The 72089-nt window shown below is 35.4% G+C and overlaps 1 protein-coding gene across 1 annotated transcript; it reads left to right on the top strand.

Moving 5' to 3' along the window:
* The first annotated feature begins 27704 nt into the window (after window positions 1-27704).
* On the top strand, window positions 27705-64293 carry LOC306646976 (uncharacterized protein). Its single transcript, XM_079115913.1, has 4 exons — window positions 27705-27737; window positions 58997-59123; window positions 62234-62341; window positions 63086-64293. Exons 3-4 carry the CDS (start codon window positions 62308-62310, stop codon window positions 64171-64173), a joined length of 1122 nt encoding a protein of 373 aa, XP_078972039.1. The 5' UTR covers window positions 27705-27737; window positions 58997-59123; window positions 62234-62307; the 3' UTR covers window positions 64174-64293.
* The last annotated feature ends 7796 nt before the right edge of the window (window positions 64294-72089 follow it).

Below are 72089 nucleotides of genomic sequence, written 5' to 3'. Positions count from 1 at the left end.
TGTTGACATCAAATCTGAGTTTCGTCAATTCCACTCTGATGTTTTACCAAAGAGAAATGAAAATATAGGTCACAAAGATAACATGTAGTGACATTTTATTCACAATAGATAAAACCATAGTTTGAAATCTACCAATAGGATAATAAATATACTATGATAAATTACATTGAATAATACATTGAATAATATTTAGTAAAGTCTTTTAATGCATTACTGACAAATGAAACAAATTAATAACTAAGCTTGATAACTAAAGTATATCTTAAATTAAAAATATACACTCTGGTGTCTTTTGTATAAAATTCTGGCAGTTAAATAATCATTGAGAAAATATCAAAATAGTGATTGCTTCTGGAGTGATGGAGTTAAAATTGGCTCGTGTAAAGAGTGGGATGGATTTGAATGCTTGTCAAGCATGAAGATACAGCCATGGGACAGGGCTGCATATGAAAGTATGTTCCAGTGGTTGTGGTGGTGCATGTCTATAATCCTAGCAGCTCCAGATTCTGAGGCAGGAGGATCATAATTTTGAAGCCTGCCTCAGCAAATTAGTGAGGCTGTAAGCAACTTAGTGAGACCCTGTCTCCATATAAAAAATAGAAGGACTGGAGATGTGCCTTAGTAATTAAGAACACCCTTGGGTTCAATCCCTAGTACAAAAAAAAGAGGAAAAAATAAAGAAAGGACATCCCTCACAACCTAAAACTGTCCACAGTATTATGACAAGCAGCCATCATCCAAAAGGGGAGAAGTTCAAGGGAAGTCATGGAGAAGAAAGAGCCACAAAAGGTGTCTCTGTAAATTATTTGTCCAGGTGATACAACTAGTAGAACAGCAGGGTTAGAGAGATCCAAATGGGAGCAGTACTTTTTGGATGTCTTAATCACACACTCTTTTTTTTGAACAGCAGATGCTAGGTGCCCAAAGCAGGTGGGATGTGAGTGGTTAAAATTTTGGCTTCTTGGACCTATTTTTAAAAATAATCATGTGTGAATGAATTTGGATTTGGCATTCATGAGTTTTGACCTAATAGTTCTGTCTGTAATGAAGACATAATCCAAGAACAAACACATGGAACCCATCCTTGCTAGTTTAAATAATAACTGACAAGGAGCAAAAGAGAAGTTTTTGGACTGATGATAATTATGTATATTTTGGTCAAAGTTTAGAGTTCACAGATGAATTAATCTGCTAGACCTTGGCAAATATGTACTTCAGATTTGAATATTTGTGTATTTCTTTGTGTAATTTTTATAGCAAGAGAAAAATTCTGAAGAAATATTGAACTGTAGTTAGTGATAGACATACTGCAGTATTTCAAGGAATATGAAATGCTTTTTGCAGTTCATGGTTAAATACCAAAAATAAAATTAATGAATCAGTTGAAGACCAGATACTTGGATTTGTATGCACAAGCAAGTATTGTAAAATAGAAATGTTAGAATCTAGGTTGGGGTATGCCTAGATTTACACGAAAGACATAGGGCATATGTTGTAGATAAGGGTGCAAAGAGTTAACAATTCAGATACTGAGAGAAAGAACTGTAGCAAATTACCTCAGAACATACTGTTTGAAAACTAAATATCTAATCAAGTTAATTTTAAAACTAATTCAAATTTTATATTTCAAAATTTGTACGATGAAGCATTAAAAATTACTGTGTGTAGAATTGGCTGGAAAACCAGTAATGACACAATGCTGTTGAAATAAAAATATTATAGTATTACATTTCTTACCAACTGTAAGCTACAGTTTTATAAAAACTTTGTTCTATAATTCTTGATATAACTAACTGATCTGTAAGATTTTTCTGTTATGGGGAAAGTTCATTTCTCCTTCTTGTTATTTTTCAAACATCAGGAAGGGAAGAATATTTTAACAAATCCATTCCGCACAATGAGAATTTAGTCACTAGAAAGAGTAAAAGCTTTATTTTTACTATTAATACCCTCACACCTAAATTAAACCATGCATATATAAGTCACAGGCATGGCTAAGTCCAAATTTGACAAAACACTATAATTAATATGAATGGTCTTAATAGAAATAACATTAGCATTTATTGCATTCTTATGGTACATCAGGCCTTAGTCAGAAGACATTAAATAATAAAACTATAAAGAGATTTTTTCCTCATTATGTAAAAATTGATATTTAGAGAACTTAAATGATTTCTTCTAGATTACCAATTTAGTAGTTAGTTGAGTCCACATTTGAAAATAGGTCCATTTTATTTCAAAGTCTACTCTATAAATCAATATGGAGTTGGCTGTCCCTATAACCAAATTCTTCTGATTTACATGAATTGCAACAATGTAGGTTTTTTAACCTTTAACTTCATCTTTACTTGTTCATTTTTTTATTTTGTTTTGTTTTTTTCTTTTCTTTCTTTCTTCTTTTTTTTTTTTTTTTAAATCTGGGGTTGAACCCAGGGGTGCTTAACCACTGAGTCACACCCCCAGCCATTTTTTTTGTATTTTATTTAGAGACAGGGTCTTCCTAGTTGCTTAGGACATGCTAAGTTGCTGAGGTTGGCTTTTAACTCACAATCCTTCTGCCTCAGGCTCCCAAGTTGCTGGATTAGAGGTGTGGACCACTGTGCCCAGCTCATTTTTACTTCTGATGATAAAATAAAAATTCCACTAAATACTCACTGAGTAAAAATTGGAATACAAGGTTTATTGAATAGTTCAAGTTTTGTGTTTTTTGTTTTTTGTTTGTTTGTTAATATGCTATATTTCTGATCCCAGTCTTCCCCTACTCAGGGAAACACTGGATTTGGGTATTCTGTCCCAGTTAAATGGTACATTCCTCAAGGAAGGCTAAAGCTAATTTTTTCAACTTATCTGATTGTAGGTTGTTTTTTAGTTGTCAAATGCATATTCCTCTAATTCATTTATAACCTTAACAGGGACTCATAATATTAATTTGGTGTAACCATGAATGGAGGGAGTCAGGAGGCTCATATTCTGGTATATTTTTAAAATCATCCCTCTTAATATCTGCTTTTTCGGGGTGCTGGGGCATAATTCCAGTGTCATTCATTCTGCACACAAACTCTACCAGTGATCTGTGCCTCTAGTTCTAACATCTATCTTTTGGTTGAGTTGTATCACTTATTTACCTTAAATACTTTTCTTGATATGGTTGGATTTATGTAGGTACTTTTGTTACACTTAACAATAAAAAATGATATGTACATACATGTGGATTTACCTGGGGAATTTTCTGTATTATGATTTCTTGGTCTTTAAAATACTGCAATAAATATTATAATTTTAAAATATATATTAGTTTCAGGTAATGATAGATGGTGCTATTGATCTCATAGATTTGGAGAGTTCTTGGCTAATTTCAAGTATATTTAGCCTTTCAGGAGAATTTAAAAGTATTTACTTTGGTTTCTTTATTAATTAAAAGTAAATCATGGCTGGGTGCTGTGGTGCATGCCTGTAATCCAAGTGACTTGGGAGACTGAGGCAGGAGGATTGTGAATTCAAAACCAGCCTCAGCAAAAGTGAGGTGCTAAGCAATTCATGGAGATCCTGTCTCAAAAAAAAAAGTTCAAAATTAAGGCATGGTGAAATTTTGTCAGAGTATTTTTATAGTTTTACTTGGGCAAAATTGTCATCTTTATAATGTTGTATTTTATCATCTATTCATAGGATGTGTAATTGATTCTTTTATCTGCTTCTCTGTATTTTTATTTTCTAAAATTCTGCACCTTTCCTTTTTAAATATATTTATATGTGAAATGCAACATTCACATGGCATCTATATAAAACATACATGGTGTTTTATAGTATTTGTCAAACTGGATATAATATAACAAAAAATGTGTCTATCTTCTAGAAAACATTATTTCCCACAGTTTATAACTTATTTCTTCCTAACTGTACATCCTCTTTAATCATGCCTCTGGGTTTCAACTCTGGAGGATTATGGCTATATCTTCATATGTGCTCTAATTTTACTGTCTGTCTAGTGGGGCTGTAACATGTATGTTCAATAGCAAAATAATTTCTACAAATCAATAAAACATCATAAGCTCCATCTCCCTTTATGAGAATGCATTTATTCACATGTTCATCAATGCTATATAATTCTGTGTATATGATGTGATTTTATTTTACTTTATTATATTTCTAAAGATGTTGAGTTTTTATGATTATTTAACCCTTAGATATCTTCTATTTAAAGTGGCTGTTCTAGTCTCTTGCTTGCTTTTGCAGTCTGTTTTATATGTGAGGCAAACAGTTTTTTTCACTGTCAGTTCTTGTACCATTTATTTGATGAATAGAGTTTTTATTCTAGCATTAAAAAATTATAAATTTAAAATATTATTTTTTGTAGCTTTGGAAGGAAATAACTGATATTTGTTGTTCTTTTTCCCTTTTGAAAGATTGGGGATAGAAACCAGGAAGTCCTATTACTGAGCTATATTCTTAGCTCTTTTTTAAATTTTATTTTCAGACAGGGTTTTGCTTGGTTGCTTGGGTTGACCTTAGAATTATAATCCTCCTGCCTTAGTCTCCAGAGTACTGGATATTTCAGATGTGCACCACCACATGCATCCTATCTCACTCTTTCTTCTGTCAACTTTTGAATATTTTATATTTTCTTTTATATTCAATATTATTTATTCATAATTCTTATATTTAGTTGTTTGGCATGTGAAAATGATTTGTTATGTGGCATGAGTGAAGGGGGATGATAGCATTTCTATTATCACACAGATGTCCCAACATACTAGCTACTTTTTTGGAAAGAATTCCATTTTTATTTTTCCTGGTACTGCAATCTCTATGATTTTTCACTGTCTCAATGGCATTCCACCATTTGTTCATTTCATCATGTGGTCACCAACTACTATAACTTCATAACATCAATCATGTGTGGCATCATGTGTTTTGGTCAGTGGTAGACTTCCTATATAGCAAATAGCTTAGCCATGTTGTAGTTTGTACCATCTAGATTCTTGTCATTACACTCAGATATTTGGAAAATGGCAGAATCATCTTTGAATGAATTTTCCAAAATGTATTACCATCAAGTGAGACATCATTATATATATACATATCTGTGCAATTATATAACATATAATTGATATAAGTTTTACTTGTTGAATTTACCAGAGCTTTTCAATTTTATTTGCTTTTCAATTTTTATTTGGTACTGTGCATTGAACCTAGGGGTACTTAACCATTGAACCACATCCTCAGCCATTTTTTTATATGTAATTTAGAATCAGGGTCACACTGAGTTCCTAAGTGACTTGCTAATGTACTGAAGCTCAATGCAAACTTGAGATCCTCCTGGCTCAGCCTCCTGAGTCACCGGGATTACAGGTGTCCACTACATCTAGCTCATTTGCTTTTCAAAAGTACCAATATTGATATTGGTGATTCTCTTTTTAGTATGTTCCATTTCAATTTCTTCTAATTTTGCTATTTTGCTTAGGATTTTCTTTCCTCTACTCTTATCTTTATAAAATTTACTTTTCCAAACTATTGAGATGGATGATGTGCTAATAAATTCTTAGTCATTTTGTGGCTTACTAATTTATGTCTTTATGTTTACTTTTTAACTTCAGTTTTAGATGCATTCCACTTTTTTACAGTCTTTACAGAGGCTTAATTGGCACTATCATCCTGTATATGTCTTAGGTATATAGTTTTGTTTTCTGGCATTTGTATATACCCATGAACCATCACCACAATAAAATTTTTATAGTCATTACTACAGTGTTTTCCCTAGTTTTCTTTTAAATTCTCCCTTTGATTTTCCTCACAACCTTTTATATAATGAATTTGATCTTATTGAACACAGCAGAACAGGCAAATATCAAAATTATAGAGATCTTGAATTACCACAAAGAAAATGTATTACTGCCTATATTAAGAAATAGAACATGAAATGATGCCCTGACAATCTCTTTATGCCCTTTTCCTCTTAATACCACTCCATGGTCCCCAATGGTAAGTGTTCTTTTGATTTTCTATATAGTACTATTTATTCTTAAAAAAAAAAAAGCAAACAATAAAACAGAAGTGTTTTTCCCTCTTATTTTATTGATACAAAAAGGGGAGGAGAAGAGGAAAGCTGTGGGCTTGCTTCTAACCCTGATCCCGCCCAGCCTGCTGCTTTTTCTTTTTTCCTGTGGTACTGGGGATCGAACTCAGGGCTTTATGCTAGCATAGTAAGCACTCTACCAGCTGAGCTATCTCCCTAGCCCATATGCTGCTTCCTGATTGGAGAGGATGAGGAGTAAATCTAGAGATAAAGAAGGAGAGGGCTGGGGCAGAATGTGAGACTGGGGGCTGCTAAGAGAGGCTACCAGAGTATAAGTGGTAGGAGGGAGAAAAAGAACAAGGAAGGGGAGAAGGGCAATTAGGGACCAGTGGGAAGCTCAAATGGAGCAGGCCAGAAGGTGTAACAATGGTAGAATGATCAGGGAGTGTAAGCATCTAGACAGGTAGAAATAAGAAGGCTGGAGTGAAAAAAGAATGGTATCTTTGGTGCAGTTCTTCAAGCTACAAGCAGGTAAAATGTTCACAACTTGGTTTTTTCACGCTCTCACTTCTGAAGAGACAACCCATTCCAAATCCATTGGAAGTGTTCTTCTGTCACACCAATTTCTGATTTCTACCAATTGGAATTCACTTTATATATTTTCTCCTCTTCTTCCTGCTACTTATTCCCCTCTCCATCCTCAGCAGCTTCTTTTTCTTCCTCAGTCCTCTTCTCATCCTCTTCTACCACTTCCTTTTTTTGCTCTTTCCATCTTTCCTTGTCCTTCATTTTCTTCTTATTATTCTTGAGATCTTTGGCATTAAATAGACTCCTGCCTCATGTTTTTCTCTGAGATGGGCCATGTTTAGACTGTGTGAAAATTGTGTCATCATGTCCAGATTGAAGAGTCCTGGACTCCACAGTGTGATGGTAACTGCAGGAACTTTTCCCAATAGTGGGGGCCAGTTAGAGCAGTCTCATAGAATTTGTTTTTCCACTTCTGTTGTGTCTAGGGTAGAATTAATGTACCATATTTTATGTCTGACTAGATGACACCACACCTTTTTCCAAAGTGGCTTTATGTTTTACCTTGCCACAGCAGGCTCAACAATTCTAATCACTTAACATCTCTGGGACCACTAGTCTTTTTTGCATGTGTGTGATTGTTTTTTCCTTCCTGGTCAGTATAAAATAGTCTCTGTTTGCTTGAATTTTTAAAAGGTGTTATTAGTTTTAGATGGACATGCTAACTTTATTTTATTTATTTATTTTTATGGGGTGCTGAAGACGGAACCCAGTGCCTTACATGTGCTAGGCAAGCACTTTCCATTGAGCAACAACACCAGCCCATGTTGGCTTGAATTTTAACTTCCTTAAAAAGCATCACTTGTACTCAGATTCATATGTTTATTTGTTATATAAATGCTTATTCCTTTATAAAATCTTTTAAATTTCTCATCTGTGCATTACTCAGTTGAGATGTATTTTCCCCCAAAGAAATCTATAACGTATATTTTTGCACTATAAGCACTTTACTGAAAATGCTCACTAAAGACATCTTCCACTTTAGATCTTACATTTGAACATTGGAGGTATGTTGACTTTAATTGACAAAAGTAGAACACACAGAGGTAAAACCCTAGAAATCTACAGGGTGAAATCTTGGAAAGGAGGAAGTAATACAGTAAGGTAACTTTTGAAGTAAATACCAAGGCCCACTTGTACTATGGTTGATGACCAGGAATATGCACAAAATGTGAAGACAATAGTAACTGGGGTGTGTCAAGGCTATATGTAACTGGGTAATTTCCACATGGGTCATACATGGTATTTAAACAGGGCTGTATCCTCAGCTCTATTTCTGGGTTTGACTGTGTTTCATGAGCTCTTTTGGATTTAAGAATCTCTAAATTTTCTGTTAAGTATTTTGGAGGCGGTTTCCTATGCATATCTCTCCCCATCTCACAATATTTTGTGGATCTTTTCCCTGTCCTGCTTCAGTTTGCAGACCTAGGGTCCCCTGTTTTTCCTCTTTGTTTCTGTGCTTGGAACTGCACTCTCTGAAATCCTGGCAAATATTTTTTGCAAGCATAAACTTATGGGAAATCTGCTATCTCATATGCTATGGGGCTAGACTGTGTGAGGTCTGAGGGCAGCTGTTGGTCTACCATCATGTTCTAGGCAAGGTGAATTTGTTTATCTTACATTTGAGGGCTACATCAAAACAAAGTAAGGAGAAGCTTTTATTGCTGAGCAATAACAGCAGTCACTAGAAGCTAGAATAATGTTTTTCTACAGTCTTTGGGAGAAGTGTGGCTGACACTGTGACATTAGCCCATTGTCAAGATATCTAACACATTTGTAACAGTAAAATAAATTTCTATTTTTAACCAAATATATTTGTCATAATTTCTTTCAGCTGCAATAGGAAATTTTTCTTCCTGCCATTTAAATTAGTCATCTGACCTAAGGCTGTGACAAATGTGACAATGTGACAAATGTTGAAGCTAAGTAATATTTTTCAAAGCTGTGCAAATCTTTAGCAAAATATGATTGAAGATTACTATCTTATTGTCAAAAACAGCAACACCTTGGTCAGATAACTTCTTTAATATGAAGAATTAATATGCTCTGTTTCTTTCTTTAATTGCAGCTCCTTTAGAATGTTATTTATGTGTTTTTCCATGAGGAACATTTTTCCTCTTTGGATTAGATTATGTCTCATAAATGTAACTTTTTTTTTCTTTTTTTTATTGTAAACAAATGGGATACATGTTGTTTCTCTGTTTGTACATGGCGTAAAGGCATACCATTTGTGTAATCATAAATTTACATAGAGTAATGTTGTTTGATTCATTCTGTTATTTTTTTCACTTCCCCCCACCCCTCCCACCCCTCTTTACCCTCTATACAGTAGTTCCTTCCTCCATACTTGCCCCCCTCCCGAACCCTAACTCTAACCCTAACACTAACCCTTCCCTCCCCCCATTATGTGTCATCCTCCACTTATTAGTGATATCATTCGTCCTTTGGCTTTTTGAGATTGGCTTATCTCACTTAGCATGATATTCTCCAATTTCATCCATTTGCCTGCAAATGCCATAATTTTATCATTCTTTATGGCTGACTAATATTCCATTGTATATATATACCACAGTTTCTTTATCCACTCATCAATTGAAGGGCATCTAGGTTGGTTCCACAGTCTGGCTATTGTGAATTGAGCAGCTATGAAGATTGATGTGGCTGTATCTCTGTAGTATGCAGATTTTAAGTCCTTTGGGTATAGGCCAAGGAGTGGGATAGCTGGATCAAATGGAGGGTCCATTCCAAGTTTTCTAAGGAATCTCCACACTGCTTTCCAGAGTGGCTGAACTAATTTGCAGCCCCACCAGCAGTGTATGAGTGTACCTTTCTCCCCACATCCTCGCCAACACCTGTTGTTGCTCGTATTCTTGATAATCGCCATTCTAATTGGGGTGAGATGGAATCTTAGGGTGGTTTTAATTTGCATTTCTTTTATTACTAGAGATGTTGAACATTTTTCCATATGTTTGTTGATTGCTTGTAGATCTTCTTCTGTGAAGTGTCTATTCATTTCCTTAGCCCATTTGTTGACTGGACTATTTGAATTCTTAGAGTAGAGTTTTTTGAGTTCTTTATAGATTCTGGAGATTAGTGCTCTATCTGAAGTATGATTGGCAAAGATATTCTCCCACTCTGTAGGCTCTTTCTTCGCATTGCTGATAGTTTCCTTTGCTGAGAGAAAGCTTTTTAGTTTGAATTTGTCCCAGTGGTTGATTCTAGCTTTTATTTCTTGTGCTATGGGAGTCCTGTTAAGGAAGTCTGGTCCTAGACCAACAAGATGAAGATTTGGACCTACTTTTTCTTCTATAATCTGCAGGGTCTCTGGACTGATTCCGAGGTCCTTCATCCATTTTGAGTTTAGTTTCGTGCATGGTGAGAGATATGGGTTTAGTTTCATTCTGTTGCATATGGATTTCCAATTCTCCCACCACCATTTGTTGAAGAGGCTATCTTTTCTCCATTGCATATTTTTGGCCCCTTTGTCTAGTATGAGAAAATTGTGTTTATTTGGGTTTGTGTCCATGTCCTCTATTCTGTACCATTGATCTACCTTTCTATTTTGGTACCAATACCATGCCGTTTTTGTTGCTATTGCTTTGTAGTAGAGTTGAAGATCTGGTATTGCAATACCCCCTGTTTCACTCTTCCTGCTAAGGATTGCTTTAGCTATTCTTGGTTTCTTATTCTTCCAGATGAATTTCATAATTGCTTGCTCTATTTCTGTAAGGTACGTCATTGGGATTTTAATTGGAATTGCATTGAATTTGTATAGCACTTTAGGTAGTATGGCCATTTTGACAATATTAATTCTTAATATCCAAGAACATGGAAGATCTTTCCATCTTCTAAGGTGTTCTTTAATTTCTTTCTTTAGTGTTGTATAGTTCTCATTGTAGAGGTCTTTCACCTCTTTTGTGAGATTGATTCCCAAGTATTTTATTTTTTTCGAGGCTATTGTGAATGGGGTAGTTTTCCTAATTTCTCTTTCTGAAGATTCATCACTTATGTATAAAAATGCGTTGGATTTATGGGCATTGATCTTGTAACCTGCTACTTTACTGAAATCACTTATGAGTTCTAAGAGTTTTCTGGTGGAATTTCCAGGTTCCTCTAAATATATAATCATGTCATCAGCGAACAGGGATAGTTTGAGTTCTTCTTTTCCAATGCGTATCCCTTGAATTTCTTTGGTTTGTCTAATTGCTCTGGCCAGAGTCTCAAGAACGATGTTGAATAGAAGTGGTGAAAGAGGGCATCCCTGCCTTGTTCCAGTTTTTAGGGGGAATGCTTTCAGTTTTTCACCATTTAGAATGATATTAGCCATGGGCTTAGCATAAATGGCCTTTACAATGTTAAGGAATGTTCCCACTATCCTTATTTTTTCTAGTGTTTTGAGCATGAAGGGGTGCTGTATTTTATCAAATGCTTTTTCTGCATCTATTGAAATAATCATGTGATTCTTGACTTTAAGTCTATTAATATGGTGAATTACGTTTATTGATTTCCTGATGTTGAACCAACCTTGCATCCCTGGGATGAAACCCACTTGATCATGGTGCACTATCTTTTTAATATGTTTTTGTATGCGATTTGCTAAAATTTTGTTGAGAATTTTTGCATCGATGTTCATTAAGGATATTGGTCTGAAATTTTCTTTCCTTGATGAGTCTCTGTCTAGTTTAGGTATCAGTGTGATATTGGCTTCATAGAATGAGTTTGGGAGGGTTCCCTCCTCTTCTATTTTATGGAATACTTTGAGAAGTATTGGAATGAGCTCTTCTTTAAAGGTTTTGTAGAACTCGGCTGAGAACCCATCTGGTCCCGGACTTTTCTTTGTTGGTAGGCTTTTGATGACTTCTTCTATTTCAGTACTTGAAATGGTCTATTTAAATTGTTTATGTCCTCCTCGTTCAGTTTAGGCAACTCATATATCTCTAGAAACCTGTTGATGTCTTTGAAATTTTCTATTTTGTTGGAGTATAGATTTTCAAAATAGCTTCTAATTATGTTTTGTATTTCCATCCTGTCTGTTGTGATATTTCCTTGTTCATTCCGAATTTTAGTGATTTGGGTTTTCTCTCGTCTTCTCTTTGTTAGTGTGGCTAAAGGTTTATCAATTTTGTTTATTTTTTCGAAGAACCAACTATTTATTTTGTCAATTTTTTGTATTGTTTCTATTGTTTCAATTTCATTGTTTTCAGCTCTGAGTTTAACTATTTCCTGTCTTCTACTACTTTGGTGCTGTACTGTTCTTCTTTTTCTAGGGCTTTGAGCTGTAGTGTTAGGTTGTTTATTTGTTGAGTTTTACTTCTTTTATTAAATGCGCTCAATGAAATAAGTTTCCCTCTATGTACTTCTTTCATAGTGTCCCAGAGATTTTGATATGATGTTTCTTTGTTCTCATTTACCTCTAAGAATTTTTTATTTTCCTTCCTAATATCTTCTGTTATCCATTCATCATATAATAGCATATTGTTTAATCTCCAGATGTTGGAATAGTTTCTGTGTTTTACTCTTTCATTTATTTCTAACTTCAATCCATTATGATCTGATAGAATACATGCTAGTGTCTCTATCTTCTTGTATTTGCTAACATTAGCTTTGTGGCATAATATATGGTCTATTTTAGAGAAGGATCCATGTGCTGCTGAGAAGAAAGTGTATTCACTCTTGGTTGGATGGTATATTCTATAAATGTCCGTTAAGTCTAAATTATTGATTGTGTTATTGAGATCTATGGTTTCTTTGTTCAATTTTTGTCTGGAAGATCTGTCCAGTGGTGAGAGCGGCGTGTTAAAATCACCTAGTATTATTGTGTTGTGGTCTATATGGTTTCTGAAATTGAGAAGGATTTGTTTGACATACATAGATGAGCCACTGTTTGGGGCATAGATGTTTATGATTGTTATATCTTGCTGATTTATGCTTCCCTTAAGCAGTATGAAATGACCTTCTTTATCCCTTCTGACTAACTTTGGCTTGAAGTCCACATTATTGGAAATGAGGATGGATACTCCAGCTTTTTTGCTCAGTCCATGTGCATGGTATGTTTTTCCCCATCCTTTCACCTTTAGTCTATGGGTATCTTTTTCTATGCGGTGAGTCTCTTGCAGGCAACATATTGTTGGATCTTTCTTTTTAATCCAGTCTGCCAGTCTATGTCTTTTGATTGATGAATTCAGGCCATTAACATTCAGGGTTATTATAGAGAAATGATTTGGTTTCCCGGTCATTTGGTTCATTTTTAAAATTTTGTTTATTTATTTGTTTGACACAACTTGTTTCCTCCTTTATTTGACAATTCCTTTAGGATAATTCCTCTCTTTGCTGATTTGCTTCTTTGTTTTTCATCTCTTCCTCATGGAATATTTTGTTGAGAATGTTCTGTAATGCTGGCTTTCTTTTTGTAAATTCTTTTAGCTTTTGTTTATCATGGAAGGATTTTATTTCATTGTCAAATTTGAAGGTAAGTTTTGCTAGGTATAAGATTCTTGGTTGGCATCCATTTTCTTTCAGGGCTTGAAAAATGTTGTTCCAGGCCCTTCTAGCTTTTAGGGTCTGGACTGAAAAATCTGCTGATATGCGTATTGGTTTCCCCCTGAATGTAATTTGGTTCTTTTCTCTCACAGCCTTTAAAATTCTGTCTTTATTTTGTATGTTAGGTATTTTCATTATAATGTGCCTTGGTGTGGGTCTGTTGTAATTTTGTGTATTTGGAGTCCTATAAGCCTCTTGAACTTGATTTTCCATTTCATTCTTCAGATTTGGGAAATTTTCTGATATTATTTCATTGAATAAATTGTTCATTCCTTTGGCTTGTTTCTCTAGACCTTCCTCAATCCCAATAATTCTTAAATTTGGCCTTTTCATGATTTCCCATAGTTCTTGTAGATTCTGTTCATGATTTCTTACCATCTTCTCTGTTTGTTCAACTTTGTTTTCAAGGTTAAATATTTTGTCTTCAATGTCTGAGGTTCTGTCTTCCAGGTGTTCTATCCTATTGGATATGCTTTCTATGGAGTTCTTAATTTGGTTTATTGTTTCCTTCATGTCAAGGATTTCTGTTTGGTTTTTTTTTCAATATCTTAACTCTTTATTGAAATGATCTTTTGCTTCCTGTATTTGCTCTTTAACTGTCGATTGGTGCGATCATTCAATGCTTGCATTTGCTCTTTCATCTCATCGTTTGCTTCTCTGATCATTTTAATTATGTACATTCTGAACTCCTTTTCTGTCATTTCTTCTGCCATGCTGTCATTGGGTTTTATTGATGTAACATCTAGATATGTTTGCAGCATTTTCTTTCCTTGTTTTCTCATATTGTTCAGGTATCAGTGGACCGCTGAGATATTGCAGATTTCCTCTATTGACTTACAATGTCCCTGAAGATTTCTATATATATCCCCCCTTAGCCTTCAGTAGGCTGAAGTCATGGAGGAAGTTGATAATGCAGTGTTTCACAAAGAAGCTGCCTCTCTAGGAGTGGTGGCCTTCAGGTGGGGTATAATCCCTGCTAGTGGGCAGAGGTGCCTCCACTTGTTAACCAATGGTCATCTAATGGGGACCTAGGCTGCGGGCTGAGGCAAGGCCTGTTTGTGCCTGAGTCTCTGGTTTTACCGTCCTTGTGGGGAAACCTCACCCAGCAGGGAAGACTCACCCGGTGGGGAGGTCTCGCTGGTCAGTTTCCTCCTAGAGGTTCCCCTCAATTTACAGCTACCGCCTGGGCTGGGCTGCCTTCCTCTGCAAAGTTCCCAGGGGCCCGGCCCTACCTCCTGGGCCTGGGAGCCTCACCCTTCACAGATGAATCTCCTTAGGCTGCCCCTCCTCAGATAATTTGCCCACAGGCCTGGAACCTTCGTTCCGCCCTAAGCCTGTCTCTGTGCGGCTCTTCCACCCAGAAGCCTCCTAGATCCTGGGACCCTGCTCTGCACCTAATTGCCTGGCTGTGTGGCCCCTCCTCTGAGCAGCCACCTGTGGCCCCAAACAATCGCTCTGAGTCCCAGAGACCCGCCACAGGCCTCTTCCTCCAGACAGCCGCCCAGTATTCCGGTGCAGTCACTAGGAGTCCAAGAAACTCACTTCGTGCCTCTCCTCCCACCAACCACCCGTAGCCCGGGGCAATCAATCACTACGAGTCGAAGTGACCCTCCCCGTTCCTCCTCCTTCTCCAGATAACCCCCCGGATGTTCAGGAGCAGTCCCTCTGAGTGGCTCTGAATCCACGTGACCCGCTGCAAGGGTCCTCTGGGCAAGCGCCCGGAGCTCTGGTGCGGCCACTCAAGACCAAGCGTCCCACCACGCTTCTCCTCCAGGTAGCCCCCCTGTGTTCAGGAGCTGTCACTTTAAGACCAAACAACTCACCACTCGCCTTCTCCTCTGAGCAGTCGCCTGGAGCTCTAATGCAGTCACTGCGAGTCCAAACGACCCGCCGCGCTCCTCCTCCTCCTCCTCCTACTCCTCCAGGCAGGCCCCGGGGTTCAGAAGTGGTCAGAGTCCAAACAGCTCGCCACGCAGCCACTTCTCTGGCAACCACCTGTAGCTCTGGTGTAGTCACCCGAATCCAAGCGGCCGCGCTCCTCTTCCTCCTCCTCGTCCTCAGGGCAGGCCCCGGGGTTCAGAAGCGTCGTTCTGAGTCCAAACAGCTCGCCGCGCGGCTTCTCCTCTGGCAACCGCCTGTAGCTCTGGAGCAGTCACTCCGAATCCAAGTGGCCACGCTCCTCCTCCTCCTCCTCAGGGCAGGCCCTGGTGTCCTGAGTCCACACAGCTCTCCTCGCCACTCCTCCCCTGGGCAGCCGCCAGAGCCCCAGTGGTTGCTCCGAGTCCCAGCGCTGTGCCGAGCGGCCTCCTTTACGGCACTCCCAGCTGTCCGAGTTCACTGCTCCAGCGGGGGGAGGGGCGTCTCGCCGGCAGTTCTACTTCACAAAGTTTCCTACATTCCGGGAGCACCGTCCCATCCGGGATGCCTCCCCAGGGGGTGAGAGTCACCCGGCTGCTTTGAGTTGGTCCCAAGCGTCTCAATATCTCCTCTTTTGAATCCTGAGTCCTGGAGCAACATGAAATGCAGCCACCCTCTAGGCCGCTATCTTGAAACCCCTAAATGTAACTTTTTTATATGCAATGATCTACATAAGTGAAGGTCTGATTCTGACATGAATTTCCTGATAACATTTGTTTTTAAATTAGGAGATTGGTGGATTCCTTTTCTAATTCTATCTTTTACTAGATGTAGAAATGGAGAGTTTGCTGGCAAGTGTTTCTTTTATCTCTTGTGTCTGGTAACATGCTTGTGGCAGCCTAGGGTTTTATTCTCTAGATTTATGACTTATAGAAACTGGATTCTCACCAACACTTTGACTTTGTCAAATTAAAAGATTTGCAACTTTCTTGTGTCTCTTACAATCTCAGTTTTTTTTTTCTTTTGCAAATGAGGTATGAGAAGTATTTTCAAAATTGATATTTTCAAGATAGGAATTTACTAAAAACTATCATAAGTTACAAATAAACTCAGAAAAGAAGATAAAAGATAAATCAGTTTTTATGTGGATAATAAAGTGAATATTGAAATGTAAAATTAAAACAATTCTAGGGACTGAGGTTGTGGCTCAGTGGTAGAGTACTTGCCTAGCATGTGTGAGGCCCTGGGTTTGATCCTGAGCACCACATAAAAATAAAATAAAGATAAAGAAGAAGACAACTCTAGTGACAATAGTATCAAAGACAAATACTTAGGAACAATTTTTAGAAAGATGCAAAATCTTGAATATTGAAAACTAGGATACATGTCTTGTTTGTGGAAGATATAGAATTATTCCTTAAGTCTAGGAAACTAGGTATTTCAAAGTGTCAGGAAGTGTACTCTGAGAAAATAAATGCTGATCTACCTGGGTATGAAGAATAGAGTCCCTGAGGTATAATTGTAGAATAATAAAACATATATAAGAATGTAAAAATGTTGTGGATGCATTTTTTAAAAATGATTATGAATAGGACTTGGTCAGAAGTTATAACTATGCACCCATGCACATATCAACAAACATCACTTTTGTTTCACCTTACACTCATTCTACTATTTATGCCCACAACAACTCTTCTCAAGATGCACTTTACTTTAAGAGAAATGTGTTTCAGTGGTACACTGGGGATCAAAATGGGAAGAACTTGCCTAGCTTGTGGCAGAAACGGTCAAAGGAATGGCAAAGTTCAGGGCCATCTCTGTTTCAATTTCCCTTTTTCTCTCACATGCAAAGAACTAAAGATTTGTTCTTAGATTTATGGATGAGGTGAGCTTGAAAGTTTTGGGCCAGATAATTGGAAAATTAGAAGTATAAATGCACACAGATTATGAATCACATATCTCCTATCACCTTAATATTTTATTTTGTTATTTTCACAAAAGCAGATTTTCTGTGAAATATAATCTACAGAAAACTCCCAGATTAGTTTAGTGTAGCGAATTTAAGGAGAATTAGCATATTATTATTTTGTTTATAAAATTTTAAGTAAAATAGTGAAATGATTTTATTTTTTTAAGAATTTGATTGCTTCTTTTTATTTGATAAAATCAGGCCAAAGAGAATAGTTTCCTAGTATTCTTTATTATTTTTTATTTTTTCTTTTGTTGTATGAATTTAATTGTGTATCAGTGTTTAGCAATACATATAAAGACAAAATGCCAGTGATATAGGTAAGGAATTTGACATATCCATGAGACATTATATATTTACTGTGGTGAACTACCCAGCAATAAATAAAACTAAAATCCTGTAATATTAAGCAAAATAGATGGATATTGATGATATAATGCTAAGTGAAGAAAATCACACAAAGAGAATTATCACATTGTCTTTTATATGATAAATAAAATGAAATTTATGTGAAAGTGGAAAATTGATTACTATTGATGGGAATGGTGCTGGAGGATTAAGGGTTGAAGAATACAAGTAGGTACATGGAACAATATCACACTGAATCACATTAATGTATACAATTGATATGTGCTAATAAAACCCATCATCTCAAGTAATTACATCATTCTGTAAAACACCTAATATCCTACTATGGAAATTTCCAGTATATGATAAAATATTTGTATCTATAGTCCTCTATAGACAACCACCATTCTCTTTCTATGCATTCATCTTTTTTTTTTTTTTCAGATTCCATACATAGAGTATGCAATGCATATTTCCATGTCTGGATAATTTAACTTAGCTTCATCCATATTGCAGATGGAAGGATATCCGTTTGTTACTAGGATTTGAATCAAGTTGCTTTATTACTGAAATATATCCCCACCCATTTTTATTTTTCACTTTTAAGACAGCATCTTGCTAAATTACTAAGGTTTTACTTGAACTTTTGCCTTCAAAACCATCCTTCTTTTAGAAGCTGAGTGATAAGCCAGGTTTGGTGGCACATGCCTTTTGTAATCCCAGGGCCTTGGGAGGTTGAGGAAAGAGAACCACTAGTTTGATGTCAGCCTCAGCATTCTACTGAGACACTTTATATTTTGAAATATAATGTCTCAAAATAATTTAAAAAAACTGAAAAAGATTACATATGTATCTTTATATATTTTTTGTATATACACAATTAAAAGTTTGTGTTTGTATATGTGTGTATTCTTTGATGGACACTTAAGTTGTTTTTATGAAATGACTATTGAGGATAGTGTTGCAATGACCTTGGTAGTTTATGTAATTCTAAAGATGTGTTTCATCTTCTTTAATTATTGTAATGGTTAATTACACCTTGAGCAGATTGAGATATATTGAGAAAATTGGTATAGGACACCTGTAAATGTGTCTGTTAAAGTGTTTCTGGAATATTGGGTCAAAAAAGCAGTGGGGAAGACCTGCAATGAATGTGTAAGTACCAAACAACAGGTTTAGTTTTAAAAAGGCAGAAAGGGAACATGTCACTGGCTTGTAATCTAATCTTCTTGAAGGGGTGCCTTTTTATGATGTGTTACCTGTGAGCATCTGACTTCAGATTTTTTAGTTTTTGCTAGTGGACTTCAATCATTTGCTGTACAGGGGTTTTCCAGTCCTGTGTTTCTTGTACCATAGCTGTTTCATTAACCTCCTTAGATTGTGAGACTTCCAGTTGCTTGAATTGAGCTGTTACCAGTTTCCAACTTCAGGTAGGAGTTTGGTACTATTTATTTCATGATCATGTGAATCCATCTAAAACATCCACTTATGTGTACACTTATACGTTTATATATTTTATTTTGTTTTTCTGAAGGGCCCTGATTCATACAGGCACATACTCAGCAAAATATCTGAGTCATATGGCACATCTACTTTTCCATTTTTTGAAAAACTCCCATAATGTATTCCGTGATGTCTGTACAAGTTTATATTTCTTACAAATGAGTCCAAGATTATTCTGTTCTGCACATCTTCTGCATTACATGTTTTCTACTTTGATTTTCATAACAAGCCATCCTAAGAGCATGTGTTTATATCTCATTGTGATATGACCTAAAACCCTAAATCTTCCAGAAGAAAATAGGAAAAATTCTTTGACATTGGTGTTTGTAGTAGTTTTAGATAGGACAAAGAATACACAAGAAAAGCAAAAATAAGCAAGTGAGACTATGTAAAACTAAAATGCACTTATGTATCTAAGGAATCAATCAATTAAATGTAAAGTACACCATGGATTGAAGAAATTATTTGCTAGTCACATATCTGAGTTTCATATCCAAAATATAAAAAAAATACAACTCATAAAAAAAGAAAGAAAACTCAATTTAAATATAGTAAAATGCCTAAGTAGACATTTTCCTAAAAATCAAACAAATGTATAAAGTTATATAAAAGGTGCTCAGAATCTTCAATTATAAGAAAAATCCTAATCAAATCTATTTATTTATTTATTTATTTATTTTGCTGTACTGGGGATTGAACCCAGGGCTAATCAAATTTATAATTTACTTTAGTTTCTCATTTATCTCACAGAAGTATGAGTGCTGAATAGTGTATATTCTCTATCCTGCACAGGGCATCCTGAGACGTTCATAAATTACAAAGCCTTCATTTTCCCACATTATTCTTTCTCATTATTCCATCTTAATTGCCAAGAAAGTCTAGAAACTGGAAAATAAGAACTTAAAGATAAATTACTAGATAGCCAAGAGTTTTGAAAAATAACTCCAAGAATATATAGAATACTCTAGTAGATCTAGATGTGAAGAAATATATCATAAAAGACCTATAAAATAAAATTTAATTTGATTACAAATATTTTCATAATAACATGAAAAACTGGCCATTGGAGTTGATACCAGAAGTCTCAGCTTGTGAGGATAAAGCAGAGTGATGTAAACCCAGGAATTTGATCAACCTGAGCAACAGAGTAAGAACCTAGGTCCAAAATTCAAGCAACTAACAAAAAGTAATCAACAAACATAATGGGAAAAGAAGTTGCCTTCAGTGGCACTGGTGAGATAAACCAAACTTTCAATAAAAAATCACTAACAATAGTTTATGACCACCTCTAAAAATAGAACACTGAAAACTTACCAATTCTTTCTATAAGACCAGGTTTGCCAGATACGATATCACAGGAAAGAAGATTACAGGCCATCTTCCATTATAGATATTGACTAAGATAATTTAAAAGACTAGCACACTGAAGGTAACAATATTAAAAGGAAAACTGGACCTCATGATTAAGAGGAGCATCTCAAATTTATCAATATGTCATAATATAGTAAGGTTCGAAAAATCATTTTGATAAAGAAAAGTTGTGAAAAATCACATGCAAATTTATGGTAAAACCTATGGCAAATTAAGACCAGAGGAAAACTCTTTTTCAATCTTCTAAAAGGTATTCAACAGCTATCTTAATTTATCATATTTAATGGTAAAAACCTAAGTGCTTCATTACTTAATTTTGAAAAAAGCAAAGAGTATGATTTTATGACTTCTAAATATGATTCTGAGAATATTGAACATGAATATTATAGCTCAAAGAATAAATAGTCTATGCAGATAATATCTTTTTTTTAATTTTATTTTATTGTAAACAAATGGGATACATGTTGTCTCTCCCTTTGTACATGGCGCAAAGGCATACCATTTGTGTAATCATAAATCCACATACAATAATGTTGTTTGATTCATTCTGTTATTTTTTCCCCTTCCCCCCACCCCTCCCATCCCTCTTTACCCTCTATACAGTACTTTCTTCCTCCATACTTGCCCCCCTCCCTAACCCTAACTCTAACCCTAACACTAACCCTTCCCTCCCCCCCATTATGTGTCATCCTCCACTTATTAGCGATATCATTCGTCCCTTGTCTTTTTGAGATTGGCTTATCTCACTTAGCATGATATTCTCCAATTTCATCCATTTGCCTGCAAATGCCATAATTTTGTCATTCTTTATGGCTGAGTAATATTCCATTGTGTATATATACCACAGTTTCTTTATCCACTCGTCAATTGAAGGGCATCTAGGTTGGTTCCATAGTCTGGCTATTGTGAATTGAGCAGCTATGAACATTGATGTGGCTGTATCTCTGTAGTATGCTGATTTTAGATCCTTTGGGTATAGGCCAAGGAGTGGGATAGCTGGGTCAAATGGAGGGTCCATTCCAAGTTTTCTAAGGAATCTCCACACTGCTTTCCAGAGTGGCTGCACTAATTTGCAGCCCCACCAGCAATGTATGAGTGTACCTTTCTCCCCACATCCTCGCCAACACCTGTTGCTTGTATTTTTGATAATCGCCATTCTAATTGGGGTGAGATGGAATCTTAGGGTGGTTTTGATTTGCATTTCTCTTATTACTAGAGATGTTGAACATTTTTTCATATGTTTATTGATTGCTTGTACATCTTCTTCTGTGAAGTGTCTGTTCATTTCTTTAGCCCATTTGTCGATTGGATTATTTGTATTCTTGATGTAGAGTTTTTTGAGTTCTTTATAGATTCTGGAGATTAGTGCTCTATCTGAAGTATGATTGGCAAAGATATTCTCCCACTCTGTAGGCTCTTTCTTCACATTACTGATAGTTTCCTTTGCTGAGAGAAAGCGTTTTAGTTTGAATCTATCCCAGTTATTGATTCTTGCTTTTATTTCTTGTGCTATGGGAGTCCTATTGAGGAAGTCTGGTCCTAGCCCGACATGTTGAAGATCGGGACCTACTTTTTCTTCTATAATCTGCAGAGTCTCTGGTCTGATTCCAAGGTCCTTAATCCATTTTGAGTTGAGTTTTGTGCAGGGTGAGAAATATGGGTTTAGTTTCATTCTGTTGCATATGGATTTCCAATTCTCCCAGCACCATTTGTTGAAGAGGCTATCTTTTCTCCATTGCATATTTTTGGCACCTTTGTCTAGTATTAGAAAGTTGTATTTATTTGGGTTTGTGTCCGTGTCCTCTATTCTGTACCATTGATCTACCTGTCTATTTTGGTACCAGTACCATGCCGTCTTTGTTACTATTGCTTTGTAATAAAGTTGAAGTTCGGGTATTGCGATACCCCCTGCTTCATTTTTCCTGCGAAGGATTGCTTTAGCTATTCTGGGTTTCTTATTCTTCCAGATGAATTTCATGCAATTAGACAGACCAAGGAAATTAAAGGAATACGAATAGGAAAAGAAGAACTCAAACTATCCCTATTTGCGGATGATATGATTATATACTTAGAGGAACCAGAAAATTCCACCAGAAAACTGTTAGAACTCATAAGTGAATTCAGTCAAGTGGCAGGTTACAAGATCAATGCTCATAAATCCAATGCATTTTTATACATAAGTGAGGAATCCTCAGAAAGAGAAATTATGAAAACCACCCCATTCACCATAGCATCGAAAAAAATAAAATACTTGGGAATCAATCTCACAAAAGAAGTAAAAGACCTCTACAATGAGAACTACAGAACACTGAAGAAAGAAATCGAAGAAAACCTTAGAAGATGGAAAGATCTCCCATGTTCTTGGATAGGCCGAATTAATATTGTCAAAATGGCCATACTTCCAAAAGTGCTATACAGATTCAATGCAATCCCAATTAAAATTCCAATGACGTACCTTACAGAAAGAGATATTATCTTTAAAAAATGTTTCTATGGAATTTTCACACATTAACAAAACATTAGAATTACATTAGTTAATCCAGTGCATAGATTAAAAGGTCAGTATAAAATTATGCAAATTACCCTAGCAATGAGCAGTGTCAAAATTGAGACACAAATCCATTTACAAATGCAGGAAAAATAACTGGAAATAAAAGCAATAAAGTAAATTTAAAACCTGTCCACTGCAAAGTAAAAAGAAAAGGTGAAAATCAAATGCAAGAAAATATGGAAACAAATGGGAAAGTAGCTAATATTCAATGATCAACAGTTTAATTTTGGTAAAAATCACAATATTTCACAGTGGAGCTGCAGATTAACTATGAGTAGATGCCAATTCTAAATCAATTTTGTAGAAAATGGTCAAGTGACACTAATAATCATAAGAAAATGAAAAGGAAATCAAATAATGACATTAATATTAAAGTAAACAGTTGTTACTTTTATGAAAAATATACATTGCAAGCAAAATATGTCATGTAGGATATTGAATTTAAATATTTTTAAGGTTACTGATGAGCAGTAATTCCCATGCCCAAAGTGAGGTGTCTGAGTCAACCTAGAGAAGAATTAGGCTGGGATTGACATTTGTCACCACATATAATATCTGCTGAGCATGACAGAATTTGAATTCTTTTCATGATAATTTTCTTCTACTTCCCAGATTTGTTGCAGCTTTCCTACCATAGATGTTCTTTCTTTCTCTTGCATTTTATTCAAGTATATCTCAGTTGGTGTCAGCAATTGAACTTCAGATATATTCCTGCCCCTCTGGCAGATGCAGTACTGGGGTAAGGATGCATTTCCAGCCCCTCTGTAAGTGGTTAAAAAGATTTAGGCTTGTTTGTTGCACAACCTGGAGTACAAAACAGTGTTTTGTACATTATAGCTTTTGTTTATTGCTGAGAGGTGGAAGTTTGCAGGGATTCAGGCAATAGCCTTATTTCCACACTCAGTTGTAGAGAGTTTTCTCCAAGTACTCTTGGGCCTAGGTTTGATGTTTTTTCTCTGAATGTTAAGAATTTTTTGCTGTGTAGAAAATATGTAAAAGATGACACTTTCACTGCCAGAGTGAAATAGTAGTCTCCACATCAGCACCATGTGTGAAGAATACTCAAGGTACTACCCCATTTTCATTGACATATTTTGTGGGATTCCTGAGAAAAACATGCATGATCATGAGGAACATACAATTGCAGACTCATGGATTTCACATTCTCACTCAGCCAACCACATGTGTACTTCAGGACTAGCTGAAAAGTATCAGTTTAATTTGACTAGTTTATATAGTTTTCAGTGATACATCAAATACTTCTGCCTTGTGTTTTGCACAGACTCTTGTATCCTCAGTTGTCTTGTGGTTCTTTGATAGGGCTCAGAAAATATATCTGATTTATCTCCCATTTTTTTTATTATTTTTCTTGTTTCATGTTTATGTACAACTCTTTTTGGCAATTCTCTATACCTACAAAATTAACTCAGAAATTGTTCACCATTTTTATATATGATTTTTCTGCATTATACATTGGAATTTATTTTAGGATGTTGTTAGTGTGTTCTTCCTTTGATAGTTTGTATTATTTTCTGTATTTGTAAGCTAGTCATTTAAAAATCAGATGTATTTCCCTATTAATCTAATCTACTACTTCTGAACACAGCAAGCCAGATACACCATTCAAATTTATATTACTAATAAATAAATAGTCACTTGTTCAGGATTCGCTGTGTTTTAGTCAGCTTTACATTACTGTTACCAAAGGAACTGACAAGAACAACTTAGAAGAGAAAATGTTTATTTGGGCTCATGGTTTTATAGGATCATTCTAGTCACTGACTCCAGAGCTCTGGATCTAAGGTAAGGCAAAACATCAGGAGGGAAGGATGTGACAGAGGAAATCAGGTCAGGACATGACAGCCATGAAGCAAAGAAATGGCACTATTCACCAGGGATAATGTATAAACCTGAAAGCAGGCCCCAAGGAACTACTTCCTCTACTCACTATGTACCCTCTTAAAGTTACCACACCCTTGATCCAGATCAATGGATTGACCCAATGATTGGTTTTCAGTGCTCACAGTCTAATTATTTTACCACTGACCAGTCTTACATTATCTCACACATAAGCCTTTAAGGAAAATATCATATCTTAACCATAATACCACATCATAATTGCACTTTGTAGAACAGGACAGGAAAATAATAAAAATCACATTATCTGGCCCTAGAAAAGTACAGTCCCTTGGTTCTTTATGCCATTTTTCTGGTTTCCGTGATTTTCAACTTTGGTTTACCACCTTGAAATAGAAATCATGATTGAGGCAAAATAATAGGAATCAGTGGAATTTTAAAACATTGTTTAATTAGTGCCTATGCATTATACAAAATAGTGAGTTTTTTTCTGGCATATTTCTAGATATGCATGATGTATTTAGATCAATGTCATGCCACAGGCTCTCCCCACGTCCTCTCTCAATTCCTTTCCTTTATCTTAATGCTTTATCTATAATTTTCATGGAATACCTTTTTATTTTTTTCTCTGTTGCTTCTGTATATGAGATAAAATGTACATTTACTGTTCTGAGTCAATCTTATTTGTCTCAACATACTGCTCTCCAATTGCATTCATTTTCCTGTGAACAGCTGACTTTTGCTGAATAAAGTTTTATTGTATGTTTATATCATGTTTTCTTTATCTTTTCATCTGTTAATCAAACCCAGACAGATTCCATGACTTAGTGATAGTGAATTGTGCTGTTGTGAACCCAGGAATGTATCTATAATGTATGCTGATTTTTATTCAATTAGCTAGTATGGAGTGATATACATTAGCTGTGTCATATGATAGTTCTATTATTAGTTTCCTGAGGAAGTATTCATCATAACTTTATCAACAACATTGTACAAGAATTCCCTATTCCCTGCATGCTTGCTAGCATTTGTGATGGCAAATGAGATGTGAAATGAAATCACAGTAGATGAAATCACAGTAGAGATTTGATTTACCATTCCCTGATGGCTAAAGATGCTGAATTTTTTTTTTTTTTTCATTCTTGGGATTGAACCCAGGGCCTTGTGCATGCAAGGCAAGCACTCTACCAACTGAGCTATATCCCCAGCCCCGATGATGAAATTTTTTACATAATTTTGGCCATTGACTTTTTCTTTCAGAATTTTCTGCTTATTCACTAAGTCAGTAAATGGTTTATTCATTTTTATTTTCATGTTGAGATTTTTAAAATTAATTTTATATTTAGATATCAGTCATTTATTAGAGTACTAAATGGCAAAAATTTTTTCTCATTCAATATGTTGTCTCTTCATGATGTTAATTTTTTTCTTTGCCATTCAGAAGCATTTTCATTTTGATGCCACGTCAGTATTTGTTCTTGATACTATGCTAAGATATATAAGTATTTTTGGGGAAGTGACATCCTACTCATAAATATTGCAGATTTTATTCTATAAGTTTTTTAAGTTCCTGGGCTTATTCACAGGCCTTCAATACATTTTGGGTTGACATTACATATGAATATTCCATTTTCCCAGTGTAGTTTGTTAAAGAATACTTCTCTCAAATGTATATTTGGGAATCTTAATCAGTAATTAGATGAAGCAAGGTTCATTGGCCTCTATAACTCCTGTTTCATTTGTCACTGGGCCCTTTTTGTCCCAGAACCACATTGCTTTTGTTATTATGGCTCTGTAGCATAAATTTAAGTCAGTTATTATGAGATCTTCATGTTTATAGTTTACAGAATTACTTGCTTTCCTGAGTTTTTTATTATTTCTTATGATTTTTAGGATTGTTTTTCCTAGTTATAGAGTGATATGTGTATTTTGTTGAAGATTGTATTGAATGTGTAGGTGGCCTTATTTAATCTATAGATGTCTTTAGTTTATTAAGTTTAGTTAATGTAGATGACTTTCATTTATCTGTAGATGACTAAATTTTTCAAAGTTTTGTAATTTTTCTTATAAGATCTTTCCTTTCTTTGTTTAGATTTATTACTAAGAAATTTCAAATTATTTGGAATTAAATTAATTTCCTGATTTCTTTATCAATGGATTCATTATTGTGGGCAAAAGATGTTGATTTTCTTATTTTTCTTTATCTATTCTGAAACTTTACTGAATTTGTTTATTGCATGAGGAACTTTTGGTGGAAATCTTAGGATTTTCTAAGTTTGGCCTTATATTATCTGTAAACAGAGATAATTTGACTTCTTCCTTTCCTTTCTGCCTCTTACCAAATGCTCATAATAAAATTTGAGTATTCATTGTATAGAAGTGGTGGGAGTGAACATCCTCCTATTTTTCTTCATTTTAGAGGAAATGCATTCATGAATTCAGCTCTTCCCTATTTAATATAATGTTGACTTTAGGTTTGTCACATATAGCCTTTGAATATGTGACTTGAGCTAAATTCTTTCTTCTCCTAGTTACTGCTGATTTGTGTTTGTTGCATTCGTGTGATGAAAACAACTTTATCATATTGCATGTACTTTTTAATGTGCCATTGAATTTGATTTGATATATTATACTGAGCAGGTTTTTATCTAAGTTCATCAATTTTATTGGTGTGTCATTTTCTTTCCTCAGAGACGTGTTCTTAATCTGGCTTTGCTTTTTGTTGTTTGGTAGTACTAGGGATTGAACCCAAGACCATTCCTACTCTAAGATACAATCTCAGTTCTTTTAATTTTATTTTGAGAAAAGGTGTTATGATTTAAGTGTGAGGTGTCCCCCAAATGCTCATGTGTGAGACAATGCAAGAAGGTTCAGAGAAGAACCTATGGGGTTGTGAGAGCCTTAACCCAATCAATGAGTTAATTCCTTGATGGGATTAACTAAGTGGTAAGTGGAGGGGTTCGGATATTGGGGACATGTCTTTGGGGTATATATTTGTATTTGCTAAGTGGAATTTTTTTCTCTACATCCTGATCACCATGTGAGTTCTTTTCCTCTGTCACACTGCTCTACCATGATGTTCTGCCTCATCTTGAGCCCTTAGGAATGAAGCTGGCCTTCTATGGAATAAAACCTCTGAAACTGTGAGCCCTCCAATAAATGTTTTCTCCTCTACAATTGTACTAAGTTGGGTCTTTTAGTCACAGTGGTGAAATAGTTGACTGAAATACAAGTTCTTGCTAAGTTACTGAAATTGGCCTGAACTTGCGATCCTTTTGGCTCTGGTTCAAATTTTGGGTACTATAGGTGTGCAGCACAGCTAGGTTTATGTCTGATTTTGGGTATCATGGTGTCACAAGCTTCATAGAATAAATTTGGGAGTGTTTCTTATTTTCTATTTCATGGAAAACTTGAAAAACATTGTGTTAATTCCTCCACATGATCTGGTAGAATTCTGTATTAAATTCATCGTGTCCAGGAGTTTTCATGTTGGAAGGCTTGGTATTACTGCTTCAATTACATTGCTTTTTATTGTTATTTTAGGTATTCAATATTCACTCTTTTCAATTTTGGTAGGTCATAGTTACTTAACAATTTAACCATTTCTTCTAGATTTTCCAATGTATTAGAATAAGATTTCTCAAAATAGTTCCCTGATAATCCTCTAAATTGCATTGGTTTCTATGGTAATACCACCATTTTTACCTCTAATTTTATAAATTTGAGTTTTCTCTTTTCTTTGATTTGTTTGTCTAAGTGTTTATTCATTTTTTATTGTTTCAAAGAACTGATTAGTTTTTTTAAATCAATCCTATGAATTCTTTTATTCTCTTTTATTAATTTTATCTCTGATCTTTATTCTTTCATTGTGATAATTTGTGGAATAATTTGGTTTTGCTTTTATATGACTGTGAGTTAGATTACTAGGTTACTTGATTTGGATTTTTCTGGTATTTTATGTAGGAACACATAATGGTATTTTCCTTTCAGAACTGCCTTCACAGTGTCCCCAAAATTCTGGCACATTGTATTTCTATTGTTTGATTGTAAGAGTTTAAAATTTTCTGTCCTGATTTATTTTATATCATACACTTAAAAGTGTATTATTTAATCTCCACATGATTGTGTAGTATCTTTAACTTTTCTTGCTGTTGATTTCAGGGTATAATGATCTGATAAGATACAAGGCATTGGTTCCACGTGCCTTCTGAGTACTTTATTTGTGGCCATAAATATGATATATTTTGGAAAGAGTTCCATGAGCAGGTGGAAATAAAGTGTGGTCAGCTATTGTTACTCAGACTGTCTTATAGATTCTTGTGTCAATTTTATCTACAGTATGATTTAATTGCAAGTCATTTTTTTCCTGTAAAATTAGGGCAGATTTTGTAAATCTGCCAGAAGTGTAAATCTGATAATGCTGAATCATTTTAATATGATCAGAATGAACTTGAAATAAAAACTGGAAAACTGGGAGTTGGATTTGGATATAATGGAGTTGGTAATAAAATGATCAGATGACTGCCTAACTTGGATTTTGTAATGAGCATATATCTATGTTCTATTTTGCACAGAGCTTTTATTTTAGTAATGATTAAACACTTGTCTTGCATTTATTCTTGCAGCCTAAAGCTCCATTACCAAATATGAATTCATGAATATTTAATTTGGCTTTCTTTAAATTTAGTTTTAGCTATTAAAATGACACCATATATAAATGGATGAAATAAAAGATCCATTGACAACTAAAATTTTTTTAAAATGTTTTATTTTGAGATTATTGTATATAAATCTCAATCCTTTGCATGTAAGTAACCATTCACCTTAAGCTTATTTGTGGAAGAGACTGTCCTTTCTCTATTAAATTATCTTGACAACTTTGTCAAAAATAAATTGTACTCAGGCATGTCGTTTATTTGTAGATTTCAAATGTTCTTCCCTTGATCTAGTTTTAAATTGTATTCTTTTAAACTCTTAATGAAGCTTCAAATAAATATTATGCCTGAGGTTATAAGATTCACTGGGTCTCTAAGATATGTGATAGGTTGATTGCACTTACTTAATGATATTAGAAATTAACAAGAATTATTAGTAAGAATAATTCCAATAGAATATTTCACATTTTAAAGAACAAAGTTTCTATTACACATGACGGAAAGAGCAACCCATTGAATTCTGTAGTTTTCCATGAAGATAATTTAGAGTAAATTCACCATATATCTGTAGGAATGTCTGTACATTGTCATGACTTTACTGGAAACTATTGTATTTGATTTTATAATAATGAAGCACAGGGATTTGCACATGCCAAACAAGTACTGCATAATTCAATTACAATCATAGCCCCATACAAATTGTTGTTTAAACTTGCCTGTAGATAAAAATGATACAGAATTTTCTCTATTAATATATACATTATATATAATCATATTACACATGATTATACTAACAACTATTGTAGGCAGTATTCACTGAAGAATATGAAACTTATAGGTGGAACTGATGTAAACATTACATTGTATAGTTTAAATGTGAGTCCTTTTAAACATTCATTAATACAATTTCTTTCAATTTTTTAGAAAAAATCTATAATTATTGTAAGCAAAAATTATAACACTGTATTGCAGATGTTATAATGCACAAATACAAACCAATTCTTGAACAAGAAGATAGGCGAAAAACAGTCAGATTTTTATATATTTGTTATAAAATTTATGCTATATTATCTATGCAAACTGCAATATGTTAAGAGGCATATTATAATCTTTAGAGCAACTAGTAAAAATCAAAATCTACCACATTTAAATATTGGTAAGAAATTAAACTGAACACCACAGGTATTTGTTCAAAAATGTGCACAGACTCTGTAGTCCTAATAGTGCAAAACAGGAAATAACCGAGATGTTTTTTATTACTGAAATGGATGAACAAATTGTCATGCTTCTACACAGTATTGCTCAGCAATTCAAAGGAGCATATTACTGAAACACATACTCTGGTGGAATCTCATAAGCATTGTGTTCTGAAACAGCTGGACCTAAACTCATGTGTATTGTGTGATTATAGGCACAATGAACCCAGGGTTCAAAAAATCATAATCATAACTTTCATCTGAGGCAGGAAAATGTTGACTGGAAATATCCACAAGAATTTTTCTTGGGATATTGTAAATATTCTATGCTTAAAAGCAATAACATTTTATAGGTATAATTGTCAAAACTGCACAGTTAATTTTTGTTATATTCAATATGTTTCCTTATGAACTCACCCAAAAGTAAATAAATTGGAGTTTGGCTGGGAAGTGGGTAGGAACATAGAAAAAATTAAAATAGCATAATTAGCAGATGTCAAATCTAGGTGAGAGGTATATTGTACTATTCACTCTTTTATGTATTTAAAAATTTTTTAATTAGCCATTTGTATAAATATCTGATCTACATTAGTTCTTAAGATCTTAGTTGCTTCTTGGATTATGATAGAAGCAATTGATTATTCATGTATTATGAGCAAGACTGATTTCACTCTTTCATTACCTTGGGAAAATTTATGAAACTTAACATGAATGCTTTGCTTGTGTGATTTGCATGAAAAACATATATGAATGCAAATATTAAATATGATCAATTTGCCCAAAATTGAGTATCTTAGAATAACAGTAACAATTTAGTTTTTGTTTTAAAGTCGGGCATGTTTACTCACTTATGGATTTTAATATTCTAAGGCATTTATTTTTGTCTTAACCCTGGGGGTGACATCTTTATGTTTTTATCTCTTTTTGGTCTCTGCTTGGTAAGTGGAATTGTTTTTATTTATTTATCAGTACAGGTATGAGCCTCAAGAGTCATTTACCACTGAGTTGCATCTCCAGCTCTTTCAGTTTTTGTTTTCATTGAGACAGAATTCACTAAGTTGATGACACGAGTGTCTAACTTGTATTCCTCCCATCTCAGGCTCCTGAGTTTCTGGGATTACAGCATGCACCACTATATCCAGTTTGACTTTCCTTTGAATTGAAATGTTTCCCAGTAAAATCTTTTACCTCAATAATGCTCTTCATGAGCAGAGTACTAACAAGAGTGCCCTGTAAATAGAGTAAATAGATTAAATAGTGTAATCTCAGTAAATACGTGTTCATTGAGAAACAATGATGACTTTGTGAAAAGGATAGAGATTAGGTAATGTAGGTGCTACAGTTTGGACAGATCTTCCCCCAAGGTTGATACATTAAAAACTTGGTTCCAAGGGTGTTTTACACTGTTAAAATCAAAAGATGCGTTCCATAGTACTCAGGTGTTAGATCAAATTTTAGCTGGAGGAAATGTCCTCTCAGCATATCTGTCTTGGGCATTTGCTTTCACATTAAAAGGTTTTTTTAGGCACAGTGTTTTCAGTTTGTCTGGGTTAAAAGTGATAAGTAGTTACAAATACTAAAGAGGAATGCAAACACTGTAGATTGCAGTAAACACATTTTCCAATTTAACCTATGATAAAACTATTTTTAAAAATTATTGAGATTTCATTCCTTAAATATAGTCCTAAGGTATTTATTCATATTATTCTAGGATTTCTAAAACACTTGAGGTGTTCTCTTGTGAATATTCCTGATAATAAATACTCAGGGGATATAAATCTAAAAGAATCTGCATTCATTACAGAAGATTTTCTTCATTTTCTTGTTCTAGAGCTATGTACAACTAATGTGGTCTAGAAAAGTAATTTGAGCTTTGGAACCAGGCAGTAGTGATTCTGAGTTTCACCCCAGACTAGGCTTTTAGTAGAAACAGTGTTGTAAATTTTTCCAAATTTGAAAAATAATATAAACTCTCTAAAAAAAAAAGCAGAATTAAAGATTGCAAAACCATCTCCAGTTCTTCATGCTCCATAGCCCTTGCCATTGTGTTCTTTTACAGTTCCCATTTACACACAGAATCTTCTTCTCAAGCTTTGGATCTAGAATGGCTTATATACTTGGTCAGTAGAACACAGTGAACATAACCATGTACCAGGTTTATGCCTAAGTCTGAAATGTTTTGAAAGCTTTTTCTTTTCCTTTCCAAAGTCTACCAACTCTATAAAAACTTATGAAAAATAAGATGCCATGTGAAGGAGAATAATCATGCCCCAGGTGATAACCAACTCTCTCCCAAAAGCGGAGACACAAAGTCAAGTAACAGAATATATGCCTGATGGAGCCCATAGACACAAGGAGAAGAGCCTAGGTAAACCCAGCCTAAATTTGTCTTTATCATGATCTAACAATTTAAATCATAAACTACTATGCTTGGAGGTAGCTAGTTATGCTTAATAGATGTCCAACAACACACACATTATAAACAGCATGCCAGGAATAATGGCATTCTGATTTCAAATAAACTGACAAGCAGTAGACATGTAATAGGTGCTAAGTTCCTGTTCCTCTGAGTTAATATGTACTCTTTTATTAGAACATTTTGAGTTACATGAAAATGCATGCAGACAAGAAAACATGTTGACAGTGCTTAAATTCTCACAGGACTCCACAGCAAAGGATGAAAAAACCATAGCCTAAGATTAGGAGCAAGGCTAAAATGCAAAATAAGAAGTTTTTCTTTAGTCTATTCCCTTCACATCAAAACTTGGTGTTCAATGTAAGAACAGATCAGAAGTTTACATGGGATTCATTTCTTCTTGGACAACATCATCTGTTATTCACCATATCATGTCTGCAAGGGGATGTGCCACTGCCAAACAGCAGTTGGAAAACAGTGTTCTACCTTTGAAGACTTACTTCTCTCAGGGTACCATCTCTTCCCCACTTGGGACAAAAGAGATTTGGGGAGGGAAGTCATGGTTCCTCAACTGTGATTTTTCAAAAAAGTTTCCAGGTCATTCACTTCCCTGAATTCATGGGTATCAGAACCCTCAAATCTGCATTTGCATTTTGGCAGTATCTTGCCACTGAGGGTGGCACACCCCTGAATGTGTCATCTGTATTGAGTTGTTCTGGAAAATTAACACACAGAGGGAGTTGTGAATGTTTAATGCTAGAAATATGTACAATTAATAAATAATTTTATATTGGTCATAAATTAAAATGAAAAAGTTTCAGTATGTTGGGTTAAATAAATTATTACAATTGATTTTACTTATGTGACCACTAAAAATTCAAGGTTTCACATATGGTTCATACTTGATTTTCAAGGACAGTTCTGCTGTTGTGGTCATTATCCTTTGTAGAGATCAGGCTGCTTCTTCAAATTACAAGAGGATGAGCTGGTTGTGGTGGTTTACACCTTTAATCTCAGACATTTGGGTTCTTGAGGCAAGGGAATCATACTTGAGGTCAGCCTCAGCAACTTAGTGATATCATGTCTCAAAATAAATTTTAATAAGAACTGGGGATATAGCTCAGTTTAGAAGTGGCCCTGGGTTTAAACATGCACACATACACACACACACACACACACACACACAAATACACACACACTCACATACACACAACCAGAACATGAGAGTTATAAAACCTGAAAATTGAAAGTAATTCTCACTATTATTTATGTTTGTAAATAGACATTATTGATAATGTTATTGGCAAATTGATATGGCTTTACATTCTCTTTCTGAAAAGGGTTGTAGCCAAGAACCAGTCAATCTTGTGTATTGCAACCAGATTTTGAATTCCTTCACCTGCCACTCTGGGCTGAATCTGAGCCTGGAACTTTGTTCACTCAGGTTGAAGAGATTAGAATTATCTGATAAGATCCACAGACAAATAATAGGGGGTGGATTTCATAATCTGGAAGATTTTTGTCTTTGGCTCCAGCAAAGCTCTGAATCTATCTTTAGGTTCCCTGATGTCTGGATAGTTTTGTCATAGACTCTGTCATTCTGATGTTCATGTGATGAAGAATTTGTAGAGAGGTTGCCTGAATGCAGCAGAAGTCAGAAAATGGTAAGTCTGCATGGTTAGGTATTGCATAAAAAGGAATAAAGGTTGGTTGGAAGCAGCCAGAACTGACTGTAAGTACCTGGGCTTTTCGAAGGTCAGGTACTGAACTAAATTCCATTTCAACACAGATACACCTTAATATTTTATGTTTTCTGGCCCATGTTTTGAAAGTATACTAGTAACCAGCACCCTGCTTGTATTATCCTGTGCCTGAATGGTTATCATTGAGTGATTTGGTGTCTTCTTTTTGTAGCTTATTTCTTGTATTTTACACTGACCCAAAATGGGTCATGAAGACAGGAAAGGTCATCATAAGAGAATCCTGAATTATGAAAGGAATTTATATTTGGAGTTAATATATTTTGTAGCATTTCTGGTCACTCTTTTCTACCCAGATGTACCCTGTTTCATACTGTGTTTTCCAAATCTATGTATTTTATCAGTATTTGAAAGATGTAAAAATGTTTCCTAAGAGGCAAAATACAGGTGGATTTTGTCAAAAAGAGTCATAAACTAAGGTCAACTTTTCAGCCTAGAAAATGATAGTGTTTTTTGGAGGTCTCCAGAATACATATCACTTTCACTGGATTTGCAATGTTTTGCTAAATCATTGGATCACTTCTGCAATGAAAGATAGTCCAAGGCTACTTTGCATGGAGGGAGAGTCCATATCTTAAGAACAGCTCCTTTCAGAGGACTCCAATTATTTCTGAAGTCTTATATCCTGGTAGAATAAGCCTGACTTACACAGAAAGTGTTTACCAGTACAGGTAAATATTTAAAGATTCTTATGACAGAGCATTTGGGTAAAATCTACTTGTCAATCATCAAAAGACTATATTTTTACATACTGAGTCTTTTTTAAATGATAGCCTGCCTATTAGTCTTTGAATTGTTTTGAGTGAAAAAATCAATCATAGTTTTAAATCACTTGCTTAATAGTTCATTGGAAGCATGGCCCTCTAAAGTGGGGATTGATGAATTTTACCAAGATAACTTCTCATAGTGAACACTATCCTGAAAGTGTCTTATGCATAGCAGTCCAATGCCTCAGGCAGAAGATATAAGCTCATGGGATTTCTATTTGCACTTAGCAGTATTCTCCCTGAAGTCAAAACTCCATTCTTAATCTCTTTTCTCTTCCACCTAAGTATGAATATGTTTGTAATTGGTTGATGCATGCTGAGGTATTAAGGCCCTGATAATATCTGTTGTGCCATGACTACAGAGTATCCAGCTATCCATTTGTCATTGCCCATGAGGTGCTTCTATCAGTAAAGAGGTTCCAGTTTATCTCAGTGATAGACTAATCAAGCCTATCCAACTTGCTGAAGAATCTCCAAGATCTCTGAGTCATCATGTTGTACTGGTCCATTATCATCTGATGGATACAGGATTCCCTGATTTAAGGTAGACATGATTTGTTTTAAAGTTGACATTTGGAATATCAAATGGGATGGCCTGGAATCTCCTTACACTCCCAATAGTCAGCTAACATCCACCCTTCTGTTTCAGCAGGATAGGACTTGACGATGTACAAATGCACTCATGAATTGGCAGTGGGTTTCTCAACTTCTTGTGGTAAATCACAAGTGACAATCACAACCCAAAGGAAAGAGGACCCACATTTTTCTGTGTGTTAAATCTGTTCTGACACATAAATTACTGATCACTGTTTGTCTTCAATGTGTGTAAGAGAACTTCAAGGACTGTACCTTGTATCTCATTTATATAGATTCTTAACACCTTTTATGTGTCAGGCAGTTTTAGGGCAGGGGCTGTCATGAGGCTTTGTTTTAGCTTCTCAAAGGTGGTTCGGAATTCTGGTGTACAAGTCTGATTTTTTATTTGTTCCTTTTAAGGACTCATATAGAATTTTACCTATTAGTGCAAAATTAGGGGCCTTAATATGGCAGTATCTGACATTTTAGTCAGATTTTTTATTGCTATGACTAAAATTCTGTACAAGAGCAATTTTAGGGGATGAAAAGTTTATTTAGAGTTCACAGTTTTAGATATCTCAGTGCGGAGATGGCTGACTCCATTCCTCAGGGCCTGGGAATAGTTAGAACATCATGGCAGGAGAGTGTGGTGGAAGAAAGCACCTGGGAACATAGTCCAGGAAACAGGGAGTGCTGTATTCATCAAGGAAAAATATAAACCCCAAAGGCATACCCCCAGGGGACATATCTCCTCCTGCCATACCCTGCTTGCCTAGTTACCACTCAGTCCCTACCAGAGGATTATTGCACTGAATAGGTAAAACTCTCATGACCTAATCATTTCACATCTAAACCTTCTTTCATTGTCTCATTCGTGAACTTTTGGGGAACAAATAACATCTAAACCATAACACTGACATTTCCAGGAACCCATGTACCTGTTTCAGGTTCCTGACTTCTGTAAGGCTAAAGATAGCCTGCTTTACATCTGATATCAAAATTTAGGTTTATTGTCTAATCTGGAATCACAGATAGGTGACTTGTTACAAAATGTAGTAATTTTAGTGGACACCTCCACATGAGGTGTGGTTGTTTAATGCAGCAATATAGAATTTGAAAATCTGAGTTCATAGTAGGGGTTGATTATAAGCAGATCATCCTCACACTGTAAAAAGATTTCTTTAACCATCCATAATCCTCATAGTTAACACTTTTGATAGACTTTGATTAAACAAATTACAAAAGATTTTTAAATTCCTGATGGAGAGCAACACAACAACACTGGAAGGTTACTTTTGTATTGAAGTCCTGTCACTCAAAAGTGGTGATTAGGAATTCCTTATCAGAGGAATGCAAAAAACTCATTTCTTAAATTTAGCAAGTTGAACCAGCCATAGTTGCCTACTATTGTCATTAGTAAGGTATATATATTAGGTACTGTGGAATGAATATCTGACACAATTTTCTTTTTAGCTCTCAGATCTTGCCCAAATTAGTAATTATCAGTAGATTTTTTAATTTCTTTTTTTAAACAGACAGGATTTTGTTATTGCAGGGTATTTGTCAAAGCCAACTAAATCCATTTTTAATAAATTGTCCACAAAGACTTCATCTCTATTAGTACTTCTCTCTTCAGGGATACTGTTTTTTCAGGGGGTTGGGAATGAGGTTACTGCCATGTTAAAAAAAATCTTGTTTGAAATAATATTGATCATCTTTTTCAGGGTCACTATGTCTTTTTCAGGGTCACTATGACCCATATAGCCTTATTCACTTTTTTTTTTTTTTTTTTTTTTTTTAGTCAGGGATTATATCTAGAGGAACTTAGCCACTTAAACACATCCCCAGAACTTTTTATTTCTAATTTTTATTTTGAGACAGGGTCTTACTAAGTTGCTTAGGGCCTTGCTATGATGCTGAGCGGGGGATTAAATTTACAATACTCCTGCATCAATCTCCCAACCAGCTGGGATTACAGGTATGTACCACTGTACCTGGCTCAGTAGTATTTTTTTAAAGCTAAATCCCAAATTGATTTATATATGTTTTAAAATATTGAATAATTTTATTTTTCTTTACATGAAATTTTTTTGTTTTAATGAATAAAAAGTTGACATTTTTAAATATGTACACATGAAATATAAATATCATTTGACAAATATAATTTTGTTGTGTTCTTAACATGTTTTCATTACTCTTCAAATTTAGAATAATTGCCCTCTTATGATAAACCTTTTACAGTTTCTTTTGACTTTAATGTTTTTTTTTTTTTCCCTCTGAATTCCAAATCAAATAAACTTGGGTAAAACTTGAAATCCATTATTTACTGTGTGCTTCATAAAACATCATAAAAGGGCGGACTAGAGGGTCACTGCATCTCCAGTTGCTCAAGAACCCAGGATTCAAGAAGGGGACGCATTGAGAGACTCGGTAAAATAGAACCATGGGGTGAGTCTCCCCCACCCAGTGAAGCTCAGCTGGGCAGCAGACCCGGATTTGAGCAGCTTATTAGAGTAGGACAGGGCAAATAGAGTCTCCCCCAGGTAGCTCTGAGCACTCTGGCAGTGGGCTCCTCCCACAGGGACAGATTCTCCAGCCTCGTGGAGCAGGTCCCTCAGTGAGAGCCTTTCTGCACAGAAGAAGCACAGCCAGCTCCAGCCCGCTCCACTGCCAGGTCTGGCTCACCCACAGGTTGCTTCAGAAACCAGCACAGGGCACCAGGGATTTCCCCAAGCAGCCCAGCCCACTCTGGCGGGAAACGCCTCTCTAGGCTAGCTTCTCGGGACAGACCACCCAGTGAGAGCCTTTCGACGCAGAGCCAGCCACAAGTCCCCAAGCCAGCGGAGACCTCCGACCCACATGGATCTTCTGGGACCAGGACTGGGCAGCCAGAGACCTTTCCAGGCAGCATTGCCCCCCTCCAGCTGCAGGCTTTTTCCACAGGGTGATCCAAGATGGTGGACAAGAGGATGAATGCATCTCCAGTTGCTCCAGAACCCAGGATTCAAGAAGGGAGACATTCAGATACTCGGACTAAAATAGAACCACAGGGTGAGTCTCCACCACCCAGTGAAGCTCAGCTGGGTGGCAGGCCTGGATTCGAGTGGCTTATTAGAGTAGGACAGGGCAGATAGAGTCTCCCCCAGGCAGCTTTGAGCACTCTGGTGGTGGGCTCCTCAAACAGGGACAGATTCTCCAGCCTCACGGAGCAGGTCCCCCAGTGAGAGCTTTTCTGCACAAAAGCAGCATGGCCAGCTCTGGCCCACCCCGCTGCCAGCACCGGCCCACCCGCAGGTTGCTTCAGAGACCAGCACAGGGAACCAGGGACTTCCCAAACAGCCCAACCCCCACCAGCGGGAAGCGCCTTTCTAGGCTAGCTTCTCGGGGCAGACCGCCCAGTGACAGCCTGTCTACACAGAACCAGTTACAAGTCCCCAAACCAGTGGAGATCTCTGACCTGCAAGCACCCTCTGGGACCAGGGCTGTGCAGCAAGAGACCTCTCCAGGTCTCTCTCCCTGGAACCAGTAGCAGGCTAGGGGCAGCGTTCTTTGGAAGCACTACATTATCAAGTTAATCCAAGACTTCAGGCTACTGAAGTCTGGTAGTTGATACACTGGAAATCTACAGGGACACTATAAGCCAATAGAGAAAATCTACAATATTACAGAGTCCCACTGACATCTACCAATATGATAAAACAAGGGAAGAAAATGTTCGAAACAAACCTAGATACTATATCAATAAAACCCAATGACAGCACAGCAGAAGAAATGTCAGAAAGGGAGGTCAGAATGTACATAATTAAAACAATCAGGGAAGCAAATGAGGAGATGAAAGAACAAATGCAGGCATTAAATGAACACACCTATCAACAGTTAAAAGAGCAAATACGGGAAGCAAAAGAGCATTTCAGTAAAGAGTTAGAGATACTGAAAAAAAAAAAAAATCCTTGAAGTGAAGGAAACAATAAAGCAAGTTAAAAACTCCATAGAAAGCATAACCAATAGGATAGATCACCTGGAAGACAGAACCTCAGATATTGAAGACAAAATATTTAATCTTGAAGAAAAGGTTGACCAAACAGAAAAGATGGTAAGAATTCATGAACAGAATCTACAAGAATTATGGGATATCATGAAGAGGCCAATTTTAAGAATTATTGGGATTGAGGAAGGCTTACAGAAACAAACCAAAGGAATGAACAATCTATTCAATGAAATAATATCAGAAAATTTCTCAAATCTGAAGAGTGAAATGGAAATCCAAGTACAAGAGGCTTATAGGACTCCAAATATACAAAATTACAACAGACCCACACCAAGGCACATTATTATGAAAATACCTAACATACAAAATAAAGACAGAATTTTAAAGGCCGTGAGAGAAAAGAATCAGATTACTTTCAGGGGTAAACCAATAAGAATATCAGCAGATTTTTCAATCCAGACCCTAAAGCTAGAAGGGCCTGGAACAATATTTACCAAGACCTGAAAGAAAATGGACGCCAACCAAGAATTTTATACCCAGCAAAACTTACTTTCAGATTTGACGATGAGATAAGATCCTTCCATGATAAACAAAAGCTAAAGGAATTTACAAAAAGAAAGCCAGCATTACAGAACATTCTCAGCAAAATATTCCATGAGGAAGAGATGAAAAACAACGATGTAAATCAGCAACAGGAGGAACTAGCCTAAAGGAAGTGCCAAATAAAGGAGAAACCAAATCATGTCAAAAAACAAAAATGAGTCCAATGACTAGGAGTACAAATCATATCACAATAATAACTGTGAATGTTAATGGCCTGAACTCATCAATCAAAAGATATAGACTGGTAGATTGGATTAAAACGAAAAATCCAACAATATACTGCCTGCAAGAGACTCATCTCTTAGAAAGAGATACCCATAGACTAAAGGTGAAAGGATGGGAAAAAAAATACCATGCACACGGACACAGCAAAAAAGCTGGAGTATCCATCCTCCTTTCAGATAATGTGGATTTCAAGCCAAAACTAGTCAGAAGGGATAAAGAAGGACATTACATACTGCTTAAGAGAAGCATAAATCAGCAAGACATAACAATCATAAATATCTGTGACCCAAACATTGGCTCATCCATGTATGCCAAACAAATCCTTCACAATTCCAGAAATCAAATAGACCACAACACAATAATACTAGGTGATTTTAACACACCTCTCTCACCACTGGATAGATCATCTAAACATAAGTTGAATAAAGAGACCATAGATCTCAATAACACAATCAACAATTTAGACTTAACCAACTTATATAGAATATACCATCCAACAAAGAATGAATACACTTTCTTCTCAGCAGGGCATGGATCCTTCTCTAAAATAGACCATGTTTTATGCCACAAAACTACTGTTAGTCAATACAAGAATATAGAGATACTACCTTGTACTCAATCAGATCATAATGGACTGAAATTAGAAATAAATGACAGAATAATAAACAGAAACTTCTCCAATACTTGGAAATTAAATAATACATTATTTTATGATGAATGGATAAGAGAAGACATCAGGAGGGAAATAAAAAATTCATAGAAGTAAAGGAGAACAAAGACACATCATATCAAAATCTCTTGAAAACTATGAAAGCAGTACTTAGAGGAAGATTTATTTCACGAGGCGCGTTCAACAAAAGAAGTAGAAATCAACAAATAAATGACTTAACATTACAGCTCAAAGCCCTAGAAAAAGAAGAGCAGACCAACACCAAAAGTAGTAGAAGACAGGAAATAGTTAAAAACAGAGCTGAATTCAATGAAATTGAAACAAAAGAAACAATCGGAAAAATTAACAAAATAAATAGTTGGTTCTTTGAAAAAATAAACAAAATTGATAAACCCTTAGCCACACTAACAAAGAGAAAGAGGGAGAAAACTCAAATACTAAAATTCGGAATGAACAAGGAAATATCACAATAGACATGAGTGAAATACAAAACATAATTTGAAGCTATTTTGAAAATCTATACTCCAACAAAACAGAAAAACTTGAAGACATCAACAAGTTTCTAGAGACGTATGAATTACCTATACTGAACGAGGAGGACATACACAACTTAACTAAATCAATTTCAAGCAATGAAATAGAAGAGGTCATCAAAAGCCTACCAACAAAGAAAAGTCCGGGACCAGATGGATTCTTAGCCGATATCTACAAAACCTTTAAAGAAGAGCTCATTGCAATACTTCTCAAAGTACTCCATAAATTAGAAGAGGAGTGAACCCTCCCAAACTCATTCTATGAAGTCAATATTACCCTGATATCTAAACCAGACAGAGACACATCGAGGAGAGAAAATTTCAGACCAATATCCTTAATGAACATCAATGCAAAAATTCTCAACAAAATTTTAGCCAATCACATACAAAAATATATTAAAAAGATAGTGCTCCACGATTAAGTGGGTTTTATAACAGGAATGCAAGGTTGGTTCAACATCCAGAAATCAATAAATGTCATTCACCATATCAACAGACTAAAAGTTAAGAGTCACATGATTATTCCAATATATGCAGAAAAAGCATTCGATAAAATACAGCATCCCTTCATGCTCAAAACACTGGAAAATATTGGGGTAGTGGGATCATTCCTTAACATTTTTAAGGCCATCTACACTAAGCCCATCGCCAATATAATTCTAAATGGTGAAAAACTGAAAGCATTCCCCCTATAAACTGGAACAAGGCAGGGATGCCCCCTTTCACCACTTCTATTCAACATTGTTCTTGAGACTCTAGCCAGAGCAATTAGACAAACCAAAGAAATTAAAGGGATATGAATTGGAAAAAAGGAACTCAAACTATCCCTGTTCACTGATGACATGATTATATATTTAGAGGAACCTGGATATTCCACTAGAAAACTCTTAGAACTCATAAGTGAATTCAGTAAAGTAGCAGGTTACATAAATCCCATGCATTTTTATACGTAAGTGATGAATCTTCAGAAAGAGAAATTAGGAAAACTACCCCATTCACAATAGCCTCGAAAAAAATAAAATACTTGGGAATCAATCTCACAAAAGAGGTGAAACACCTCTACAATGAGAACTACAGAACACTAAAGACAGAAATTAAAGAAAACCTTAGAAGATGGAAAGATCTCCCATTTTCATGGATACTAAGAATTAATATTGTCAAAATGGCCATACTACCAAAAGTGCTATATAGATTCAATGCAATTCCAATTAAAATCCCAATGATATACCTTACAGAAACAGAGAAAGCAATTATGAAATTCATCTGGAAGAATAAGAAACCTAAGATCTTCAACTCTATTACAAAGCAATAGTAACAAAAAAGCATGGTATTGGTACCAACATAGACAGGTAGATCAATGGTACAGAATAGAGGACACAGACACAAACCCAAATAAATACAATTTTGTTTACTAGACAAAGGTGCCAAAAATATGCAATGGAGAAAAGATAGCCTTTTCAACAAATGGTGCCGGGAAAACTGAAAATCCATATGCAACAGAATGAAATTAAATCCCTATCTCTCACCCTGCACAAAAATCAACTCAAAATGAATCAAGGACCTTGGAATCAAACCGGAGATCCTGCATCTTACAGAAGAAAAAGTAGGTTCAAACCTTCAACTTGTTGGCTTAGGACCAGACTTCCTTAACAGGACTCCCATAGCACAAGAAATAAAAGCAAGAATCAACAACTAGGATAGATTCAAACTAAAAAGCTTTCTCTCAGCAAAGGAAACTATCACTAATGTGAAGAGAGAGCCTACAGAGTGGGAGAACATCTTTGCCACTCATACTTCAGATAGAGCGCTAATATCCCGAATCTATAAAGAACTCAAAAAACTCTACACCAAGAATAGAAATAATCCAATCAACAAATGGGTTAAGGAAATGAACAGACACTTCACAGAAGAAGATGTACAAGTAATCAACAGATATATGAAAAAAATGTCCAACATCTCTAGTAATATGAGAAATGCAAATAAAAACTACCCCACGATTTCATCTCACCCCAACTAGAATGGCGACCATCAAGAACATAAGCAACAATAGGTGTTGGCGAGGATGTGGGGAAAAAGGTGCACTCATACATTGCTGGTGGGCTGCAAATTAGTGCAGCCACTCTGGAAAGCAGTGTGGAGATTCCTCAGAAACCTTGGAATGGAACCACCATTTGACCCAGCTATCCTGCTCCTTGGCCTATACTCAAAGGACTTAAAATCAGCATACTACAGAGATACAGCCACATCAATGTTCATAGCTGCTCAATTCACCATAGCCAGAGTGTGGAACCAACCTAGGTGCCCTTCAGTTGATGAATGGATAATGAAACTGTGGCATATATATACAATGGAATATTACTCTGCCATGAGGAATGATAAAATTATGACATTTGCAGCCAATGGATGAAATTGGAGGATATCATGCTAAGTGAGATAAGCCAATCTCAAAAAACTAAAGGATGAATGATCTTGGTCATAAGTGGATGAGGACATATAATGGGGGGTAGGAGGGGTTAGCGTTAGGGCTAGGGTTAGGTTTAGGGTTAGTGATAAGGAGGGTTGTAAGAATGGAGGAAGGAAGGACTTTATAGAGGGAAAAGAGGGGTGGGAGGGGTGGGGGGAAGGGAAAAAATAACAGAATGAATCAAACAATAGGGCCCTATGTAAATTTATGATTTTTAATAAAAAATCATAAAAGATGAATACTATTCTTGCTATCACCTTATTTTTGGTTTTATGAGTTAAGATATGGAAACTCTTAGATTGATATGGATACATTTAATATGATCATAAAGGGTTGATGTTGAGGCAAGGAAGATGGTGTATTATAGTGAGGCAGCATTTCTTTTTGCTCAATTAACCAGAACTCAAGTAGTGAATATACTGCTTAAAGTAAAAAGACTGGAATGGTGCTCTGCCTTAGCCGAACTGGAAACTGTTCAACTCACTAAATGGGTCTAAAAATGGTCACCCTGAGTTTATCAATTATCAGTGGACAGTGAAACCAGGAGCCATCTTAAGTATACATTACAGCTGCACCAATGGAATGTGGAAGCCCATATCTGGGAGTTTATGGTCAGGTCTTTGTAAACCTACCTGAGTCAAGTAAAGACTTAGCTGAACCTAAAAACCCAGGAAAAATCAGAAACTGAGAGCATTTTGCCCCAGTGAACTCAAGTTGAGGTGGGTAGAGAACACAGCTGTTTCCAACCCTTTGACTCCTGTGGTTCACAGAAACTCACAAGACCATCTACAAAAATCAGGAAGTTGATATGGTGGGTGTCAGGACTGTTGACTCTCTACTCACCTGCCTGACTGATTCTTGGCACCCACCTGGTCTGGCATCTGTCCAGTTCCCAGCACCCACCTATTCTGGTGCCCTGCCTATTCCTGGTACCGACTGGGTGTCTGATATAACACTGTCTGATTGGTGCCTATGATCCCAACCTGCCTGGGTCCTCTGTCCCTCTGCCCCCAGTCTCCTGACCCCCTACACCTGACCTCACACCATGATCCTACTTGACCTAATAATTTTGCAGCTTGAGAGTCTGGCTCATAACCTGGTCTGACAGGCTGCCAGTTCCCTGCCAGGACTGCCTGACCAAGCCACCTTCTTTTCCATCTGACCCACAGGATGATCCACTCAACCCTCCATTTCACCCTCTGACCTGCCCAACCCATCACCGATTGACATCTACCAGGATTTAGAAGTATATTTATTGAACACTGCCAGCAACTCACTACACAATAAAGCTACTGGGAATCCCATTAAAACTTAAGCCCTTCCAACCAGAACCCCCAAGCATGGAAACTTTAATCACAGAACCCAAGGGGGATCATAACCTGGGAGTGGAATGGACAGCTCCTCCTATTTCACCCCTTACCAATCACCCAAGAAGGGAAGTATAGAAGTCTTAAACACCAGTTGGCAACTTGGTGAGCAACACAATAAAAAGGAAGGCCATGACAGCCCACATCCCATATTCCCATGCTCAGTTTATACCTCAAGAAAAAAGTTTGTTGTTTTGGTGTCTTGTTTTATTTGAATGTGTACTGATTAATTCACAAACATGAACACACACACACACACACACACACACACACACACTTTTTTTCTCCTCATTTATATAGCCTTCTTGTTGAAGGTTGTTATTTTTTAAGATTATTTATTTTTTAATGTTTTACAGACTGCACCTTGATTAACCATACACAAATGGGGTACATCATTTTGTCTCCATGGTTGTAAACAATGTAGACTCATACCATTCATGCAATCATATATGTACATAGGACAATGATGTCTGCCTCATTTTACCATCTTTCATATCCCCTTCTCATTTTATTCTACACAATCCAAAGTTCTTCCATTGTTCTCTCACTCCCCACCCTCCAACCCTCATTATATATCCTTCTCCACTTATCAGGGAAAACATTTAGCATTTGGTTTTTTGGGGATTGGTTTATTTCACTTAGCATGATGTTCTCCAATTCCATCCATTTATTGTAAATGCCATATTATTATTTTTTATGGCTGAATAATATGCCATTGTGTATATATATCACAGTTTCTTTATCCACTCATCTGTTGAAGGGCATCTAGGTTGGTTCCACAATCTAACTATTGTGAATTGAGCTGCTGTAAGCATTGATGTGACTGTGTTACTGTGGCATGCTAATTTTAAGTCCTTTGGGTATAAACCAAGGAGTGGGATTACTGGGTCAAAAGGTGGATCCATTCCAAGTTTTCTGATGATTCTCCACACTGCTTTCTAGAGTTGCTGTACCAAATTGCAACTCTACCAGCTATGTAAAAGTGTGCCTTTTCCCCCACATCCATGCCAAAATCTATCATTGTTTGTGTCCTTGATAATAGACATTCTAATTGTGGTAAGATGAAATCATAGAGTTGCTTTAATTTGCATTTCTCTAATTAATAGAGATGTTGAACACTTTTTTTTTATTTATTAATCGCCTGTATGTCTTCTTCTGTAAAGTGTCTGTCCACTTCCTTGTCCCATTTATTGATTGGGTTCTCTGTATATTTGGTGTAAAGTTTTGTAAGTTTTTATAAATTTTGGAGATAAATGTTCTATCTGCAGTGCATGTGGAAAAGATTTTCCCCCATTCTGTAAGCACTCTCTCCACATTATTGATTATATCCTTTGCTGAGAGAAAGCTCTTTAGTTTGAGTCCATCACATTTATTGATTCTTGCTTTGATTTCTTGTTCTGCAGGAGTCTTCTTGAGAAAGTCTGATCATAAGCCAAAATGATGATGATTTGGGCCTACTTTGTCTTCTATTAGGTGCAGGGTCTTCCGTCTAATTCCTAGGTCCTGGGTCCATTTAGAGTTGAGTTTTGTGCAGGGTGAGAGATAGAAGTTTAATTTCATTTTACTGCATATGGATTTCCAGTTTTTCCAGCACCATTTTTTGAAGAGGCTATCTTTTCTCCATTGTATATTTTTGCCTCCTTTGTCTAGTATGAGGTCACTCTATGTACATTCATCTCTGTGTCTTCTCTTCTGTACCATTGGTCTGGCTGTCTGTTTTCATGCCCATACAATGCCATTGTTGTTACTATGACTCTGTAATATAGTTTAATGTCTGGTATTGTGATACCTCCTACTTCACTATTTCTGCTCAGTATTGTTTTGGCTAATCAAGGTCTCTTGTTCTTCCAGATGAAATTAATGATTTCTTTTTCTATTTCTATGAAGAATATCTTTGGGACTTTAATTGAAATTGCATTGAATCTGTATAGAGCCTTTGGTAGAATGGCCATTTTGACAATGCTAATTCTGCCTATCCAAGAACGTGTGAGATCTTTCCATCTTCTAAGGTTTTCTTCAATTTCTTTGTTTAGTGTTATGTAGTTTTCATTGTAGAGATCTTTCACCTCTTTTATTAGATTAATTCCCAACTATTCTATTTTTTTGAGGCTATTGTGAATGGAGTGGTTTTCCTAATTTCTCTTTCATAGGTTTTATTACATATGAATAGAAATGCATTAGATTTATGATATTGATTTTATATCCTGCTACTACGCTGAATTTATTTACTAGTTCTAGAAATTTTCTAGTGGAGTTTTTTGGATCCTCTAAGTATAGAATCATATCATCCATAAATAGTGACAGCTTAAGTTTGTCTTTTCCTATTTGTATCCCTTTAATTTCTTTGGTCCATCTAATTGCTGTGGCTAGTGTTTCAAGGACAATGTTGAATAGAAATGGTGAAAGAGGGCATCTCTGTCTTGTTCCAGCTTTTAGAGGGAATGTTTTCGGTTTTTCTCCATTAAGAATGATGTTGAGGCAGATGGGAAGATAGCTCAGTTGGTAGAGTGCTTGCCTTGCAAGCACAAGGGCTTGGGTTCTATCCCCAGCACCCCCCCCCCAAAAAAAAAAAAAAAAAAAAAAATGATGTTGACTGTGGGTTTAGCATAGATAGCCTTTACAATAATGAGGTATGTTCCTACTGTTTCTATTTTTTCTAGTATTTTAAGCATGAAGGGGTGCTGTGTTTTATCAAACAATTTCTCAGCATCTGTCAAAATAATCATGTGATTCTCAACTTTAAGTCTATTGATGTGAAGAATTATATTTATTGATTTCTGAATGTTGAACCAACCTTGCATCCCAGGGATAAACCCCACTTGATCATGGTGCATTATCTTTTTAATATATTTTTGTTTGTGATTTGCCAGTACTTCGTTAAGAATTTTTACATCTATGTTCATCAGGGATATTGGTCTAAAGTTTTCTTTCCTTGATGAGTCTTTGTTAGGTTTTGGTATTAGCATGATTCTAGCCTCATAGAGTGAATTTGGAAGGGTTCCCTCATTTTCTATTTCCTGGTATATTTGAGGAGTATTGGTGTTAGTTCTTCTTTAAATGTCTTGTAGAATTTGGCTACAAATTTATCTTGTCTTGGGCTTTTCTTTGTTGGCAGTCTTTCAATAGCTTCTTCTATTTCGGTGCTTGAAATTGTGCATATCTTCCTGATTCAGTTTGGGAGGATCATATGTCTCTAAAAATTGGCCAATGCCTTTGATATTTTCTCTTTTCTTGGAGTTTATATTTTCAAAGTAGCTTGTAATTATGTTATGTATTTTAATGATGTCTTGTGATTTTTCCTTTTCAATCATGAATTCCAGTAATTTGAATTTTCTCCTCTTCCTAGTGTGCCTTGTGTCTTATCAAATTTTTTTTTACTTTTTCAAGAAACCAACTTTTGTTTTATCAATTTTTGAATTGTTTCTCTTATTCCAAATTCATTGATTTCAGCTCTGATTTTAATTATTTCGTCTTCTACAAATTTTGGTGTTGATCTGTTGTTTTTCTAGGGCTTTGAGATGTAATGTTAGGTCGTTTTGCTGTTGACTTTTTACATTTTTAATATTTGAGCTAAATGCAATGAATTTTCCTCTTAGTACTGCTTTCAGATTGTACCAGAGGTTTTGATATGTTGTGTCATTGTTCTCATTTACCTCTAAGAATTTTTAAATTTCTTCTCTGATGTCTTCTGTTGTTATTGCATCATTCAATAGCATATTATTTATTCTCCAGGTATATGAGTAATTTTTTTTTATTTTACAATTCATTTTTCCCTCCACTGTCCTTGATGGACATAGATGCAAAAAAATTCTACATAAAATAAGGGCAGAAATTTGGGTGCACTGGCACATGCCTGCAATCCAGTGGCTTGGGGGACTGAGGCAGGAGGATTCTGAGTTCAGAGCCAGTCTCAGCAAAAGTGAGGTGCTAAGAAACTGAGTTAACCCTATTTCAGTAAAGTACAAAATGTGGTTGGGTTTGTGTCTCAGTGGTTAAGTACCCCTGGGTTCAATCTATTGTACCCAAAAAGAAAAATGAAATTATAATAGCAGATTAAATAGATATTTCCCCATGGTCAACTGGGTTTTATCACAGGGATGAAGGGTTGGTTCAACATACAGAAGTCAGTAAATCTAACACATCATAAATAAAAGACAAGAACCACATTATTATCTCTATAGATGCAGAAAAGACATTTGCTAATTTACAACATCTGCTCATGTTTAGTACACTGAAAAAACTAGGGATAGAATGAATTTACTTCACCATTGTAAAATCTATATATGACAAACCCAAGGTCATCTTTATTCTAAACAGAGAAACTGAAATTTTTCCCTTTAAAAACAGGAACAAGAGAAGGATCACTTCTATTTATCACTTCTATTCAATATACTCCTTCAAATTTTAGCCAGAGGAACAGAAAGAAATAAAGGAATACAAATAGGAAAGGAAAAGCTCAAACTATCTCTTTTTGCCAATAACATAATTCTATATGTAGAAGTCCCAAAAACCTCCACCAACAAACTACTAGAATTCATGAATAAATTTAGAAAAGTAGCGGGATACAAAATTAATACCTATAAGTTGATTGCATTTCTATAAACCAATTGTTAATCAGCTTCAAGAGAAATTAGAAAAACTGTATAATTCACAATGGCCTCCAAAAATAAAAAAAAAAAATAGAACCCAACATAATTATAATGACCACACTATCAACAGTGCTTTACAGATTCGAGGAAATCCTCATCAAAATTTCTGTGATGGGGGCTGGAGATATAGCTCAGTTGGTAGAATGCTTGCCTTTTAAGCACAAGGCCCTGAGTTCAATCCCCAGAACTGCAAAGAAAGAAAAAAAATTCTATGATGTCTTCATAGAAAAGAGAAAGTCATGAAATTTATTAGTAAAAATAAGAGGCCCCGAATAGCTGAACACATTCTTGGCAAGGAGTAGAGAGCCTGAAACACCACAATACCAGACCTTAGATTATACTGCAGAGCTATAGTAACAAAAAAAAAAATAGCATAATATTGGCAACAAAGTAGGCAAAAAGGCCAATAAAACAGAATAGAAGACACAGAAAAACCCACATAAATAAAATTATCTCATATTAAACAAAGGTGGTAAAATACACACTGGAGAAAACATAGCCTCTTCAACAAATGTTGCTGGGGAAAATGGAAGTCCACATGTAATAGAATAAAAATTAATTCATATTTCTTACCCTGCACAAAAATCAACTCTCAGTAGATCAAAGACCTAGAAATTTTACCAGAAGCCCTGTACCTGTTAGAAGAAAAGGTAAACCCAGAAATCCAATACATTGTCACAGGAACTGCTTTCTTCACAGCAAAAGAAACAATCAATAGCATGAAGAGAGAAACTACAGAATGGGAGAAAATCTTTCCCACCTGCATATGTTGTTAATATCTAGGACAAGCAAAGAAATAAAAAAGCTTAACATCTAAAAACAGAAAAAAAAAGTTTTTTTTAAATTAACGAAGGGGCAAAAGAAACTGGAGACCCTTCCCAAATGAATAAATATGATCAACAAATATGATAAAATGTTCAACATCTCTAGATATTAGAAAAAAATTAAAACTACACTGACATTCCATCACACTCCAGATAGAATGGCAAATATCAAAAATACTAATAAAAATATTCATGAGGATGCAGGAAAAAAGGAATGCTCATACATTGTGGGTGGGATTGCAGATTGTGTCAACTCCTCTGGAAAGCAGTATGGAGATTCCTCAAGGAATGGAATCACCATTTAACCGAATTATCCCGCTCCTCAGTATATATCCAAAAGATTTAAAAACAGCATACTACAGTGACACAGCCACATTAATGTTTATAGGGGCACAATTCCCAATAGCTAAATTATAAAACCAACCTAGGTGCCCTTCAACAGATCTATTGATAAAGAAATTGTGGTACATATACACAATGGAATATTAATCCACCATAAAGAAGAATGACTTTATGACTTTTGCAGGGAAAGATGGATCTGGAGAATAATATACTAGGTGAAATGAGGCAATCCCCAAAAATCAAAGGTGGAGTGTTTTTGTGATTATGTGAGAACTAAACCACATAAAGTGGGGGAGGATAAGAATAGAGGTTTAGTAAAGTAGACAATACTGAACAAAAGGAGGAAGTGGGATAGAATTAGAAAAGACAGTAAATCAGGCATAATTTTTCTATGTACACAAATAAAAATATCTTAGTGAATTCCATTATCATGCCCACCCACAAGAATAGAATCCTAATTAGAATAACACATATGCTTTCTTGTATAATTTTATCAAAATGAATTCTACTGCCATGTAAAACTTAGAACCAATATTTTTAAAAAAAAATAAGTTCTTTGAAAAATCTATGTATGATTATCCTCTTATATATATCATAATATAATATATACATATATCAAAATTTAATTGCATGAATATGTATAATTATTATTTTTTTTGGGCAGTGCTGGGTATTGAACCCAGGGCCTTGTGCTTGTGAGGCAAGCACTCTATCAAATGAGCTATATCCCCAGCCCTATAAATTTAATTTTATATTTTGAAAATAAGTTTGAATTAAAAAGAACAAAAATTAAAAAAAAAAAATCCAAACAGGATTGTTGTTACTATTTGATATTTTAATACCATACATGAAATACCACAAAATATTTGAATTCAAATTCACTGGTAAATGTTTCCTTTTGTGATCTATCTTGTTGCATTTCAAAATTTTATCTTATGCCACTGGAATTGAAATCACTAGAGAGCTTGTAACATGTTCAGAAAACCCAGCTCCATTCCAGAACTACTAAATCAGATTTTACATTTTTTTATTGTAAATAAATGGGATACATGTTGTTTCTCTGTTTGTACATGTAGTAAAGGCGTAGGATTTGTGTAATCATAAATTTACATAGGGTAATGTTGTTTGATTCATTCTCTTACTTTTTCCCTTCCCCCCACCCCTCTCACCCCTCTTCCCTCTATACAGTCCTTCCTTCATTCTTGCCCCCCTCCCTAAACCTAACTCTAACCCTAACACTAACCCCTCCCACCCCTCATTATATGTCCTTCTCCGTTTATCAACAACATCATTTGTCCTTTGGTTTTTTGAGATAGGCTTATCTCACTTAGCATGAAATTCTCCAATTTTATCCATTTGCCTGCAAATGCCATAATTTTATCATTCTATATGGCTGAGTAATATTCCATTGTATATATATATATATACCACAGTTTCATTATTCATTCATCAATTGAAGGGCATCTAATTTGGTTCCACAATCTGGCTACTGTGAATTGAGCAGCTATGAACATTGATGTGGCTGTATCTCTGCAGTATGCTGATTTTAAGTCTTTTGGTTATAGGCCAAGGAGTGGGATAGCTGGGTCAAATGGTGGCTCCATTTCAAGTTTTCTAAGGAATCTCCACACTGCTTTCCAGAGTGGCTGCACTAATTTGCAGCCCCACCAGCCCTGTATGAGTGTACCTTTATCCTCACATCCTTGCCAACACCTGTGGATGCTTGTATTCTTGATAGTCACCATTCTAATTGGGGTGAGATGGAATCTTAGGGTGGTTTTGATTTGCATTTCTCTTATTACAAGAGATGTTGAACATTGTTTCATATATTTGTTGATTGCTTGTAGATCTTCTGTGAAGTGTCTGTTCATTTCCTTAGCCCATTTGTTGATTGGGTTATTGGCATTCTTGGTGTAGAGTTTTTTGACCTCTTTATAGATTCTGGAAATTAGTACTCTATCTGAAGTATGATTGGCAAAGATTTTCTCCTACTCTGTAGGCTCTTTTTTCGCATTGCTGATATTTTCCTTTGCTGAGAGAAAGCTTTTTTGTTTGAATCTATCCCAGTTATTGATTCTGGCTTTTATTTCTTGTGCTATGGGAGTCCTGCTGAGGAAGTCTGGTCCTAAGTCGACATGTTGAAGATCTGGACCTACTTTTTCTTCTATAATCTGTAGGGTCTCCGGTCTGATTCTGAGGCCCTTAATCCATTTTGAGTTTAGTTTCATGTACAGAGAGAGATGTGGGTTTAGTTTCATTTTGTTGCATGTGGATTTCCAATTCTTCCGGCACCATTTGTTGAAGAGGATATCTTTTCTCTATTGTATATTTTTGGCCCCTTTGTCTAGTTTGAGAAAATTGTACTTCTTTCGGTTTATGTCTGTGTCCTCAATTCTGTACCATTGATCTACCTTTCTATTTTGGTACCAATATCATGCCATTTTTTGTTACTTTTGCTTTGTAGTAGATTTGAGGATCTGGTATTGCGATACCTCCTGTTTCGCTCTTTCTGCTAAGGATTGCTTTAGCTATTCTGGTTTTCTTATTCTTCCAGATGAATTTCATAATTGCTTGCTCTATTTCTGTAAGGTACATCATTGGGATTTTAATTGGAATTGCATTGAATCTGTATAGCACTTTTGGTAGTATGGCCATTTTGACAATATTAATTCTGCCTATCCAAGAACATGGGAGATCTTTCCATCTTCTAAGGTTTTCTTTAATTTCTTTCTTTAGTGTTCTACAGTTCTCATTGTAGAAGTCTTTCACCTCTTTTGTGAGATTGATTCCCAAGTATTTTATTTTTTTTTCAAGGCTATTGTGAATCGGGTAGTTTTCCTAATTGTTCTTTCCTAAGATTCATTATTTATGTAGAAAAATGCATTAGATTTATTTACGTTGATCTTATATCCAGCTACTTTACTGAATTCACTTATGAATTATAAAAGTTTTCAGGTTGAATTTCGTGGTTTTCTAAGTATATAATCATATCATCATCAAATAGGGATAGTTTGAGTTCTTGTTTTTCTACTCGTATCCCTTTAATTTCTTTGGTCTGTCTAATTGCTCTGGCTAGAGTTTCAAGGATGATGTTGAATAGAAGTGGTGAAAGAGGGCATCCCTGCCTTGTTCCAGTTTTTAGGGGGAATGCTTTCAGTTTTTCACCATTTAGAATGATATTGGCCATGGGCTTAGCCAAGATGGCCTTTACAATGTTGAGGAATGTTCCCACTATCCCTATTTTTTCTAGTGTTTTGAGCATGAAGGGATGCAGTATTTTATCAAATGCTTTTCCCACATCTATCAAAATAATCATGTGATTTTTGACTTTAAGTGTATTGATATGGTGAATTACATTTATTGATTTCCTGATGTTGAACCAACCTTGCATCCCTGGGATGAAATCCACTTGATCATGGTGCACTATCTTTTTAATATGTTTTTGTATGCATTTTGCAAAAATTTTATTTAGAATTTTTGCAACAATGTTCATTAAGGATATTGGTCTGAAATTTTCTTTCCTTGATGTGTCTCTGTCTGGTTTAGGTATCAGGGTAATATTGGCTTCATAGAATGAGTTTGGGAGGGTTCCCTCCTCTTCTATTTCATGGAAATCTTTGAGAAGTATTGGAATGAGCTCTTCTTTAAACCTTTTGTAGAACTTGGCTGAGAATCCATCTGGTCCTGGACTTTTCTTTGTTGGTAGGCTTTTGATGACTTCTTCTATTTCATTACTTGAAATTGGTCTATTTAAATTGTGTATGTCTTCCTCGTTAAGTTTAGGCAATTTATATGTGTCTAGAAACCTGTTGATATCTTTGAAATTTTCTATTTTTTGGAGTATAGATTTTCAAAAGAGCTTCTAATTATGTTTTGTATTTCAATCGTGTCTGTTGTGATATTTCTTTGTTCATTCTGAATTTTAGTGATTTGGGCTTTCTCTTGTCTTCTCTTTGTTAGTGTGGCTAAAGGTCTATCAATTTTGTTTATTTTTTCGAAGAACCAACTATTTATTTTGTCAATTTTTTGTATTGTTTCTTTTGTTTCAATTTCGTTGATTTCAGCTCTGAGTTTAACTATTTCTTCTACTACTTTTGGTGTTGGTCTGTTCTTCTTTTTCTAGGGCTTTGAGCTGTAGTGTTAGGTCATTTATTTGTTGATTTTTACTTCTTTTATTGAATGCGCTCCATGAAATAAATTTTCCTCTAAGTACTGCTTTCATAATGTCCCAGAGATTTTGATACGATGTTTCTTTGTTCTCATTTACCTCTAAGATTTTTTATTTATTTATATCTTCTGTTATCCATTCATCATGTAATGACATCTTGTTTAATCTCCAGTTGTTGAAGTAGTTTCTGTTTTTTACTCTTTCATTTATTTCAATCCATTATGATCTGATAGAATACATGGAAGTGTCTCTATCTTCTTGTATTTGCTAACATTAGCTTTGTGGCATAATATGTGGTCTATTTTAGAAAGGATCCATGTTCTGCTGAGATGAAAGTATATTCACTCGTGGTTGGATGGTATGTTGTATTATTCCTGGTCAGTTGGCTCTTTTTATTATTTTATTATTTGACAATTGCTTTAGTATAATTCCTCCCTTTACTGATTTACTTCTTTGTTTTTCTTCTCTTCCTCATGGAATATTTTGCTGAGAATGTTCTGTAATGCTGGCTTTCTTTCTGTAAACTCTTTTAGTTTTTGTTTATCATGGAAGGATTTTATTTCATTGGCAAATTTTAAGGTAAGTTTTGCTGGGTTTAAGATTCTTGGTTGGCATCCGTTTTCTTTCAGGGCTTGAAAAATGTTGTCCCAGGCCCTTCTAGCTTTTAGGGTCTGGATTGAAAAAATCTGCTGATATCTGTATTGGTTTCCCTCTGAATATAATTTGGTTCTTTTCTCTCACAGCCTTTAAAATTGTCTTTATTTTGTATATTAGTTATTTTGATTATAATATGCCTTTGTGTGGGTCTGTTGTAATTTTTTGTATTTGGAGTCCTCCTATACGCATCTTGTACTTGATTTTCCATTTCATTCTTCAGATTTGGGAAATATTCTGATATTATTTCATTGAATAGATTGTTCATTCCTTTTGATTGTTTCTCTAAGCATTCCTCAATCCCAATAATTCTTAAATTTTGCCTTTTAATGATATCCCATAGTTCTTAGAGATTCTGTTCATGATTTCTTACCATTTTCTCTGTTTCGTCAACTTTGTTTTCAAGGTTAAATAATTTTTCTTCAATATCTGAGGTTCTGTCTTCCAGGTGTTCTATCCTATTGGTTGTGCTTTCTATGGAGTTCTTAATTTGGTTTATTTTTTCCTTCATTTCAAGGATTTCTGTTAGGTTTTTTTTTCAATATCTCTAACTCTTTATTGAAATGATCTTTTGCTTCCTGTATTTGCTCTTTTAACTGTCGATTGGTGCAATCATTCAAGGCCTGCATTTGCTCTTTCATCTCATAATTTGCTTCCCTCATCATTTTAATTATGTACATTATGAACTCCCTTTCTGTCATTTCTTCTGCCATGTTGTCATTGGATTTTATTGATGTAACATCTAGATTTGTTTGGGACATTTTCTTTCTTTGTTTTCTCATATTGTTCAGGTATCAGTGGACCGCTGAGGTATTGCAGATTTCCTCTATTGACTTACAATTTCCCTGACGATTTTAATTATATTCCCTCTTATCCTTCAGTAACCTGAATTCTTGGAGGAAGTTGATAATGCAGTGCTTTACAAGGAAGCTGCCTCTCTAGGGGTGGTGGCCTTCAGGTGGGTTATATTCCCTGCTAGTGGGCAGAGGTGCCTCTACTTGTTGACCAATGGTCATCCAAAAGGGAACTAGGCTGCAGGCTGTGGCAATGCCTGTTTGGGCCTGTTTCTCTGGTTTTACCATCCTTATGGGAAAACCTCTCCCAGCAGGGAATACTCTCCTGGTGGGGAGGTCTCACTGGTCAGTTCCCATCATAGAGTTTCCCCTCAATCCAGAACTATCACCTGGCTTGTGCTGCCTTCCTCTGCAATGTTCCCAATGGCCCAGACTTGCCTCCTGGGTCTGGGACCCTCACCCTGTGCAGATGAGTCTTCTTAGGCTGCCCCTCCACGGAGAACCTGCCATCAGTTTTGGAACATTCTCTCTGCCCCTCAGCTTGTCTCATTACAGCTCTTCCACCAAGAAGCCTCCTAGGTCCTGGGACCCTGCTCTGCACCTAATCACATGGCTTTGCAGCTTCTCCTCTGAGCAGCTACCTGGAGCCCCATACAGTCTCTCTGAGTCCCAGCAAACCACCACACTTCTCTTCCTCTGGGCAGCCACCCGATGTTCTGGTGCGGTCACTAGGAGTCCAAGCAACTCACTGCACACCTCCTCCTGCAGACAACCACCCATAGCCCTGGTGTAGTCATTCCGCATTCAAATGACCTGCTGTGCTCCTCCTCCACTGGGAATTCCCCCAGGTGTTCAGGAGTAGTCACTCTGAGTCCAAGCGACCCACCACTCTCCTCCTCTGGGCAGCGACCCAGAGCTCTGGTGCGGCTGCTTGGAGACCAAGCGACCCACAGTGCTCCTCCTCCTACTCTGGGCAGCACCCCCGGTGTTCAGGAGCAGTCACTCTGAGTACAAACAGCTCCTCATGCACCTCCTCCTCTGGGCAGCCCCTTGGAGCCCCAGTGGATTGCTCTGAGTCAAAGCATTGTGCTGAGCAGTCTCCCCTATGGTGCCCCCAGGTGTCTGAGTTCACTGCTCCAGTGGGGTGAGGGGTGTCTCATCGGGCAACTCTACTTCACAAAGTTCCCTGTGTTCCAGGACTACTGCCCGATCCGGGACACCTCCCAAAAGGTAGAGACTCACCTGGTCGCTTTGAGTTGCTCCCAAGTCTCTGAATATCTCCTTTTCTTGAATCCTGAGTCCTGGAGCAACATGAAATGCAGCCACTCTCTAGTCCGCCATCTTGCAGATTTTACATTTTAATGAATCTCTGATTCATTGTTATATAATTACAATTGGAGAATTCCCATTCTTATCACCATAACTTTCTAAAATGAGAGCTATATATAGTTTAGGTAGATAATAGTATCTCTGTGTTTAAAAATGTCTTAATAAAGTCATCATCTATGTGAGGATCTTTTTTTAAAATTTATTTTGATTCATTGTACACAAATTGGGTACAACTGTTGTTTCTGTGATTGTACAGGAAGTAGAGTCACACCATTTGTGTAATCGTGCATAGGATAATGAAGTTTGTCTCATTCTGTTATTTTCCCTTTACCCCACCCACATGAGGGTCTTTCTAATTCATTTCAAACACTGTGAATGATCATGTGGTCAATGTGCTATTTATTTACCTACTACTATTTCAGGAACTATTGGCATTCAGGGATGTGACTGTTGATTTCACTGAAGAGGAGTGGAAATGTCTGGAGCCTGCACAGCAAAATTTACATAGAGATGTGATCTTAGAGAACTACAGAAACTTTGTCTTCCTGGGTAAGCATAACTTTCCTTCCAAATTCTCAATAAATTATTTTTACTTAATTTACTTCACCTTCAGAATATTTTCTGGGAATTTCTCTGTATGAATGAATTTCATATTTGTGTTTTCAAGAAAAAAAGGGCATATTTGGTACAGATAAAAATGTAATGACATCCTAAGAGTTTTTAATCTCTTCCTTTCTTGATGTGTTATATATCCTTCACTTTAGATAACTGGTGCATAAAGTAATTCAGTGATGTAGAATATTGTGGCCTACACATAGCAGTGGACACCATTGAAAGGCCCAAAAGTAAAGGAGGAAGCCAAACTTCAAAATGTTGGTGGAGAAGTTATGTAGCAGAAAATATTTTTTAGAAGTTTAGGTTTATTTCTCATTATCATTGAACATGTACTGGCCTATTTTTGTCATGTTTTCTAATTCTTTAGCGTCTCCTATTTTTCTCCAGTGATGTACCAGTTCATTCAAATTAAACACCAAAATACCCCTTTGCTTGAGAATGTCAGCGTGATATAAAACATCTTCCATTAATTGTGGGTCTCTAGGAAATCTGGTCACATTTTTGGAGAAATCTAGGTCAAATTATTATAATAAATTAATATCATAAAACAATTTCTACAATATTACTTATGTATTTTTTCATTAAAATTCCCTTATCAGAAGTCTTTGTGAAAACTTGTAATGAACTTTCTGTGAAATAAAAGTCAAGATTCACAATGAATGCTCTTTGGGGTCTATAGTCACAATTGCAAATTAAAGTAATGTTAAAGGGTTAGTAAAATAATACATCTGTCATTATATATAATTTTGTTCATTAAATTTTTCTTTTTTCTTTTGGAGTAGGTTTCATGTTGTAGAGTAAGTTTTCTCACATCACTTAATTCTATTTTATTTTTAATCCATATTTTATAATTAGATGGCAATTTTCACTACTTCCCAAATTAGAACAATGTAAGTTGAAATTAAGATATGCATGATCCTTGTTTCTATTGTCAAAATTATATGTGTTTTTATTGTAAATATTACACCTTTTAAAATTATTTTAATATTTTATCTGGTTTGGTTTTTCATCCCACCTATGTGCATAGTATTGTAAATTTTCTATATGTTACTGTAATGGGGATTGAATCCTGGGTGCTCTAATAATGAACTACATCCCCAATCCCTTTCTATTTATATTTTGAGAGAGGTTCTCACTAAGTTATTGAGGATGGCCTTGAAATTGCAATCTTTCTGCCTCAGAAATCTTAGTAGCTAGATTACATGCCTGTCCTTTATCTACATATTCATGAGTTTGTTCTTATTTATAGGATTAAAACCATAGCCTTTTAAAGTAGCTTCCAAACACTTTTTAAATTCTTTTTATCTATTATGTGTTGTTTAAAATATTTAATTCTGATCAAAAGCACAAAAGTTGCTTTCTCTAGCATATCAAATATTGTGTTCAGTAACGTTAATGCCATTCTCATTTCTGTTCAGAAAGCTTTCTGTGTGTTTTTGTTTATTTGTTTTTGTTTTGTTTAGGTATCTTATATGAGAATTCTGCCATGGTTTTGTTTTTGATAGTGAGTTATTTTAGTTAATATGATGTACTGTACATTTATATTGATTATAGATTTTTCAAAAATGTATAACTTTTTTAACTTGAAGAATATTCGGTAGATTTATATTCCAAATTGCCTCATCCACTCATTTCAAGAAATATTTGGTTTGATTCCTAATTTCAGCTCTGTTGAATAATACTGTAACAAATATTGATGTGCAAATATATCTTAATTTCCTGTGTGTGTAAGGGCTTATTACATTCATAATTCAATATGCCTATCTTTCTAGCTTGATATATTACCTATTGAATATTGTGACTTTTAATGTTTTTCAGTGATGAAAGTATACTTTTCCAATTTTGTATTTTGAATATTTTTGAGATATTCATACAATTTTGAGATTCTATAAAATTGCTAGACTATGTTTTTCTTTTTTCTTGCAAAGAATACCATTGTGAGTTTGATAGATATTTACAAGGAGTCCCTTGATAACTTTGAAGGTACAAAGGTCTTTTAATTTTATCTTTTGGTGGCACATGCCTGTAATCCCAGCAGCTCAGGAGGCTGAGACAGGAGAATCATGGCTTCAAAGCCAGCCTCATCAAAAGTGAGTCATTAAGCAACTCAGTGAGACCCTGTCTCTAAATAAAATACAAAATAGGGCTGGGGTGTGACTCAATGACCTCAGTTTAATCCCCGGTACAAAAAATTTTGAATTCTGGAACAAGACCATGTTCAAGAATATTTGTGTATTTTTGAGCATCCCTTCTACTTTGATTTCTACCTCTGTTCTATAATTTTTATGAAATAATTTAAATATTTTATACCTAAAAACCTTTGTTTTATTTCTTACCAGTTAGTTTATTCAGTTCAATATTTCATTTGCTATTGAGGACATCTAGTATATAAGTAAAATTGGCTTAAATTATTTGAAATCTTCTGTTTTGTGATAACCATTTTTTTGACTTTTTCTTTACAGTAAGTTGAAATTGCTGTCTCCTACTATTATAGCATTGCTTTCTATATATGTATTTACATTTCTTAAACTTACCTTTTTATATCTGTGAAGTATGATGTGAGCTGAAAATATATATATTCTTACTGAATTATTTGAAGGCAAGGTACTTTCTATCTTTATATAATATTCTACTTTGCCTCTTTTCAAAGATTTTTTTTAATTTAAAATATGTTTTAACTCATGTAACTTTCTGTTTTAAACTATTTTCTATAGAGGTTCAGGCCATGCAAATGTATGGAGGAGTATAAGCCTTTAAGTGAACACACTCCTTGGGTGATTAATGCCCTCTGTTTTTCTGACTTAGGAACATTCTGCAATCTCTCTCTCCTTTAGTCTTTATAAAAAATATTTGATACTAGTGGATTGTGAGAAGCAAACAACTTATATGATCTACACATGTGTAAATCTAACTGCACTAATGTAACCTGATATAACTCTGGAGTAGCTAATAAAAGAAGACTGACTCTCCTATGTGGGAGCCATTTCATGCTATATGTCATCCTGTGTGCTTGCCTCTTTATTTACTTACCTTTACTCTTGCAGCTCATGCCCTAAACAGGAACCCTTCTGAACATGTTGATGGAAGGAGTAGCTTGCCACCTGGAATATGCTTTGACATGCATCTTTTATCAACTGGTACAGATACCACTGGTAAGCTATGGGAAATTCCTTGTCTGACCCTCAATGTCATCATTGGAGTGAATTTCCTTATTTGCTTTGTAAGGCTAAACATACTGTAAGTGATGCTGATTTTGCCACTTTGTCCTCTAAAATAGATTCTTCCTGTCCATGATATTTGGAAAGTGGATAATTAAGACCCTAAATTGGGAAAATATAGTTAAAAAGTTGCATGAGTCACTGTGGGCTTCTATACCTGTGTAACAAGCTTGGTATTTGCGTCATGATGCTATCTCAAAAATAGCCTTGACAGTCCTGCCAACATCTCTTGTAGTCTCTATGACTGAAGATTTTCCTCCTGCTCCTCTTGCTCCTCCTTCTCCTCCTCCGTCTGGTCTCATTTTTCTGAATGTCTCAGGCAGGCAGCTGCTGAAGGAGAAATGCATAAATTGACTGTCTGTTCCATTAGATTAAATAATGCTAAATAGCCAGAATATGAACAATTGCTTTTTGCTGTGTTTAAATAATTAAGGAGGATGGTGTTGGGGAGTGGAATTAATAGTATATTTATGCTCAATATGATACAGGGGCTGGGAGTGGGTTGTGCTTTGGTTCCCAGTGATTGCAAAGAATTGGTGAAGATGGTTACTTCTCCTGCCCAAAATACAGTGTTTTTACAAGAATACTCTGATTTATCCCATGTTCAAGCTTAGGATAATGCTCAGGAAAATGTTAGTATTTATTAAGTAAAATAATTTTTATTTTCAATTATTTCAGCCATGATTTCTCAACATACCCAAGAATTTTTACCAGAGAAGGGCATAAAACATATATTTCAAAAAGTGATAAATGGAAAATACAGAAATTGTGACTTTGACTACTTAAAACAAAGAAAAATATTGAAAATGGCAACTGAGAATGAACATCAGAAATCATATTATCAAAAGTCAGCCCTTACTCACCACCACAGAATTTGTACTGGGGAGAAGTCCTATAAATGTAAAGAATGTGACAAAGTTTTTAATGATAAATCACACCTTATTGACCACCAGAGAATTCATACTGGAGAGAAGCCCTACAAATTTAAATATAATAAAGTTTTTTATCGAAGATCAATTCTTACTCAACAGCAGATAATTCATACTTGTGAGAAGTTCTTCAAATGTGGAGAATGTGACAAAACTTTTAATCAAAAATCAAACCTTATTTGCCACGGCAGAATTCATACTGGAGAGAAGACCGCCAAATGTACAGAATGTGACAAAGTTTTTAATAAAAAAGCACACCTTATTCACCACAGCAAAATTCATACTGGAGAGAAGACCGCCAAATGTAAACAATGTGATAAAAGTTTTAACAGAGGAGCACTCCTTATTCTCCACAGCAGAATTCATACTGGAGAGGAGTCCTACAAATGTGAAGAATGTAACAAAACTTTTAATGCAAAATCACACCTTATTGACTACCATAGAATTCATACTGGAGAGAAGCCCTACAAATGTAAAGAATGTGGCAAAGCTTTTAATCAAAAATCAAGACTTAGTTGCCACCAGAGAACACATACTGGAGAGAAGCCCTACAAATGTGAAGAATGTGACAAAGCTTTTAATAAAAAAGAACACCTTATTCACCACAGCAGCATTCATACAGGACAGAAGCCCTACAAATGTACAGAATGTGACAAAGCTTTTAATAGAAAATCAAGTGTTACTCGCCACCAGAGAATCCATACCGGAGAGAAGCCTTACAAATGTAAAGAATGTGGCAAAGCTTTTAATAAAAAATCAAGCCATATTTGCCACCAGAGAACACATACTGGAGAGAAGCCCTACAAATGTAAAGAATGTGGCAAAGCTTTTAATTGAAAAACTAGTCTTACCTACCACAGTAGAATTCATACTGTAGAGAAACCATATGAATGTGGAGAATGTGACATAGCTTTTAATCAAAAATTATACCTTATTAGACACCAGAGAATTCATACTGGAGAGAAGCTCTACATCCTTACCACTTCTGTAAGGATGAGTAAAAATTTATTCCAAGCCAGAAAAATCGTAGCAAGGAGAATTATCCAAATGAAAAAACTGTGACAGTGTGAAAATATCTCCAACAATTGATCATCCCTTACTCAGAACCTGAGAATACAACCTGGTTAGAGGGAGTACAAGTGGAAAAAGTTGTTCAGAGCTCTTAGCCATTGCTCAAACATTACTGAACATTAGAGAACTCATAGTGCTCATAAATCCCAAAAAGTTAAAGTTTTCAAGATTTTATTCAAATTTTGAATTTATTGAACATCTGAAACCTCATGCCTGTAGTGAACATTGAATAGCATTTGTCAAAAATATATGCCTTATATAGCAGCAAAATATTTGCAATAAAACCCTTAATAAATATAAAAGAAGTAAAGTTCTTTTCTCTGCCTCATACCTTGATGTATAAGAAGATCAGTAAAAGAGATCATTTAAATATAGAAAATGAATAGTTGCCGTTAACTTTGGCTTAAAATTTATTAAGCATTTTTAATTGATGAGGTAGATATAAAAATTGTCATAAATATCATACATCCTTAGTGTAGAAGGCTCATCTTTGGAAGAATATACATTTCTTATAAATCAAAATTACTAAATATTCTTATTGTTGAATACTGGAGGAAAGAGTTATAAGAGATCTGTTTTTGAGTTTTTTTTAAATAAATTTCAATGTTTAAAACTTTATTTTTTGTACTGTGGTTTGAATTTAGAGATGCTTAACCATGAAGTCACATTCCCAGGGTCCCTCCCCACTTTTTCAAATTTTGAGTTGGGTGTTGATAACTTGCTGAAAAGCTCACTTAAGTTTTGTGAGATTGACTTTGAGCTTGTGAAACTCTTTCCTCATCTTCCCAATTTGCTGGAATTACAGACATGAGCTACCATGCCCAGTTTACAGGGCACTTTAACCTATATTCACATTATGTATGCAATATGTTAATAAATATAAGTGAATGTGTTAATGTTAATGTTAAAACTGTGATGTATTGAATTTTGTCATTATCTCACAAATATCATAGTATTTCACACAACAAAAGATATATATTACAGTAAAGCATACTATTGGGTAAATAGTACTGTAACACCTCAACTATTATATACATTGTAATCAAACTTATTTGGGAAGTATAATTTGCATAAATTTGATCTTTACACATTTTTCTGTTTGTATTTATGGAAAAAATTGTTTTAAGAAGGATCAAGAGATAATGAAAATAAGCCTCATTTTTTATATCCTGAATTAAAACAATAACATTTTGCTTTATAGAATTACAGTACTCCTGAAGACTGTGTAAATCTGGAAAGTCATAAAATCTCCCAGTCATGGAGATTATGAGCATCCCAAACACTAGGAACCTACAGTGCCTATTTTCTTTAAAGGTGTCATTGAAGAGGGAGATATTCTCAGTGCTTCCATGGGAAGCCACATGGTCAACAGGACACTGACCTATCCTGGCTCTTATCAAGTCTGGTAGAGGAAAAAGACTGAGGAAGTCAAGCATTCCTCATAAACTCCCTAAGAGCAACCCCTGAAGAGAAAAATTACCTCCAAAATTAAAAAAAAACAGCATATTCTAAGATGACATTTTCAGTTTTGGACACCCCACAAAATCAAACCAGAAACAAGTTCAAAATGATGTAAACATTTACACCTCTCACAATTTATTTTAATAGATATGTTTTGACTTTAGAGACCTCTTTTATTCTACTTCATAATTTATAAGGGCTATTATACTTTTTAGATTATAGTATAGATAGTATATGGCATGGTCTCCCAAAATTCATGTACAATTCAGTTCTTATAAGACATTATAAACTAAACCTGTCCTTTTTTAGGTCTTACATGTACAGTAGCACATGCCACCACACAAAACAAGTTTTATTCAAATGAACCTTGTGGACTATAAGTCCTGTCCAAACACCAAAAACAAAAACCTTATATTTTCACCATGTATTAGTCCTGTGGGTCAGGAAAACATCCACCAACACTGATTTTATTTAAATTAATTTGGATATATAAATATTGCAATCTAATAATAGCTTATGGGCAAGAGAACTATGTGGTCATCACAACTGTTCTCCTTCATTCCAATGGGTATTGTTCCAGCTTTCATTCTTGTCTCCACTCCATGTCATCACACACAGAAATGTTTTTTTTTTCAATTTATGTGTAAGAATTTTAACTTTATGAGGTTCAGAGGGAAGATTCAATAATAAAGAGTTAAGAAAAATATTAAAGATGTTCCCTGCCCATGTGCCTGTTTTACCTTTGAATATCCTTGATAAAATATCAAATGAATGTCCCTCTCTAGTCTTTGCTTTTGTTCTTCCATGTGATTTTTTTTCTCTTCCCCATGCTCCCAACATGATGCCACATACTATACTGTGATATATTAAACTGGGTACATGAAGGGTTCAGCATTGAAGAGAGATGCCACAAATGTTTGTGAATGAGTGAGAACACTGCAGAATATTTGCTGATGTATTTCCAGGAAATAGGAAGAAAAGATACTTGATAGGATTAGAGGTAAATTGTTAGTAAAAAATTTGAGGTCATTTTCTGTAAGAGATCATTTGTGAGGAACAAATGAAGGACTGAGGGCTGCTCAGGTTTGAAGCCCGTGTGCTAGGTCTTTTGTGTCATGCTTTGAGAATATGGCTGCTCAGATCTTCAGGGAATGCCAAGTGAGATGAGAGGAGTGGAAAATGTAGAATTAGCAGTAAACAACGCTTCTTTGGGATTACTTTAGCATGAATCCTGTGTCCACCAGCATGGTTTTATAAAACTGATGTGGTGGATTAAGGATGTTTGTATTTAAACTTGATAGATATTGCTTAATTGTATTCCAATAAAGTACATTACACTTTAGTATCACCATTTACACTTTAGTAACACTATTTAGTAATAGTATCACCAAAATAGATACTATTTATCTTTGCCAATCACATAAGCAAAAAATTGCATGTGTTCATTTTTGTGGGAGGAAGCTACCAGTCCTCAGAGACAGGGAGAAATAGTGATCAGCAACTAAACCCCACCTTCATTTTACCCCTTTTATATTTGTTTACAGTCTGGATACTTGTCTAGGATAGATATGTTCTTACTTCTATGTGTATCCCTCTAATGGAGCTTTCTCATTGTGTACATGGTGGTATCTCTGTGTGGATTTTCCATATCTAGTCACTGCAGGGACCCTGATGATACTGCCTCCTGACTGCTTATACTCACAGTTATGTACTCTTTGGTAATTATCTTTGCGGCAACATGTCATTTCATGGTCCAGTCATAAAATTGAATATTATTAAACCTAATAAGTAATAAAGTTTTGATACAAGCTTAAACATGGATGATTCTTGAAAATATTAAACTAAGCAAAAGACATCAGAGATCAGAGGACAAACACTATCTGTCCAAATTAAATGAAATATTGGAAATGGGCAAATTTATGTATAGAGAATATGGAATGTTGGTTATCAAGAATTGGGCATTATCAAAACAGTTTGATAACTGTTGGTTATCAAAAAGAGAAAGATTGGAAGTTAGTGTTTAGAAATTGAACCCTTTTAGTTTGGGGTAATAAAGTTATGGAGATGGATAGTGGTAATGGTTTGCAAAACAATGTAAATTTAATTAATGTCATTGATTTATACAATAAAATTATTAGGTGGAAAATTGATCTTATGTATATTATACCATTTTTAAATTAGGTAAATGAAAATTATTCTTTAGGTATCAACACTTAGTTGATAAAACTGAATAAAAGTGAAGAGAGGATTACACAAAAAGAAATACACTGATACATGCTACAACATGGAAAAATGCTTTTAATCATAGAAGTCATAATAATAGATAACATGAAATACTTACCAAATGCCCTATATATTCTACATATTTTCATTTTTAATTCATTTAAGCCTTACGGCAAGTTGTATAACATGGGTCTTTATCAATTTCACCATTTTTTAAATGAGATAATGTGAGTGTAGGAAAAAATGAGCAACTTGCTGAATCACCCAGCTAATAAATGGAAAATTAGAGCTTCTGAATTAATATGCTTTGACTCTTGAACTTCTGAAGTTCTGAGAGGTAAGTGTCTGGTGTTCAAGTTTGAGCTGATGTCACAAGCTGAGACTTCCAGGCAAGAGCAGAATTGCTCATCATGACATGATCTTGAATTCTGTAGTTCAGGTAACAGAAGATAATAATCAAGATGAGGAGAAACTAAGAGAACTCCTGGAGATGGGTAAGCCAAAAATTAGGACTTTAAGGACAGGAAAATCCAGAATGAATATTTAAAAAGAGCTTCATTGAAAAACAATTTACAAAAAAATAAACTATACATATGTAAAGTGTACAAACTTGAAATAATCCTGCACCTCCTGCTCACGTAGCAACCATTCATCTTCTATTCATCACTATGCATTCACTTACTTTTTACAATTTTATATATACAAAATCATGTAATATGTAGTACTCTGATGACTTTTAGCTAGTATCATATTAATTTGCTTTAGAAAGTATCAATTTCTTATTCCTTTTTATTGTGGAGTATTTTCTTTTTTTAAAATTCATTTTGATTGTAAACAAATGGGATACATTTTGTTTCTCTGTACATGAAGTAAAGGCATGCCATTTGTGTAATCATAAATTTACCAAGGGTAATAATTTTTAATTCATTCTGTTATTTTTTTCTTCCCCACAACTCCTCCCATCCCTCTTGTCCCTCTATACAGTCCCTCCTTCCTCCATTCTTGCCCCCTCCCTCCCCATATATGTATCATCATCTGCTTATCAGCGAGATAATTTGTCCTTTGGTTTTTTGGATTGGCTTATCTCACTTAGCATAATATTCTCCAATATTATCCATTTGCCTGCAAGTGCCATAATTTTATTATTCTTTATGGCTGTGTAATATTCCATTGTGTGTGTATATATATATATATATATATATGTATATATATATATACATACCAGAGTTTCTTTATCCATTCATCAATTGAAGGGCATCTATGTTGGTTCCACAATCTGGCTATTGTGAATTGAGCAGCTATGAATATTGTTGTGGCTGTGTCTCTCTAGTAGGCTGATTTTAACTTTTTTGGGTGTAGGCCAATAAGTGGGATAGCTGGGTCAAATGGTGGTTCCATTCCAAGATTTATGAGGAATCTTCACACTGATTTCCAGATTGGCTGTACTAATTTGCAGCTCCACCAGCTATGTATGAGTGTACCTTTTGCCCCACATACTTGCCAACACCTATTGTTTCTAGGATTCTTGATGATCGCTATTCTAATTGGGGTGAGATGGAATGTTAGGATAGTTTTGATTTGCATTTATTTTATTACTAAAGATGGTGAACATTTTTTCATATATCTGTTGATTTCTTGTAGATCTTCTGTGAAGCATCTGTTCATATTCTTAGCCCATTTGTTGATTGGGTTATTTGAATTCATGTAGAGTTTTTGAATTCTTTATATAATCTGGAAATTAGTGCTCTATCTGAAGTATGAGTGGCAAAGATTTTCTCCCACTCTATAGGTTTTCCCTTTGCATTGCTGATAGTTTTATTTGCTGAGAGAAGGCTATTTAGTTTGAATCTATCCCAGTTATTGATTCTAGCTTTTATTTCTTGTGCTATGGGTGTCCTGCTGAGGAAGTCTGATCCTAAGACAACATGTTGAAGATTTGGACCTACTTTTTCTTCTATAAGATGCAGGGTCTCTGGTCTGAATTCAAGGTCCTTGATCCATTGTGAGTTGATTTTTGTGCAGGATGAGAGATAGTACTTTAATTTTATTCTGTTGCATATGGATTTCCAGTTTTCCCAGCACACTTGTTGGAGAGGCTATCTTTTCTCCATTGCATATTTTGGCACGTTTCTCTAGTATGAGAAAATTGTATTTATTTGGGTTTCTGTCCATGTCTTCTGTTCTGTACCATTGATCTACCTGTCTATTTTGGAGCCAATAACATGTGGTTTTTGTTACTATTGCTTTGTAGTATATTGAAAGTCTGGTATTGTGATACCCCCTGCTTTGCTTTTTCTGCTAAAGATTGGTTTAGTTATTCTGGGTTTCTTATTCTTCCAGATGAATTTCATGATTGCTTACTCTATTTCTGTAAGGTACATCATTGGGATTTTAATTGGAATTGCATTGAATCTGTATAGCACTTTTGGTAATATGGCCATTTTGACAATATTAGTTCTGCCTATCCAAGAACATGGGAGATCTTTGCATCTTCTAAGGTTTTCTTTAATTACCTTCTTTAGTGTTCTGTGGTTCTCATTGTAGAGGTCTTTCACCTCTTTTGTTAGATTTATCCCAAAGTATTCTTTTTTTGAAGTTATTGTGAATGGGGGAGTTTTCCTAACTCATCTTTCTGAAGATTCAACACTTATTTATAAAAATGCATTGGATTTATGAGCATTGATCTTATATCCAGCTACTTTACTGAATTCACTTAAGAGTTCTAAAAGTTTTCTGGTGGAATTTCCAGAAATATATAATTTTCTGGTGGAATTTCTAAATATATAATCATATCATCAGCAAATAGGGATAGTTTGAATACTTCTTTTCCTATTCATATCCCTTTAATTTCCTTGGTCTGTCTAGTTGCTCTGACTAGAGTTTCGTGGACAATATTGAATAGAAGTGGTGAAAGAGAGCATCCTGCTAGTTCTAGATTTTAGTGAGAATGCTTTCAATTGTCACCAGCAGGGAAGTCACACTCTACTCCACAAAGTTCCCTGAATTTTGGGACTACTATCCCATCTGGGATGCCCATCCAGTGGGAGAGACTCACCTGGTGGCTCTGAGTTGGTCCCGAGTCTCTCAGTCCCTCCTGTTCTTGACTTCTGGGTGTTTTCAAATGTCCTCTAGCGTCCTGTAGGTGTCTTAGGAAGGGAGCTGCTCTTCCAATGAAGATGGCCACGCCCTCAGGAATAATTTTAAATTTCTGCACCAGCCTATAAAGAATCCTCTGGCTAGCTCCACGATGCAGGCAAGTTGGCTCGTCTGCCTCCTTGCTCCATGATGGTGATAGACCTCAGCATGGTGATCAGGTAGGATTGCTCAGTAATGGTGTCTGTCTTTGGCCTGGTGGTTGTACGAGTTTGCTACCCGCTGTCTAGCTCCACAAGGCAGGTGGGTTGGGTGCTCACCTGCTACCTCCACAACTGTGACCAGTCAGTGATTGAGTATGCTAATAAATTCACCCATTCATGAGCATCTCGTAATTTTTATTTTCATTTACCTAATATCAAATGATGTTGACTATCTTTTCATGTGCTTATTTTCCACTCATATCTTCGTATTTTAAAGAGATTCTTTCTTTTTAAAATTCATTTCAGTTAGTTATACATGACAGTAGAAAGCATTTGACACATCATACATATACATCATACATATACATATACATATCTCATTCTGGCTGTACACAGCATAGAAGCACACTAGCTGTGTAATCATATTTGTGCATAGGGTAATCTCATCCAGTGCATTCTACTACCCTATCTCCCCCATACCACCTCCCCTCTGTTCACTCCCTTCTGCTAATCCAAAGATGCAAATGACCTCTATTCTTCTCTGTCCTCTGTTCCATTATTGTGAATTAGCATTCACATACCAGAGAAAATATTCAGCCTTTAATTTGGGGGGTATTGGTTTATTTTCCTTAGCATGATATTCTTCAGCTCCATCAATTTCCTGGCAAGCACCATAATTTAATTTTTCTTTGAGAATGAATC

Source organism: Sciurus vulgaris, assembly GCF_902686455.1.
Source record: "Sciurus vulgaris genome assembly, chromosome: 16".
Classification (NCBI taxonomy): domain Eukaryota; kingdom Metazoa; phylum Chordata; class Mammalia; order Rodentia; family Sciuridae; genus Sciurus; species Sciurus vulgaris.
The sequence above is the reverse complement of the archived record's forward strand: the minus strand, read 5'-3'. Positions and strand labels throughout refer to the sequence as shown.

Coding starts and splice junctions, on each gene's coding strand:
- LOC306646976 (XM_079115913.1), top strand. CDS start 62,308: ATGCATCTTTTATCAACTGGTACAGATACCACTG. Junction 62,342..63,085: donor AACTGGTACAGATACCACTG/GTAAGCTATGGG, acceptor CAATTATTTCAG/CCATGATTTCTCAACATACC.